Genomic DNA, 72089 nt, shown 5'->3' with positions numbered 1-72089 from the left:
CCGAAGATCCGCAACAAAACCGGTAAAGCACTATTAAGCATAAAACACGAAATTTCAATAAAATACTTTTTATCCTTAGGTATCTAAATGAAAGTCGTAGATATCATTAAACCGTAAACGTACATAAAAAGAATGTCGAAATTTGATTTCGTATGATGAAGTTATGATTTTTCTATATTTCGGATACAGTAGTAGATTGCTAAAAACTCGAAATAAAGATTGAGCGACTTTTAGCCGACACAACCTAAACGAGAATCGAAGATCTCGACAATAGTAATGTAATGGTAAAAAGACAGATAAAAACAGACGTCGGGTGAAGAAGTTATAGATTTTTAACGGACTTTCCAGTCCCAGCCTGTTAAAAATATAATATTCAAAATAAAGTGAAAATTAGCCGACGGAGTCTAAACGAAAGTTGTAGAGCATAATCTCACCTATGGGTGGATATAAAGAACGTCAAAATTGGAACTTGTATGCGAGACATATGAATTTCTGAAGTTCGGGACACGAGAGCGCACACTGTCAGAAAACTCACGACGTGAGCTAGTGACTGATGTGTGCCAGAGACAGGCTATCAAACGTTGAGTCCGCAGAAGGGATAATATCAGAACTCACGACGTGATCCACTCCATGCTCACGACGTGAAGTCCAAAAATCCACCCTATAAATAGAAATCGAAGGTCTCGGGTTTAGGCTACTCAATTCTACTCTCCTTTTCTACTTTTACTCTGTGTTAAGCATCCCAAGACTACCCCGACGCCCAGGTTACATGTCTAGGCCTTGACGGAAACTCGATGTCCCGAAGTTCCCGAGAAACTTGCTTCTTTCTAGTCGAAGTGCTGCCAAGTTAAACATCGTCTTCATCAAACCGTCACTCTTACCAATTGAGTTCATACCTCTATCACTACACTTTCAAATGCTTTTAAACACTTTTAAGGTAGGGAATACAAGTAAACAAATGGATAAATTCATGTGAAAACGTCAATCTTTTCCTATACTTTTCATACTCTTGTTATAACTATCATACGAAAATGTTGGCATGCAAAACATCTTACGATACTACTTTACCCTCTCGCGATGAAATATGTTTATAAATAATAACATGCCTTATTTATATGTTTGCATAACATATCATGACAAGGGTAACGATTTCAACTATAACATTACGTATAGATAAGAATACACATATCATTATTATGCCTTTATCAACACTGTAAAAAGGGTAATCGTCTCGGACATTAACATATACATTTCAAAAATACGTGACTTAATTTAGAATATCTGAGTCATTTGTCTTCATCGTACCTAGCAAGGTATACAAGAAAGCCCTATTTTATAACCAGAGTCTCCATTAGGAGAACGTGATAAGTATGTGTAGATCTATACGAGACTGATGATCCCGCACCCTGGCTGTTAGCTATAGCCAGACCGACAGGTTAAGGGTGACAAGTGTCATAACATTTCGACGCCGGAAGAACGTCGCTACAGGCAAATCTATCGTAGTACGGTTATGAAAAATCGCAGGATAAACAATTATTATGGTATTATGTTTTTACCGGAAAAGTAATATTACAGTTATTTTTACGTGAAAATACAAGCTTCCTATAGTTTTGTTCACTAATAAAACTATACATCATCATTCTAAGCATGACATATTTAATTACAAGTTACAGTCTTGGGCATTTAAGACGGCTTCTCACTGTTAGGAAAATATAGGATTTTCCTGGTTCAATACATTAATTTCATACAAACAACGATTCATAACTCATTTTATAAGAAAATATTCGATTTTTTGGAAAACAAACGTGAACTTTTGAATGGCGTACATTTACACAAATATCTACTTATGAACTCACCAACTTAGTTGTTGACACTTTTTCTTTGAAATAACTTTTATTCTCAGGGAATCGCTAAAACACCAGGTTAGCAACTACTTTTGGGGACTAATACTCTCGCGTTAGTAACATCTTTTGGACCATCATATTGTATTTGACTTTTGAAACATGTAATACAACAATCATGTAAACTTTTCAAATATATACTATGGTGGTGTGTACTTTCTTTACTACTCGATTGTTATGATACTGTACATGATGTTCTTCGCCCCCGAATGTTCTTGCCGTTCAGGTTTGGGGGTGTAGCATTTCATTTTGCATGTTTTGAATTCCATAATAATAAGATTATTCAAACTATCCACAATCGATCATTCTTTGGAAGTAGGTTATGAAGTATACTGTCATGAATGGGATTTTTGTAAGATTGTCTAAGGAGTTAGACATTGCAAAGGTTTTCTACAAACATTCATGAGTGCTCTTGAAATAAGATTTGAGTGTTGTACTAAACCCACACTTACATGAATTACTTCATGGAATTTATCACGAGTGATTGTGAGAGGATAATATCATATAGTCTTCAAACCAAGATATATGAGTTGTTGACTATAAGTTGGTTATGCATTGATAGTACGAGAACACATTAGTAACTTGATGTTATAAAACATAATGTTGTGTCTGATTTAACCAGTAGTTAGTACAAGCATATAAATCAAATTTTATATATTCCTTTTAATCCTTGGAGGATTGAAAGTGATATCTTGGGCCCCTCGATGATTTTGTTTTGACTTATGTGCCGAGCCCAGTTAGGACTCAATTGATGTGTTCAATTAAGTTCTATGTCAAACAAATCAGAAATCGCGAAACAAACTGTAGGACAATAAGTATGACTATGCTCCATGTATTTGTCCGCATGATATCTTAAAGAACAGAGGATTATATGATCCCTTATCTAATGGATCCATCAGAGTTCAACAGCGGCTTTTTGAGAGCTATGATTGCTAATCGGATTTTGAAGTTACATTGGCAGTTGTAGTTATGAGACTTATCAAAGTGGGAGACTGTTGGATTAGGTGTCTAAGCCAATAACTATAATTGCTATGTACTTGAACCGATAGTAGCATGGTCCATTTCGGGTTGCCTTCATTAGAACAAAATGATAGATGGATATTTGAGAAAGAGGTAATTTGTGATTTATTAATATATTATAACAATAATATATTAACTTGAGAAATCATATTATTTAATTAGTATTGATCAAGAATTAATTTGGAATTAATTTAGTAACCAAAAAAATACTAATGAAATTAATGGGGACTGATTATGTAAATCAGTGACACATATGGTTTGGGCTAATGATACATGATTGATTTGTGATGGGCTAAGCTTGTGAGTTAGTCCATGAAGTGTTAATCCAAATCAATTGTTGGATCATAAGCTTAAGTGTAAGAATTAGGGTTAAATATACGACTCTTGGAATTCTACACTATAAATGTATACCTAAGCCCTAAAAATCGGACACCATTGTATTCTTAGAAGGGCTACCCGATTTTAGAGTCTCATAAACCTCTTTCATATTCAACTAATTGTTTATTGGTGTTTGTGACTTGTTTGAGGCATCACACTTGAGGTGCTAAGCTCTTATAAGGCCAAGATTCTACAATCTACTACACAAGGTAATCTTCTAACTAGTTTTTAAGATTCAAATATCAACTTTGAATGCTAATTAGGATTCATGCTTTGGAAAATGAATATTGCTATAATTAGAAAAAACTTAGATCCAAATCATTAGGGTTGTATGTGCACCATAGCGATGTATATAAAACCCATCAGATGCACCATATAACTGATCAAAGAGGCCATCAATCCGCTGAAGGGGATAACGGTTCTTCATCGTCAACTTGTTTAACTCCTGGTAATCAATGTACATCGAGTGTGAACCCTCCTTCTACTTGATGAATAAAATCGGTGCTCCCCACAACGAACTGCTGCGTCTAATAAAATGCTTGCCCAACAGCTCCTAAAGCTGAGAGGACAACTCATGAATCTCAGGTGGTGCCAAATTGTATGACGCCTTAACAATCGGAGCCGCACCTGGAACCAAATCAATATTGAACTTAACATGCCTCTAGGGAGGCACGTCGGGTAACTCCTCTAAGAATACATTCGCAAACTCTCTAACAACAGGAAGATCTGAAACCGTAACTTGCTTCCTAGCTCAAGTATCAACCACATATGCAAGATAACCCATACAACCATGTTGAATATACTGTTGAGCTCTAGCAAGAGAACAAAAGGCTAAACAAATCCTACTACCCTCTCCAAAAATAACCAGTTCTCCCCCACTTGGGGTTCGAACTACCACACGCTGACCCTCGCAATCAATCATATCCCCAAACATGCTCAGCCAATCAATCCATACTAGCACACACGTCCCCCATGGAAATAGGAATCACATCAATAGGATAAGGCACCCCAAAAATCTCTAGAACACAACCCTAGTAAACGATTGATCCGTATATCCTGTGTTCGTTAGTGATTGAAACCCAAAATGAACACTCCAACTCTCGAAGAGTCATATCAAAACCCCTACTAAAAGATCGAGATACAAAGGACCAAATTGCACCCAAGCATGCAAGGAATTTACTAAGAAGGTACCTAGTAGAATCATAAACATAAGAATACCATAAAATAACTGACATGATAATAAATGGAAACATACCTGTAACAACGTTCGGCACCGCCCTGACCTCATTTACAGTAACCTAAAAAGCATGACCTCGAGCCCTCGGGGCACTGCCCTACCCTGGCTATCATCGGTGATCCTCATAGTAGCTGGTGCTAGAGCCTACACTGGTTTGGCAAAGAGCAACAGACAGTTAGCCTTCATATGACCAACCTAGTCACAGTGGTAACAAATCTTGGCGCTCGGTACTTGGTCCGGCTGGCAACAATCTCTCGCGAAGCAACCCTCCGTGACACATTTGTCACATCCAACACATGATCGACAAGTAACCTCATGAACCTTGCCACACTTGCCACAAATGTGGACCCTATGTCCCCCAGATCTCGAATCAGTGGGTTTGAACCGCTTTACTGTAGGTTGTGACTAAATAGGAGTCTACCTCAACTCCCTCATCTGAATTATCTTAATTTTACCTTTAATTATATAATTAAAATTTAATTAGATAATAAAATTTTACCTTTAATTTTACCTTGTAGTAAAATTTTACCTTTAATTATATAATTAAAATTTTATTATCTAATAAAATTTTAATTATATAATTAAAGGTATAATTTTACTACAAGTATAATTAGGAGTCTGCCTTAACTCCCTCGTATGAATTATCTTAATTATACCTATAATTATATAATTAAAATTTAGCAATTAAATAATTATCTTATTTGTACCTTTAATTATATAATTAAAATTTAATCCTAATCCTTCTAATTTTCAAAATTAGAGTTTTGGTCACAAAGTTCTAATTCTTCAAATTTTAAGGCATTTAAAATAACAAATAAGGAAACTAGAAACCCTAAGAAAACCTTATGGATTTTCGAAAATAGGGAAGGAGGCTAGGGTTTCAAGAAACCTTAGCATCTATCGAAATTTTCAAGAGACAAGGGTTTATTTTCCATAAACCCTAGCTTGGTCAATTCACGTCATGCACAATTAATTGTGTGACCAAGGCTTTGATACCACTGATGGGTCTTATATGTTATAAAATTATATTTGAATGAGGAAAAATCACTTGACACTTTAGGGCACATGAAACCTATAGAGATTTACATCTTCACAATTAATGGCAACATACTATGAATATCAAGAACCCTATAGAACCCTAATATAATAGAAAAAATCAAGAGTTAGGGTTTACATACCTTAGAAATGTTATAGCCAATAATTCTCTAGAATCCTTCTTCATCATGTGCCTCTAATGGCTCACAACAAAAAATAAAAACCCTAGAATGAAGATAAGAGAGGATAGTTGAGGGAATTTGTGCTTATACGTCTTTTACAAAGGTTGTGCATGAATTTTGGCTCTCAATGGGTCCTATTTATAGTTTAGGTAACTTGCAGGAAAAGCCATATTTGAATTGATTAAAAAACAGATTTATTCTCACTTTAAATCTTTTCCTTATATACAACTAGAAGGCTTCCAGAAACCATAGGAATCCCTCTAAAACTCTCCATACCATGGATGGTTCTAGAATTGCTTCTTTTGCTCAATTATTGAACAATTACAATTCACCCCTTAAACCTTTAATTATTTCCAATTAATTCCAGATTAATTCTGATTAATAATTAATTAATTCTTATTGATTTCACATTAAATTATTAATCATATAAATTAACAAATCAACTGTATAACTATTTATCTCATATTAATTTATAATTCACATAATAAATCAACAAATCAACAATCTACATCTAATTAATATATTAATCACACAATATATGAACAAATTACTTCCTTTCTCTCCTAATATCATTTCTAGTTATTTTTGCTTATGAGGGCAACTCGAAAAGGACTTAGATTTTAATTACAAGAATATACAAATTTACTTATGGTCTTAGACACTTTAATCCAGTAACTTGGACAATTATTTTTTCTTTATGTTTTAAGACAATATTTGGTCTATAATAGTTAAGCTAGGTTCTACGTATTTTGTAAAGACATGGTATATTCCCTTTGTATGATGATGGGTAGTTTAAAATAATTTCCTAGCAAAAATTTTCATATTCAAGATAATATTTAAAGGCATGTTTGAAAATACTTTCTTAGTGTTATAGCTCACAAAGCAAATTATATTTCAAAGAAAAATAATGAACCCAGATATATCGAAAATTGAATTCTTAGAGCCACCTTTGAAACACATGTTCTAAATAAAAATGTTTTTTGTAGAAAATATGAAATTATTTAGTCTTTGAATAAAAATGTTTAGTGAAAAGGCATTAGTGAGAGGAAAAATAAATTTTGAAGTGGGGATTTTGGGTTAAAAACATAATATACTTTCAAAGGGTAGTGACTCACGATTGTAAGTTTGTAATAGGTTTAAGAAAGCCAATAATAAATATAAACATGAATCCAAAGATATTTGAAGGATTATGTAGCTTATGTCCATGAAGACTAAGTTATCTTGTGCAATATCTTTGCCAAATACTATCTTGGAATGATATCTTGGGTTGGGGTAACTTCGTCTGATATCTAGAAATCACATTTTTGGTTGATATCTTGGGGTAACATCTTAGACAGAGGATACTTTGTTTGATATCTGAGGATTCCCCTATAGTTTTAAAGATTTTATTTATATCTTAGATACATATGCCTTTAGCTAAGTAAACACAATCATGTTAAAACCAATTGACAATATAGAACTATTGCATATCTTGAGATAACCTCTTCCTAGGATTGTTCTCTTTGGATTTTCCACGTCCTTGGTATGCTCCCTTGTGCTTAAATTTAACATGTCAATGTTAAATGTGCAGGTAGAAGTTCCTAATTGTATGGCATGCCTGTTTTATTACAATGAATTTTGATTAAGTTCTAACATATAAGTAGTAAGATGAATATTCTCTATTACTAAAATGTATGTCGATCCCCACATCCTTTGACTATGAATACTAATCATGTGTCCATGAGAGGTGTTTAAACATAATATCATAGAAAGACGTTAGTATTTAAACCTTAGAAGGTATCATGGATACCTTGGATCTTAGGAGGGGTGATCAATCCCTAGAATTTTGATCAAGATCTTTGGCATCTAAAAAACAAAGATCTTGGGTAAAAGGTGGGTGGTAGCTTACCTAACACCCATACGATGCTTAAGTTAGTATACATAACGAGAATATATAATAGATAACTAAATCAAAAAGGAAAACATTTATGCATATCTTGCACCAAAATTTTGCATTTAAGAAAAATAGGTCTTAAGATGTATAGCATTACCGGATCTTGGAAACTCTTGACTACTTATGCTATATAGCCAGTACGTCCCTTTTCTAGCTTCTAAATCTATAAGCTAAGGATTTCCCATTTTAGAGCGAGTATCCATAAATTAAGTTCAGCGGTATTTTGGAAAACATTTCTAAAGACAAGATCTCATACCTGGAATCTTCTTATACTAATATTGTTGTTGTTTAATTTTGCAACACGTTGCTTATATATAGCTATCCTTATGTTGGTAAGATCCTTGAGTTCATCCACTACGTCAAGAACTGATAGGAATCTAAAGATATTGGATTTATAAGTAGTAAATGTCAAGATTGATGATGAAGATCAAATATATTTTGATAAGCTAAATATCATAATATTATATTTACAAGGTGTGAATCACAAGATTGATGATGAAGATCAAACAATTTTCCTCTTATGTCTACCTACGAATGTTCATAGGAATTTCCTTGATACAATGTTATATTGTAAGACAACGATCAATGGGAATGATGTGCACAACGATCAATGTGAATGACATGGAAGATTACTTGACGTCGAAGGAACTGAAAATAAAAGTTTTAATCGGTGAAGAAGTTTTCAGTTTTGGTTTGTTCGTAGGCAGAAGAAGAACATTAGATAGAGGTGGATGTAACCGAGGGAAGAGAAGTGCCGAATCTAAAAGAAAATATAAATGTAATAACTGCATGGCTCTATTTCTATAACTTAATTATACCACCTGATTCAAGGTAATTTTCATTTTTAACCCTTTGTGTGTATATTATTTGTAGATTTGGTCCCAAGGGGGCATTCTTGCCAATTTCAGACAAGTAGGGGTACGTTGCGTGTACTCCTTATATGCTAGTTGTACACACCCATGGGACAAACCTTAGTTTTAGGGTTTGGACCCTATTTAAGCAACATTATGACCCATGGTCCCCTAATTTCTCATCCTCCATTACCCTTTGAGCCTCATTTAGAAGCCCTATACCCTCTAGAGAAGATTTGACCCTCTTTATGTGTGTGTTTTAGTGTGTGTTGGTGAGCTTTGAGGAATAAAAGCTCTCAAGAAGAATCTTTGATCAAGGAAGACCTTGTAGATCCAGATTCTACTGATCATTTCCAGCTTCATTGAGGTATAAAGCTTGGAACTTGCTAATTGTATACTTAAATCTAGTATTTATGGAGTTTTGGTCACTTTTGGTCCCATGAATGAGATCTAGTGGGAATTCCACTCCAAAAGTTGAGAGTTGCTTTTCTGGATGTTTCTGAGGTCCCTAGTCCATAAAGTTAGAATCTTGATGGTTGTCAATCAACCATAAATGTGTTTATGTCCATTTGGCGAAAGTAAAATGCTAAATATAGGGTTTAGTCCATTTGAGCTATGTAAAGGTTCCAAGTTAATGATTTTATGGATTAAGATGTTCCCCAAGGTTTGGATCTTAAGTTTGGATGTCTGGTTGTAAGCATTAAGTGCGTGAGGAGAAAGTGCTTAATGGGCGTGTATATTGGGTGTACGCAAACGTACACTGCACGTAGGCATTCGAGCCCCCGATCACGCACACAACCTAGTATGTCGGGCGTACGTCTAGTACGTGCTGCGTACCATGCCTGGTCTTGGGCTTTGTGGTTTGGGCCATATTTGGTCTATTAGGGTTTTTGGCTTTGTTGGGCAACTAACCTTTCTAACTTTAAGCCATTGATAGGCATTGGACCTTTTGGATTTGGGCCCATATTGGGCTTTGGGTAACCTTTAGGAAATTGGGCCACTATTGGGATTCTAGTTTGGGCCTCAGATTTTGGACCATGTTACAAAATGGTAAAATGGTCTTTTATCCTAGGTGCAGGACCAATGAACTACATTCCCAGTTATGGATAGTCACCTAATTACTAATTAGGATTTTATTTGGTTGGTTAGTGCGGGGAGTCTTCGGTTCAGCAGCCCGAGCATCTTTAGACTGGGAACAAACTGAGGTGAGGTTGTTTACTATACTATAGGACACTAGGATATGTTATGTGATTGTAGTGTTTGTGACTCTTGATGTATGTGATGTATTCCTGTGTGCCCGTTTGCTATATATATATATATATATATATATATATATATATATATATATATATATATATATATATATATATATATATATATATATATATATATATATATATATATATATATATATATATATGGGGTGAAATACACCCGACACAGCCATGAGCTGGCATATGAGTTCAAATAGACTATGCGGTGAAATAGACCCGACTCAGCCTTGATCTAGCATATGAGTTGAATTAGACTCATCGGTAAAATAGACCAGGCACAACCTTCAGATGGCATATATGTATGGTATGCGGTATTTTGGGGAACTCACGAAGCTTTATGCTTACGGTTTTCAGTTTATGTTTCAAGTACTTCTGGTTCGAAGGGGAAGAGCTTGGGATGACCACATCGCACACACCATGATTTTTCACTTATTTAACTATGATATATTTTGGTTGATTATGAATACATTATGATATCCCCTTTTGTTTTGATGAACACTTCTGGTTGATGTTTTAATTAATAAGAAGACAAAAATGTTTGGTTTTAAGTTTTGGAACATTACAAGTTGGTATCAAAGCCCTACTTTGAGTGTTAGGAAATGGTAAAAGATTCTTTACAAAAAGTAGTTTTTTAACAAAAGAAAGTGGTGTAGTGCATGCAATCGACCAAGATCAAGTAAGTTTCCCCAAAGTACCCATACATGTTTTGTTTTATGCTTTGAATTGAGAATTTATGAATCCCATGCGAAATTAGGGCTAAGGATCTGCATGATAAAATTCTAGGAGAAATGCCTTTATATGCCTACTATATGTGCTTGTAGACTTGCATGCTAGTACTGATCAGTTAGTGATAGGATGGCTTGTTTAGGTTACGCCTTGATTTTGTTTACTCGATGCTCGAATGTTGCTTGCTATGTGCTTTTAGGAGTTTCCTTTAACATCAGCTAACTAGTAAGCGAATATGCCAAATTACATATTACTGAGACTGTATAATTTTTGAAGGTTAGGCTTAACCCTATTGACTAGCTCTTGTTTGAGTCCAACCGTTGTATCGTGAGACCTTTAATTCAAATAATTATCTAGTGTCGATGGTATGTAATTTTATTCGTAAGCTAGTTAGAGGGTGTTAGGGGAGTTTCTTCCACAGCTGATGGCGGAGAGTGGTGTGGTGGTAGCCCTAGGAAAACCTAGGAGGTCATTCGATCTCGGGAGCCTTGCTTTGTTGAATGCTGTTGGGATTGATAGGGATGTAACTTGGAGGATTCAAGGTGATTCTTGAGGAATGGTACAAAGAGATGTGGAAGGTAATATGTGCTCGTACTACTGGAAGGATAGGATTTGTACTAGAGTCAAGGAGAGTCATGAAGATACCAGGAAGCTTGTAGACTATGGGATTCTTCGAGTATGTTCTGATGGATTATCTTCAGTATGATGGTCACTTGAGGAGGTTCTGGTAGTGGCTTTGGTTCCGGTGATGGTTTAGATTTGGCTCTGGAGTTGGGTATATGGATGATCAGATGGGGGACTTCATTTCAGCAAAGATTACTCATAGTATTCTTGAGTAGACTCCTGTGATCTTTGGCACGGTCAAGCAGAGGATCTTACATATTTTGTATGAGCACTTGGGCAATTTTCATTGTGAGATGGTGTTAATGATGGGATCTCGCACTTTGATTTTCCAAGAGTTTTGGGCATGCAGGGCTCTGGAGTTCTTCAGGGAGAAGGACATGATTGTGAGCAAGCATTGGTTAGAAGATGTTACGAATGCCTTCTAGAATAGTTTATTCCCCAAGACGGAAAACGTTAGAATTGCTTGATGTATTCTGAAAGACAGTGCTCGAGATTGGTAGGAGGAGTTTGGGCATGCCTTGTGAGGCGAGGCGGTTGAGTCAATGACCTGTGAGGATTTTGTGACGAGGTTTTGGGATGAGCTTGCATCGGTGAATGAGGGTCAACAATTGGAGAGGGAGTTTCAAGACCTTCGCCAAACTACGAAGATGGTGGCAAAGATCATCGATATGTTCTGTAAGAGGGCGCTGTTGGTTCTACAGTATGTGGCTGACGAGGAGATGAAGAAGGTTAGATATAACGATATGTTGAGGTGTGATATCAGGAAATTTGTGAGTATATCTAGTTACAATACACATTAGAGGATATGGTGGCAAGAGCCAAAGAGAGAGAGAGAGAGAGAGAGAGAGAGAGAGAGAGAGATTGTTTTAGAGATGGAGAAGAAGAGGAAACCAGATCAGGTTTAGGGTTCTAAGGGTTTGGGCAAGAGGCCCACAATGTTTGATTCGAGAATAAAGGGCCAGCAGGGTCGAGGCCGTTGTGGTAAGTGCGGCAAGTTGCATGACGGAGCTTGCAGTTGTGGTGGTTCAGGATGCTACAAATGCGGAAAGACTGTGCATTTTAGTCAAGACTGTACAGTCACCACCCATGGATCGGGTATAATTTGCTTCCATTGCAATCAGAGGGGTCATAAAAGGCCGATTTTCCGAGTTTAGCAACAGCAAGACCAATTGTAGCACCCGCTCCGACGACCTTGCGGATTACGGATGGTAGCCAGGGCGAAAAGGAGGCATATGTTGTGAGGAGTAGGGCATTTCAGCTAACAATCGTGGAGGCTCGTATAGCACCTGACATGGTGACAGGTTTGTATCTTCTCCTTATCACTTTATATATGTTGGAATTCCGTTTTATATCTGTGTGTTTTTATTTTAGGGTCATTCCTTGTGAACAGTACTCTGCTTTGGTATAGTTTCACTCGAGGCTACCCGATCCTTTGTATCTCTTGTGCTCATGAATAGATTTGCTGATGCTCCGGGGGAGCTGGATTGTCCATTACAGGCTGATATTGCTGATGATCGTCCTATGCGAGTATCGAGGGTTCATCGGGGCTATGTCTTGGATTTGTTTAGTGAGCAGTATCTAATTGATTTGGTTCCTATTCCCCTCTGTGAGAGAAAGGTTATTATGGGGATGGATTGGCTAAGCCCTAATGGGGCAATGATTGGTTGCGAACATCGGTTGGTGCATATTCGAACCCCAAGTGGGGGGAGTTGGTGATCGAAGGATAGGGGTTCAGCGTGGGCCAGTTCTATGTTCAGCAGCTAGGACCACACGTTATCTTTAGTAGGCTTGTTTTGGATTTGTTGCCTATGTGATGGATACCCAAGAGAAGGGTAAGGCAATGATGAACGATGTATCGACTGTTCAGGAGTACCTGAATGTATTCCCAGAGGATTTGCCTAGAGTGCCTCCAAAGAGGAAAGTGGAGTTCAAGATAGACTTGATTACTGGTGTTGCTCTAATAGCCAAGGCACTTGATCGATTTGCACCTCCAGCGATGTAGGAGTAATCTATCCAACCGCAGGAGTTATTAGACAAAGGATTTATCCGACCTAGTAGTTCACCATGGGAAGCGTCGATGTTGTTCTTGAGGAAGAAGGATAGGTCACATAGGATGTGTATTGACTACCGAGAGCTGAATATCTAATAATGAAGAATCTTTACCCACTCTTGAGGATTGACGATTTATTTGACCAGCTTCAGGGTGCATCTTGGTTTTCCAAGATTGATATTCAAGTTACATCATATGAGGGTGAGAGAGTAGGATACACAGAAGACGACCTTCCAAACTCATTTTCGTCATTACGAGTCTGTGGTGATGCCCTTCGGGCTCACCAATTCTCCAGTCGCATTCAAGGATCTCTTGAATCGCATGTGCAGGCTCATGTTGGATCGGTTTGTGGTTGTGTTTATTGATGACATCCTAGTCTATTCCAAGTCCGAGGAGGAACATGAGGAGAACTTGAAGGAGGTATTGGAGATACTAAGGAGGGAGAAATTGTATGCGAAGTTCTCCAAGTGTAAGTTCTGGTTGAGCGAGGTTCAGTTTTTGGGGCATCTAGTCAACCAGAACGGTATTCTAGTCAGTCCCCCCAGGGTAAAGCCAGTGATGGGGTGGGAAGTTCCGAGTTCTCCATATGAGATTCATATTTTCCTTGATTTTGCGGGTTAATATTGGAGTTTCATGCATGATTTATCCATGATAGCAGTTCCTTTAACTCGGTTGACGAAGAAGACCATCACGTTTTCGTTAGAGGGTTGAGCAACAGACAACTTTTGAGACCTTGAGATAGGATTGTTTGAGGCGCCGATTCTGACCCTGCCATAGAGTGTTGAGGATTTTGTGGTATATTTTGATGCATCTATAATAGGTTTGGGAGCAGTATTGATGCAGCGGGGTCATGTGATTGCTTACGCCTCGAGGCAGTTGAAGCCTCAAGAGGAGAATTACCCTACGTGTGATTTAGGGTTTGGGGTTGTGGTGTTTGCCCTCAATATTTGGCGACATTACCTATATGGGGTCCACTGTACTATCTACACGAATCACAAGAGCCTGAGGTATTTGATTGATCAGCCGAATCTGAATATGATGCGGCGTAATTGGTTGGATGTGGTGAAGGATTATGATTCTGAGATCCTTTATCACATTGGAAAGGCCAACATGGTGGCCAATGCTCTCATCTGCAAGGCGGTTTTGGTCCGATCTGGGATATGTGTTTGAGGATGACATTGATTACCCTACTTCTAGAGCAGATTCGAGAGGCTCAAGTTGAGGCTATAAAGGAAGAGCGCCGAAAGAGTGAGTGCATAGTGGGACATGTGGCTTCCTTCGATTATGATAGCTGGAGATTATTTACCCTTCTTCGGAGAGCGTGGGTTCCATATTGGGGTGGCGTGCGTCAAGTACTGATGGAGGAGACACACATGTCGAGATTCTCTATTCATCCCGGAGCGATAGATATGTATAGGGATCTCTGGCCAGACTATTGGTGGCCATGCATGAAGCGAGATGTGGCCTGGTATGTGGAGATGTGCTTGACTTACATGAAAGTGTAGGCCGAGCATCAGCGACCCCACGGAAAAATATAGATGTTGGAAGTTCCCATTTCAAAATGGGAAGAGATTACGATGGATTTTATCACAAAGTTGCCTCGGATGGCGCACGGGGTGGATTCGATATGGGTCATTGTCAATTGATTGACCAAGAGCATGCATTTCATTTTGATTCAGGAAATTATTTTGGCGGAGAAGCTGGTCGGAATTTACATTCGGGAGGTAGTAGCACGGCATGGAGTGCCGGTTTCGGTGGTCTCGGATTGAGATTTCGGTTTACTTCCAGGTTCTGGAAGAAATTCCACGAGGATTTGGGCACTCGCCTGCACTTCAGCACGACTTTCTACCCGCAGACTAATGGTTAGAGTGAGCAGACTATCCATACATTGGAGGACATGGGTGGAAATGCAGGATCCCGATATGCAAGGGTGAGGTCGATCAGGGAGCCATGGGGAGTACCGAAGTGGTACTCAAGACTATCAAGTTGATTCAGCAGGTTCAAAGTAGGCTTCAGACAACACAGAGTTGACGGAAGATCTATACCGACAAGCGCCAATTAGACCTAGAGTTCCAGGTTGGGGATATGGTTCTCCTGAAGGTGTCGCCTTGGAAAGGTGTCATCCGATTCAGGAAGAGGGGCACGTTGGGCGCTAGGTACATTGGTCCTTTTTGGGTTTTCGCCTAGGTGGGTCGGGTTGCTTATCTCTTAGATCTTGGAGCTTATTCAGACCCATTGCACGTCTCATGTCTCTCAACTATGGAAATGTTTGGTTTATGATTCTGTAGTGGTTCCAATAGAGGATATTTAGGTGGATGATCGCCTGAATTATATCGAGAGACTAGTGGCGATTCTTGATCAAAAGACGAAAACCTTGAGGAACAAGGTTGTTGAGTTGGTGAAAGTGCAGTGGTAACACAACAAGGGTTCATAATGGACATGGGAGCTGGAGGACGAGATGAGGGAGCACTACCCAGAGTTATTCATGACAGCATATTTTGAGGATGAACTCTAATTCAAGTGGTGGAGAATTATAACATTCTTGATTTAGGGGTATGTTCCTTTTACACCATATTTGTAAAATTCTTTTCATTTTGATCCGTAGCCTAGTACGCTAAGCATACTGGCTTGAAGGTTGGACATGGAGGCACCCACGTACACTTGGCATATGTGGGAGTACGCATGGCGTACGCTAAACAAGGGAAAACCCTAATTTTTATGGTTTATGCCTTATTTAAGCAATGTATGTTGCCTTGGGTGCATCATATGCTCAGCCTCCACTCCTCCAAACCCTAAGAACGGGATCCTAATTTCGATTTGTGAGATTTTAGCTTGGAAGTGAGTTTTGGTGGTGTTTTTGGTCATTTGAAGGAAGAAGAACACTAAGAGGTTGCTTTTTTGTGGGTTGAGCTTGTAGATCGAGAGTCATCATCATATTTACAAGCTATTTGAGGTATAAAGTTCTCAACTTAATGTTTCCTTATACTAGATTCAATTTAGATCTTTGTTTGTGTATTTTGGGTCCTTTAATCAATATTTGACAGTATGGTCTACTCCAGAAGCCATGGATGGTAGATCTTAGTACCTTTAAGGACCCTTGTTAATAAAAATGCAATCTTTATGACTTATATTGGTCTATGCATGTGCTAGGATCCTTATTACGGTTCTATTTGAGTTTTGGGTCCCATCAACTCATTCATGGGAGTAAAGCGGCCAACTTTACTGTTCAGACATCATTAGGGACCAGATCTGAGACTTGTACATAATGGCTTAATCGTTTAGGCATTTAGTGGTGAAGGTGGTCAAGTACGTAGTAGGTTGGGTGTACCCAGGTTGTACGACACTCGTAGTGGCCACCGAGGTAGAACGTTGGGCGTAAGCCTGAGTACGTCGGGCATACTCAGCAACCTTGACTTCAATTTACTTTCTCACTTTGGGCCACTTTTGGGTTAGAAGAGTTTTGGGCCCAATTGGTCCATTAGCCTTTTGATTTTTGGGCCATTGCTAGCCCTTGGGACTTCTTGGAATTAGGAGCATGATGGGTTTGAGGCCCAATTAGGAAGTTGGGCTATATTGGGCTTTTTGGTGCTATTAGATTGGGCCTCAGATTTTGAGACAAGTGAGGAAAGGGTAAAATGTACATTTACCTTGAGGGTTGGACAATCGGACTAGGATTCCAGTTATAGGATGTGGACTAATTATTAATTGGGTATTATTAGATGATGCTAGTGTATAGATTTTTCCGGATCGGCAATCCGAACTTTATTTGAGATATTTAGTAGCTTGAGGTAAGTTTCCTCACTGTGCTTTGCGGGTCGAAGGCACCAACGCTGGCCCATGGTTTATTATGATTAGGATGCGATTTATCTGCGTTACTCTTGCATGTATGATATTTTATATGTATACCGGGCGGGGCGTGATAAGTATATTGTATGTTATTTATCTTTGTGATTCTTGCATGTGTTTATGTGTTTATTTGTATATCGGGCGGAGCCCAATGCCAGGTAGGGCCTAATGAATGTGATGAGGCAGGGCCTATCTCATATTTTTGATAGATCTGTTCCAAGCGGGACTCGATGTTGGGATGGGCCCGATGTCGGGCAGGGCCCGTTATATGTTTGATATGGATGGTATGTGGTGTTTTGGGAAACTCACTGAAGGGTCTAATTAGTGGTTTTGTCTAGGCTTTCTATGTAATAGGTTCTTTTGAGTCAGTTTATAGCTTGTGGTAGATTGTGTGTAGTTTACGGCCCAACATGAGTTTACGGCCGTAAACCCAAGGCCGGCCCAGGTCCAGTATATATAGACGTGTGCTAGGTCTTTTGTCAGTTGTTGATGCCTCAGAGTTCACGGCTGTTGTAACCACAAGTTGCACCAAACATTATTCCTAATAGAAAAGTGTGTACAATCTTGTTCATTCTCAATTCTAGTTGTTCTTTATTGTTAACTATTTGTGTTTGCTATTTGATCACTGGTAAGATCCGTTTCAGGAACTTAAAATTGGTATCAGAGCTAAACCAGCGTCAAAAGCATTCTACAATCGATTTTTGATGGTGTTCTTATTTTTTTGCAACTGAAGTTGGTGTTTTTTGCGAAAGGGTTTCAGGCTTCATTCAAAACTACATTTTTCTCAAGTTTCTGGGAGATTACGGCCATAGCTTACGGCCATAAACTTAGATTACGACCGCAAACTCCAATCCGTTATTGAACCGTAAACTTGGTTCTTGGGTCGTGAATAAGGATTTTTCATCAACCGAAAACTTGGATTCTTGGACTGTGAACGTAGACCGGAAACACCTTATAACCGTAAACTCCAGACCGTGAACAGAGTTTACAGCCGTAAACTCCTCTCTGACCGTGAACATAGTTTACGGTCGCAAAACTAATTTGACTGTGAACTTGTGTTTGACCAGAAACTTAATTTATTCTTAAATAATTTAATTTCTATTTAATATTAATCTAATATTAATGGATTCTCGAAGTCAAACACACCACCACGAGTTGGATTTTGTAATGGGCACAACCACTCGAATTCCTAGACTGCTGTCCGCTGAAGGTTTCCCTGAATGGAAGTACAAGATTTAAAAGTACATCAAGATGAAGGACTTTAAAATCTGGAGAAGCATCATAAAAGATCTTGTCAGAATAACCACCACTATTGCAGGGCAAGTGGTTGACAAGAAGATTGAGAATTATAGAAATGAAGACTTCGAGAAGATTGAAGAGCAAGAAAGGGCTTTGGCCACTCTGACCATGGCTCTATCACTGGACATAGCTCAAGGTTTTAGGGAGTACACCTCTGCTAAGGCTTTGTGGGAAGCCCTAATCGAGGTTTATGAAGGGAATGAAGATATGAAGGAGAGTCGCCAAGATATGCTGCGACAACGGTTCAATATGTTCAACTACATTCCTGGAGAAACTCTTGAAGCACAGCTGTAGCGATTCACATGTCTTACCACTGAAATGACTGTAGTCGGGATCTTTTACACCAAGTCTGAGATAAACAAGAAGCTACTGAATGCTCTCCCAAAGTCTTGGGACATGAATGTAGCTGTTATAAAGAAGACTAAGGATCTTAGTCGGCTCTCTTTTGCTGAAGTGATGGCAGTCATCAAGGCCTGTGATATTGATGACAAGCAGCGGGAGATAAACCATGTGAATTCATACTTAGTTGCAAACCTTGGGATCTCTTCTAACAATGCTCTTTCATCTCTCACTTTTCCTTCTGCAGGTCAACCTTTTGCTGCTCAACAAGCTCAGGTTCAGTCTTGTTCCACTCCATCAACTTCTTCTCTTCCTGCTGCATCAGCCACGCCTCTCTCTTAGAACCAATCGTTCGTGGCTGCTCAAGCTGCTTCTTCCTCCAATGTGGCTTCCTCTTCAAAAGGAAAGGAGGGTGATGAAAATCTCGCTCTTGCTACAGGGCTTGTCAATTGCTACAATGCACTTGTAGCTGGAGATCTTCCGCCCCAATTGTCATTTGCTGATCTCGATCAGATTCACCCTGAAGATGTAGAAGAGATGGATATCACATGGAAAATTGCCATGGCAGTTTTCAGGGCGAAACAGTTTGCCAAGAAGACCGGAAAGAACAACTGGGGGATGAGTGCTGACAAGAAGGTTGGGTTCAGCAAGGAAAAGTTCTAGTGTTTCAACTGCCACGAGCTAGGGCATTTTGCTCGTGAGTGTCCACAGCCAGATAGAAGATTGAATAATGACTAGAAAATGGTTGTAGTTGGGAAAAATCGAAGCGGTGCTCAGGTCAACAGCGAGAAGGCCATGGTTGCGCAATCGTTTGACTGGGAGGATCAGATGCAGGCCCTGAACATATCTGGACCTGAAAATGCCCATTTGGCACAGGTTGGTGATGATGCTCCGGCAGAGATTGTTGCAGCTGAAGATCAAATGATGGAGTTGCAGTTTGCGTTGATGGTATCTTCTTCTCATAAACCAAATAAAAACGAGGTAAGTATGCGCTCATGTTCTCAATCTTGTATTGATTATGTTAAAATTCTTCGTGAGGAAATTGAGACACTAAGTAGAGAAGTAGAGAACCTTACAAGTCTTCGTGAACATCATGACTTACTCAAAAGGGATGTAGAGGATCTTAGGTATGAAGGTTACCAACTTAGAAAAGGATAAAAACCTCTTAAGGCCCAGTTAGAATCTAAAATAAAGGACTTTAGGAGACTTCAGGAAGATTATAGTAATAAATGCGAAAATTATGACAACATAAAGAAATTTAATGCTGAACTAGTGGCTGAAATTGACTCATTAAAGGGAAAATTTGAAACTGTTGATTTTGATTTTAGAAAATATGATGTATCGAGTGAGGTAGTTGCCAATATGATAGACCACTGCATGCAATTTAAGCGAAATCAGTCAAAGGGTCTAGGGTATAATCACGTGCCTCCTCCTTTGAATCATTCATATCAGTTTCAACCATTTTCCAAAGAAGAGATTGCCAATGAACCATTCATGGTTTATGGCAAGCCATCTAGGTTTGTTTTCGGAGGCTTTATTAATGTTGAAAGTACTAACATTTCTACTTCTCCTGCAGATCAATCCTTGAATCAGTCAAAGCACGAAGTTGAAGGATCTATTTCTGAAAATAAAACTGAGTCTGAACCTGAAGTTTTAGTTTTAAATAAAGACAATAATTTTTCTGATGTTGCAAGTGACAATGTTTTTTGTGATGTTTCTGCATCTTCTGATACTGTTTTGAATGGTTTTAAAGTGTCTGATACAGTTTGAATAATCTGGTTGGCAATTCTAATGTTTGTGATGATGATATTGAAAAACCACCAGTCTCACAAGCTTCTCCATCTAATGTACCCTCACTTGTCTCACAACCTAATTCCTGTTCTTGTTCATGTGAAAGAAGCAAGGGTGTTAGTATGGAAAACAAATCTGATCAATGTAGTACAAGTTATAACAATAACAAACATATTTGTTTCAATTTTCGTATTGGTGGTCATATAGCTAGAAATTGTCCAAATCGTATGTTTGTACATTTTGAGTCATCAAGAGGAGAAAACGAATTCATAGGAAGGTCTTTAACTAGAAAGTCCTCTAGAAATCGTTCTCAGAATGATGATTGGAAGGATGATCGGAGTAGAAAATGGGTTGTTATTCAAAATCATAAAAAGGTCTTTCATAACAAAGTCCCAAGCAATTTGCCAAAACTGAGCATGGCCAAGCCAACGTCAGTTTCGTCAAGAAGCAAATAAGGGTCTTCAACCAATTCTGGTGGAAAACCCAAGTACTTCAAGCAAGCTAACAAAAATCCAATTTCAAAACCACCCAGGACTGTAAGAAAACCTAATTATCAATGGTTGCCCAAATTAGCCTCCAATCCATAATTGATGTCCTCTGAAAAGCCATTAAATAATAATAAATATGAAAAGGCATCGGGACAACCTAGGAAAATAATGACATGGGTTCCCAAATCTAAATAAACGTGCACATTTTGCAAGGACAGTTGCGGGGGAATGTCGTCAGGCCTTGGTTCGTCGACAGCGGCGCTCCCGGCATATGACAGGAGATATCGCCCAGCTGCATAACATTCAATCTTTTAATGGGGGATATATCTCTTTTGCAAGTGGAGAAGGTGGCAAAATCACTAAAAAAAGGAACCGTCACAAATGGGGTGTTAAGCTTCGAGAATTTCAACTATGCTCCCGAATTGAAGCATAGTTTGTTGAGTGTGTCTCAGATATGTGACAAAGGCTATTCTACACATTTCACCGAAAAGGAATGTATGATTCTAAAGCCAGGCTTTGTCATCCCAGAAGAGTGGATTCTTGTGAAATCTAAAAGGTATGGGAATGCTTACATCAAGGATATGAATAGCAATCTTCCAGAACAAGTTACATGCCTCTTTTCAAAGATCTACGAACAAAATGCAATGTTATGGCACCGAAGACTCGGTCATGCTAACGACAAGAACTTGAATCGTCTTGCAAAGAATGAGATGGTCCATGGTTTGCCTTTCAAGGACTCTATCACGTTTGAGAAGTGTGTGTCATGTGCCCAAGGTAAGCATCATAGAAAACCACACCTGCAAAAACAGGTCAACTCAATTAGTCAGGTGCTTCAATTGCTACATATGGATCTGTTTGGACCGGTAAACGTTCTCAGCATTAACAGAAATTCCTATTGTCTGGTTGTGATTTATGATTTCTCTCATTTTACGTGGGTTTTCTTTCTATACAACAAAGGTGGAGTTGCTGATCTAATTAAGAAATTCATTGTGTTGATTGAGAACCAAACTAACAACCTATGAAGGTGATTCGTACCGACAACGGAAAAAAGTTCAAGAATTTTGTACTCGATCATTTTTGCGCAGAAAAGGGTATGATGTGTCAATACAGCTCCGCTCACACACCCCAACAAAATGGTGTTGCTGAGAGGAGAAACAGAACTTTAAAAGACGCTGCAAGGACGATGTTGTGTGACTCCAAACTACCAGTTTTCTTTTGAGCCGAGGCGATAAACACTGCTTGCTACGTTCAGAATCGCGTGTTGATCAAAAAAGCTCAAATGAAGACCCCGTACAAGATTCTATATGGTTACAAGCCTTCAGTCAGTCATTTCCATGTATTTGGCTGTCCTTGCACCCTTCTTCACTTAGAGATCAACCTGAAGTTTAATGCCAAAGCCGATGATTGTTACTTCATAGGGTATGTTGCTCGCACCGCTTATAGGGTCTATAATAAGAAGACAAAGCAACTTGTAGAATCTTATGACTTGCGCTTTTTGGAAGAAAATGAGACGGATGCTTGAGTAGGTCCAGATTAGCTGTTTGATTACACATCTCTGTTCAAATCCATAAATGTGTCTTCAGGTAACTCATCTAGATCTGTCTCTGGTTCGAAAAATGTTTCTGAAGACGAAGACGAAGAAGTTGTCTACAAACCTCCTACGGTATCCTCCTCACAACCTGAGGGGGAGACTCCTGCTTCGCTTGAGGGGGAGTCCTTCGCTTCACCTGAGGGGGAGTCATCTGTACACCCTGATAGTCCAAAATCTCCAGTTCAGAATGATACTCCTGATGCTGAAACAACACCACTCACTCCTATAGAAAGAGAGTTCATGTCCAAAGATACTTCCGCTATTACTTCAATTTTTATGGAGCCAGTGTTCTAAAAGGTGCGCCATGGCGTGAGGCATGGCTCCACCATTATGAAACGTCTCATAACATTGCTATTAGGCGTGGCGCGTGGCAAGGCGTGATATGGCGCGCCATGGCTTGTTATGGCGTGTTGTGGTGCATGTTTTTTCGTTTGAGACAAGGTTTTTTGCTCTTTTTTATGTCTTTTCTAATCGGAGATACAAATATTGTGGTTTTTGTTAAATTTTTGTTACTAGTTATTGATCTAAAAAGTAGTTATATTTAATATAAAGTTATATTTATGTGCTAATATAATTTTAAATTAATGCAAAATCGCCTCCTTACATCACGCCTTGAAAAACGCCATGGCTCGTTAAGCTTGAGGCTTGACCTTGCCGCCACGCCACGCCTCACGCCATTTAGAACCTTGTATGAAGCTACTCTTTCCTGAAGACTTTTCAAATGAGTTTGTGGCAGAGTCATCTGGTGCGGCTCAATCAGCAAATGAGGGAGGTGTCAATATTCACAATCTTCCTGTCTCGCTTAATGATATCAACCAGGAAATACCCTCAAGGATTCAACGTGATCATCCGATCGACAACATCATTGGTCAGCTGGGCGACGACGTTAAAACCAAAAGTCAGAGTGGCGATGTCAATACATGTCTTTACTCTTGCTTCATATCTCAAATAGAGCCCAAGAATGTCGAAATGGTTTTGAATGAGCCCAGCTGGGTAGATGCAATGCGTGAAGAATTACATCAATTTGAGAAACTCGGGGTTTGGAAGTTGGTTGAGTTGCCAAAGGGAAAAAAGTCTCTTGATACACGATGGGTCTATCGAAACGAGCAGGATGATTCAGGGGTCATAGTGCAAAATAAAGCTAGATTGATGGTTCGTGGGTTTCGACAAGTAGAGGGTCTTGATTACACTGAAGAGTTACAATGCGTGAAGAATTACACTGACGTTTATGCTCTAGTGGCTCGCTTGGAGGCTATTCCCATCTTCCTTGCATATGCCTCTTAAATGAACTTCACCGTTTACGAAATGGACGTCAAGACAGCCTTCTTGTATGGCAAGGTGAAGGAAGAAATCTACGTTGATCAACCCCCTGGGTTCGTTGACTCAGAGTTTCCTAATCATGTCTACAAGTTGGATAAGGCATTGTATGGGTTACATCAAGCTCCCCGAGCGTGGTATACGACTCTAACAAGGCATTTTCTCGAGCATGGATACTCTCATGGCACTATCGATCAAACTTCGTTCATCAAGCATGTCGGTAGTGATCAGATTCTAGTTCATATATATGTTGACGACATTATCTTTGGGTCGACCAGTCCGCAACTTTGCAAGGAATTCGAAGGTGTTATGAAAAAGAGGTTCGAAATGAGTTTGTTGGGGGAAATGACCATGTTTTTGGGGCTTCAGGTCAAACAAAATTCAACCGGAATCCTGCTACATCAAGCCAAGTATGTGGAAGATATTCTTGAGAAGTTTGGGTTTCACGACGCCAAATCGGCATCAACGGCAATGGCTGAAAGACCTCTTCTGACTCCAGATCCTGATGGTGAATCCATAGATCAGACACACTACAGATCGATGATCGAATCGTTGATGTATCTTACTGCAAGCCGACCTGACATCATGTTTGCAGTTTGTCAATGCGCACGTTATCAGGATAATCCTAAACTTTCACATCTTATTGCTGTCAAAAGAATTTTTCGGTATATCAAAGGTAGCCCAAAATTGGGTCTTTGGTATCCGAAGAATTCTGAATTTGATTTATATGCTTTTGCTGACATTAATTAAGGAGGCTATGAGCTTGACAGGAAATCTACTTCAGGAGGGTGTCAATATCTTGGTGACAGACTAGTGTCGTGGCAGTGCAAGAAGCAACACACCGTCTCAACCTCAACAGCGGAGGCGGAATACGTTGTTGCATCTGCCTGTTGTTCTCAAGTTATCTGGATCCAACATCAACTGTTGGACTACGGTTTTAATTACTTAGAAACCCCATTTACTGTGATAATGAGGCTCCAATTCAAATTGCCAAAAACCCAGTCCAACATTCTAAAACCAAGCACATCAATATTAAAATTCATTTCATCAGAGACAGTTATGAACGTTCACTAATTCGGCTGGACAGGTTCCCACTGCTAATAATGTGGCGGATTTGTTCACTAAGCCTTTTAACAAATCTCATTTTGATGTGCTTGTGGGATTTCAGAAAATGATTCGTTTTGAGGATTAAGTTTTTCTGTATTATTTTTATCTTAATTCTTCTTAATTTTTAAATTTGTTTTTGTTTTTGTAGGTAGGTGAATTTAAATTTGCGCATTTTATTATCTTTTACTTTTATTCTCACCCATGCACAAATTTAGGGGAGAAATAATCAAGAAAATCCAAAAACAATAAAAATTTCAAAAATCCAAAAAGCATAAAAAATTTAGAAAATAAAAAATATTGCCGATCGTCTTGTTTGCAGGTGTTGTGACGGGAAATGAAATTAGCAAGTGATAATGGGCAATCTAAATCTGCGTAATGTACCTAAGTTGAATTGTCTACGCTCTCTATTCGATACGCTGGTAGGCACGAAAGATTTTAATTGGACTTGACTAAGAGGAGTTAAAACTTAAGTAATTAAGGGACTTGGCAAACATTGACCTAGTTAGATCCGTTTAGCCTGACAATACGACGCTCAGATAGGTTGAGCAGGGAGATATACACGGGAATCTACTGGTCACACTAAAGAACCCATATCTAGAAATGTGGATTCACTTTTCCTCGATGTGCAGATTCTATCCTTAATTTTGGTTTTGATGCGGTGACTGGGGAATTTCGATAAACTAGGTCTGTAGAAGGTTATTTTCTTTCTTTCTGTTTGTTAGTCATATGTTGCCTCCTCTACGTGATCGAGAGATCTGACATGTACTGTAACATATGCAACTCTATCTCTCTGCATCTTCTCTCTAAGCAATTATTTCTATCTGTTAGCCATATACTGTCTCCTTTGCGTGACTCAAAATTCGACCTGATACACAGTATATGCACCATTCTCTTCTCAATCCCTCTAAAAACTTCAGTTAGTCATATGTCTCATCGTTTGCGTGATTGGAAGTGATCCGACCTAGGTGTACATCATATGCATTCTAAATCTATCTTCTCTCTTAATAATTTTTCTGCTCACCCGGTGTAAGGAGTATTCTGGAAGTCCTTGATGGCTAGAGCATATCAGGAAGCAGGAAACACGTTCTAGTGCAATTAAAAATTGAACACATACAGATTGTCTGTAGATCTCGCTGCTCAATTTAGGTGGACAACAATATCCCTGGTTGTCGTCAGCTAAATGGTCCCTAAGAAATTTACTTAAGAATAAGGGCTAAAAATGTCATGTTATTGGTAAATTGTCCAAAATTATGTCACAAATGTTTTGTGTTTAAGTGGACTACAATATTGACGATCGATCAGACGAAGACGTGAAAATAAGGGTACCAACAAGTGGAATAGGGTTGTCCAACAACTTTGATCCCAACATCACAAATTTATTCTCAGTAATTAAATTTTTTGAGTTGTATATTTTATTTGGTGTTATTTCTATTTCTATTTCTATTTATTTTATTTTTATTTTTATTTTTATTAACTGTTAAAATCTAATAATTATTTTTAATTTTAAATTTTGCAAATTAATTTTATTTTATTCTATTTTATTTTTAATTTTAGTTTTAATTTCAATCCTCAAAAGATTTGTGTTTAAAATTTTTGAAAAATATTGGACTGTGCCTTACACTGTGTGGACATTAGGTAAAGGGAGTCAAGGTATAAAAGGTGTTAACAGCCGGAATCCTTCTCACTTCTCTGATTCCGGCCGCAAACCCTCCCACCCTCTCTCTCTCCTCAAAAAAAAATTTCCCGACTTTTGCGAAATTACTCTGATAGCTTTGAAGGTATCATGTTTTCGACCAGGAATATGCATTTCTTACAATAATTAACTGTTTTTTTAGCCTAAAATCGACGAAAAACGATGTGTCGGAGTTTACGACCGTAAACTCAGTTTGTGGCCACAAAGTTTGCGGTCACGAGTTTACGGTCGTAAACTCCCGTTGACCATAAACTAGTCGTTGACCGTAAACACCCCAATAATCATGTCATTTAATTTTAAAATTAATAATTCATTTTTGGCTCAAAATTAAATTATTTAAAACATTATTTGATTACGTTCCTCTCTTGTTTTACTTGGTATGTTTTAGTGTAGTTAAAATGGCAGCTTTAATATTTCCAGATATGCACAACCTGGGTATGGTTCTTGCTGATCCGCCGTTGGCCCATGGGGACTTCAAGTCGATGATTCATGGATTAGTAGAATGCCATCTGGCCTATGCCATCACTATGGACATGGTTGTCTACCAAAAAACCATTCGGGAATTTTGGCAGACTGCCAAAATGACAAGGGACGATAATGGAGCTGTCACTATGGATGCGATCGTTCAGGGATGCAAGATTGTTATCGATGAGACATTTGTGAGAGAGACTCTTCTGATCAATGACCTTCCGACCTTTCCCACGGAGATTGGTATTGGTGATGCTCAAAGAATATTAAGGAAGATGGGGTACGAGGGTGATTCTCCACCAACAATGAAGAAACTTCTGCCGCCCTAGTGGAGATTTCTAGCCCACGTGTTCGTGAGCTGCATCTCTGACAGAAGGTCCGATGCTAATGAGATATCCCTGAGAAACACTGGCTCTATTGTTTCTCTCGATGCGGGGATCGTGTAACTCTCACAGATCCGGGCTAGTCAATTTAGAGATAATAGGGGTTGAAAATGATTTTCGGCAAAAGATTATTTAGAATAGATAATGTTAACCAAGTTGTAGTATATGTTACAACGTTTCCGTACATATAAAGAGCGCCGAAATCCGTGTTATAACGAATAAGTTATGACCCGGCGAAGTTTCGCGACGGAACCGGCACGGCATCGGGAAGTGTAAATAGTGAATTTACGATAGAGCGACTTTTAGCCTTAATGATCCAAACAAAAGTCATAGAAAATGTTAAACCGAGAGTGTCCATAAAAGGAACACCCAAATCTGACTTCGTATGAGGAAGTTATGATTTTTCTAAGATTTAGCATAGCAGCGCACAGCCCAAAAATTCGAATTTTAGATCGGTCGATTTTCAGCCAAAATAATCTAAACGAGAAATGAAGATGTCTTAATAGGAGTTAAACAATAAAAAGAAAGTAAAAAACGGAGCTCGTATGCAAAAGTTATGGACGAAGCTTAGTCGCTACTCTTCGAGCGCGATAAATTCGATAGAGTTTTATAAATCCGAGATAGAATGAGAATTAGCCAACGGGGTCTAAATGACAGTTGTGGTACTCGTAAATACCAACGCATGGATATAAATAAAGTCAGAAACGGAGCTCGTATGCGAAAGATATGGACGAAGCTTAGTCGCTACTCTTCGAGCGCGATAAATACGATACAGTTTTTGTAAATCTGAGATAGAAGGAGAATTAGCCGACGAGGTCTAAATGAAAGTTGTAGTCCTCGTAAATACCAACGTGTGGATATAAAGAACGTAGAAAACGGAACTCGTACGCGGAAGATACGGACAAAACATAGCGGCTACTTTACTATAAAATCCCTATAAATAAAGGGTGAACCCTTTATTATTTCTTCACACCACAAGCATTTCTTTCTCTCTCTCTAACTTCTCTCTAACCTCCCTAAACCCCTCCCAAGTCTAGGGAACCTCCCTAGCACGAGACGAAAGCCCCGGAGCGCCCGACGGCTCCGAGAAGAAAAGCTTTCGGCTCGGAAACGCTGCTCCAACGAAGCCCGTTTTTTAATAAAAACCCGTTGTAAGTGAGCTACGCCTATACTATATTTAATATAGATTTTATTTGATTATAGTAACATTATTAGGACCTTCAAATAATTATTTTTACTATTATTATAAGTTATATTGAGTGTGATTTAATGCTTATATAATAGTAATAATAGCTAGATTATTAATTAGTCTCGGCGAATAATAGACTAAATTCTACTGGTAATAATACTAGGTTTCGTCGTAGGAAATTATTTTTTTTAAGAAGCGAAGTGTTGTCTGAGTTCGAAATCACCACCTTTTCAAGTGAGTTCATAGTTACTTTCATCTTACACAGAGATATGAAGTATTTTTTATAAATTACGTGTTATGTGTGCATATTATCTGAGTACTTGCTGTCTATGCTAAATGAACGATTGTATACATGTTTTAAAGGATTGAAACTGTATATGTATTTTATATCTACAATAATATTGGGGTAAAACATGGGTAGATGTAATAGATGGAATATGAGTTGGATGATGAGTTGAGAGGTGTTATAGACCACGAGGTGAGGGTGAGAGGTGGACGATGTGAGAAGCCTTTTCCCAAACGATGGCCCCGTCATTCAGCAGAGTATGGATGACAACCACAGACTATTCTAGACAGTCCAGTGGAGCACTAGCAGGCTCGCAACCTGTAGGTGTTGTGAACGATGTGTTCACCCGGTGTACTCTAAACCTAGGTGATCATGCAGACTTGATGCCTAAACCCTGGTGATCAGGCAGACTTGATGCCTAGACCTTGGTGATCATGCAGACTTGATACCAAAACATTGGTGATCATGCAGACTTGATGCCTAAACCCTGGCGACTATGTACAATTAGTACCCGTTGTGTAAACCGTGGCAACGATGGACTTCGTGTCGATTCCTTAGAAATAAATGAACGTGGAATAGTTGCTTCTTAGGGTAGATCCTTAAGAATAAAGAAGATAATGGGGATGGGTAATTGGGTTGATTTTTTAATTGTTTGATGGTTAAACATAATAATTATATTATTGTGGGTTGAAATCCTTATGTACTCACCATGTTTCCCAACCTGACCCACTCAGTTTATTTATATCACAGGTGTTGATATGAAGTCATATTACACTGAGAGATTAAAGAGATGTAGATCACTAGGGTAAATGAATGTAAGATCTGTTTATGCTTATGTTTCTGTATTGACGATGACATCCCAAACATTTTAAAATGAATAAAATACGTTTCTTCGAAAATGTTTTAATAACGTTTTTATCGTGTTTTTCTGGGAACAAATTCCGCAACGTTTTTATTAAAAGAGGTACTCTGATTTTTATAAAGCATAAACAAAATCGGACTTTTCTGGCCATGAAAAATGGGGATGTCACAGTTGGTATCAGAGCATTAGTTTAAGCGAACTAGGAATTTGTAGGAAATTTCTAGACTTAAACTTAGAATGCTAAGCAATGATTGTGAGGAGTGTGTCTAATAGATTTAGTTAATACACCTGAATAGACACAAGCACTAGCTTATTTTAGGAATGATACCTAAATTTCTTTTATGTGCTAAATGATTTGTTATGCTTTATGCTATCGTTTGATCGGATCTATGGTATGTTGTCGACCGGATCAGGAAACCTTATGTGTTTAGGATTCTAAGCATATGATTAAAATATTAGAACTAGCATGTAACGTTTCGGAGTAATAAGGAGATTTATACGTCCATCATAAATAAGATCTTTCCTATCTTAAATTCTCGTCTCAGTAAACCGAACGTCTGCTTGGGTGTACAAAATAAGAGGAAGATGATAACCTGAGCCTAAGAATGTAATGGGTCATCAATCGGTCGTTGTGCCTGCACCCGAACCTATCATAATGGAAGAAGATCAGGAAGTGATACGAACCATGGTAGACTGAGAAAATAGAGGAAAAGAGATGGCTTATGATAGTGAATGATACCTATCGGAAGATATCATAAGAGAGGTATCTTGCCTTTAGAATACGTCTGATAAAATAGCAGTATGTCTATAGAAGTAGGGTATATCTGAATATACACATTTGATTGGCAGGATGATTTAACGATTGGTGTAATTCCTAAATTTTTCCTATCATCTGGAATTTCCATCACCAACCGAGGTGAAGCAGAATTGATGATTGAAGATATGCATGGAAGAAGTCCTATAGAGTCTAGGAAAATTTTTATGATTATTTGGACACACTCGTATGTGTTAAATTGTTTTGTGATTTTAGGACTTGGGGACTGCGAGACAATACTTGGGACGAGTATGAGTAGGTGTGAAAGGTAGTAGATGCATATACTACCAAAAGCACAAGACTCACACTTGGATCAGGGAAAGTCACAAGGTTACCAAGAAGCTAGTAATTGATACCGTTTTATTCAAATATGTCGTTACCATTGTTTCGGTAAAGACTAAGAAGATGATTGTTATTCCGACCCTAGTGGTAATATTGAATTGAGTCCGACTACAATAAGTATGTTACGTGGTTCAGAGAACCAAGTTCGATGTAACATCTGACTTAAGCCATAGGATAGAAGTAAAAGATAATCGAAGTGATCGGTAGAGGTATCGCGATGGTTTCTTGTAGCTAGAAATGCTTCCTTTTAAAATGTGATCATCTCACATTAGAACATGAAGGGAGGTATAGTCTGTTCTAGAAATTTGACTCTAAAAGACCTGAGTCTAAGCGGTGCAACACATGATGTTAGGTCATTACAATATGACACATCGGTCCATGGTAGTAATCTTACGATTGTTAAGAGGAAGAAGCAGTCTCCAGTAAAGAACGAGATTGTAACTTGAAGGTCATAATTGGGAGTCCAGCGTGAGATAGGGAGCGGGTCCAAGATCAGGAACCGCCTGTAGTCAGGAAATCTTAGAGTTAGATACTCGTTTGAAGAAACATCAAATTTACGGTTATTACTTAGGATGAAGAGATAACGTATAGAGTCATCATGTGAGCCCGGTTTCTTTGATGATTATGGGACGTAATCATCCTAATGGGAGATAATTGTAACGCCTGTAGATCCAGGCTAGTCAATTTAGAGATAATAGCGGTCAAAAACGACTTTTCGGCAAAAGATTATTTAGAATAAATAATCTTAACCAAGTTGTAGTATATGTTACAAAGTTTCCGTACATATAAAGAGTGCCAAAATCTGAGTTATAACGAAGAAATTATGACCCGTCGAAGTTTTGTGACGGACCCGGCACGGCACCGGGAAGTGTAAATAGTGAATTTACGATAGATCAACCTTTAGCCATAACAATCTAAACAAAAATCATTGAAAATGTTAAACCGAGAGTGTCCATAAAAAGAACGCCCAAATCTGACTTCGTACGAGGAGGTTATGATTTTTCTAAGATTTAGCATAGTAGTACACAGCCCGAAAATTCGAATTTTAGATCGATCGATTTTTAGCCAAAATCATCTAAACGAGAAATGAAGATATTGCTAATAGGAGTTAAAAGATAAAAAGAAAGTAAAAAACGGAGCTCGTATGCGAAAGTTATGGACGAAGCTTTGTCGCTACTCTTCGAGCGCGATAAATTCGATACATTTTATAAATCCGAGATAGAATGAGAATTAGCCAACGGGGTTTAAATGAAAGTTGTAGTACTCATAAATACCAATGCGTGGATATAAATAAAGTCGGAAACGGAGCTCGTTTGCAAAAGATATGGACGAAGCTAAGTCGCTACTCTTCGAGCGCGATAAATACGATACAGTTTTTGTAAATATGAGATAGAAGGAGAATTAGACGACGAGGTCTAAATGAAAGGTTTAGTCCTCATAAATACCAACGCGTGGATATAAAGAACGTAGAAAATGGAGCTCGTACGTGGAAGATACGGATGAAACTTAGCAGCTACTTTACTATAAAATTTTTATAAATAAAGGGTGAACCCTTCATTATTTCTTCACACCATAAGCATTTCTTTCTCTCTCTCTCTCTCTAACTTCTCTCCAACCTCCCTAAACCCTTCCCAAGTCTAGGTAACCTCCCTAGCACGAGAAGAAATCCCCGGAGCGCCCCCGAGAAGAAAATGTTTCAGCTCGGAAACGCTGCTCCAGCGAAGCCCGGTTTTTAATAAAAACCCGTTGTAAGTGAGCTACGCCTATAGTATATTTAATATAGCTTTTATTTAATTATAGTAACATTATTAGGACCTTAAAATAATTATTTTGACTATAATTATGAGTTATATTGAGTGTTATTTAACGCTTATATAATAGTAATAATAGCTAGACTATTAATTAGTCTTGACGAATAATTGACTAAACTCTTCTGGTAATAATACTAGGTTTCGTCGAAGGAAATTATTTTTTTAAGAAGCGAAGCGCTGTCTGAGTTTGGAATCACCACCTTTTCAAGTGAGTGCATATTTACTTTCATCTTACACATAGATATGAACTATTTTATATAAATTACGTGCTATGTGTGCATATTATCTGAGTACTTGCTGTCTATGCTAAATGAACGATTATATACATGTTTTAAATGATTTAAACTGTATATGTATTTTATATCTACAATAATGTTGGGGTAAAACATGGGTACATGTAATAGATGGAATATGAGTTGGATGATGAGTTGAGAGGTGTTATAGACCACGAGGTGAGGGTGAGAGGTGGACGATGTGAAAAGCCTTTTCCCAAATGATGGCCCCGTCATTCAGCAGAGTATGAATGACAACCACAGACTATTCTAGACAGTCCAGTGGACCACTAGCAGGCTCGCAACCTGTAGGTGTTGTGAACGATGTGTTCACCCGGTGTACTCTAAACCTAGGTGATCATGCAGACTTGATGCCTAAACCCTGGTGATCAGGCAGACTTGATGCCTAGACCTTGGTGATCATGCAGACTTGATACCTAACCCTTGGTGATCATGAAAACTTGATGCCTAAACCCTGGCGACTGTGTAGACTTAGTGCCTAAACCCTAGCGACTATGTACAATTAGTACCCGTTGTGTAAACTGTGGCAACGATGGACTTCATGACAATTCCTTTGGATGATCCTTAGGAATAAATGAACGAGGAATAGCTGCTTCTTAGGGTAGATCCTTAAGAATAAAGAAGATAATGGGGATGGGTAATTGGGTTGATTGTTTAATTGTTTGATGATTAAACATAATAATAATATTATTGTGGGTTGAAAACCCTATGTACTCACCAGGTTTCCCAACCTGACTCACTCCGTTTATTTATATCACAGTTGTTGATATGAAGTCATATTACACTGAGAGATTAAGGAGATGTTGATCACTAGTGTAAATGAATGTAAGTTCTGTTTATGCTTATGTTTCTGTATTGACGATGACATTCCAAACGTTTTAAAATGAATAAAATGCGTTTCTTCGAAAATGTTTTAATAACGTATTTATCGTGTTTTTCTGGGAACAAATTCCGCAACGTTTTTATTAAAAGAGGTACTCTGATTTTTATAAAACATAAACAAAATCGGTCTTTTCTGGCCATGAAAAATGGGGATGTCACAGATCGACTTCAACTTTTCTAGGTTTATCCTGGATGAGTTTGTGGTCAACATTAATGCCACTACTCGGGATACTTTCCTAATGTACCCTCGTTTCGTTCAACTCTTAATCAATAAGCAATTTCCCAATTTGGTAAAGGATGGAGAAACACTCGATATGAAGTCTTTGGGCCCCCACACCATTGGGCTCATTAAACAAAACCACAAGGGGAAGGTGGTCTTTCAGGGGTTGTATCCATTGGTCAAGTTCGGACGATTTGCTGAAGCGAACAAAGCCACTGAGTCACATGGATCTTCGGAAAAGATTTCATTGGAGCATACTTCATCGGAAAAGGTGATCTCAGAAGGAGATGTGATCATTGTGTCGGATCAAGAAGGAGAAGAGACTACTGCTCCTACTGTGTCAGTGGCAGAGAAGCATGACCTACAAAATGTCCAAGTTGAAGGAGATTATAATGAAGGGTCTTCTAAGAACACTGTTGAGCCTAATCAATTTGAAGTCCTCGATCTCACAGGTTTCGACAGAGATGAGATTCCTACTAATTTTGGAACTAATGATGATATCAAATGTCAACCTCAACTCGCTGCCAGATCATTTCAGTGATGTTGCTCACACGGCAACGGAGACTAGGGATTCGGAAGACGCTCTCGAATCAACCCCCATTACTACAGAACAAGTGGCTGTCTCTTCAATTCTAATGGTGACAGTTTCAAGGATTCCTCCCATTGACATTGCTTCACCTACATCCGAGCCACCTCAGGGTGATTTCTCAACAGACCAGACATTGCTGCCTCCGTCCAAAAGAAGACGACGAGATCCTAGGTTCGGGCATCTGGATTCTAGTTTGTCTCAGGGTTTGCCGTTCACTCCAACTACCACTCCAGCTATTGTATCTACAAAACCTTTTCATGAAGGCCTCAGCACATTCTTTGAGACTAGTGGTTCCTCTATTCCATCAGGATTCTCTCCTCCAAGAACTGATCTTGATGCAGCCTATGTGCGTTTGGCCCAACATCTTGCTTAAGAACAAGTTGCTGCACCTTCTTCTAAGGGCAAAAGAATTGCTTTTAGTGAAGGTCATCCTAGAGAAGATGACTTTGTGATCGATGAACTCCAGAAAAGAGTGAGTGTGCTGGATTAGAAAAACATTGAGCTAAGCATTCGTGTTGAAGATCTCTTGAGTGAGAATATGAATTTCAAGATTCAAGTTTCTGATCTCCAAGAAGATAAAGCAATGAAGTCCAAGCAAATCTCTGAGCTCCAAGATCATTTCAATCTTCTGACCTTCAGCTACTTTAATCTCAAGAAGAAGATTGAAGACGATTTTGGTGATAAGTATAAGACATACACAAATGAGCATAGAATTGATCTTCACTCTCAAGCTCATCCTGTTGCCGTGCCAAATGCTCAGACTTCTCGAGTGGTAAATTGTTTTGAAGAAGAACCTGCTCATGCTCCACATATTTCAGAGATCATTCGAGTTAAACAAGAGAAAGCTGCCAACAAGGGACAAATCTTGTTCAAGAGGAGTTCCGACAAGAATGCACCAGGAAATCAATCCATAATCACTGTTACGGATCTTGAAGCCGTAAGGCTTAGAGACACGTATGGTGATCAGTCAGGAATCATATCTTGGGGTTTTCATGATCCCCTGAAAATGTGGATTGTTCGCAGAAAGAGCGGCAATACGAAGCTCTACAAGGATTGTCAAGATTTTAACTCTTGGACCAGGGTGGATCTTTCAAAGCTATCTCAATCTCCATTCTCAAACCCGACGGATAATCAGCAAGCAACAAACTTCAAGCACTTTCTGGAAGATCAAGTAAAGAAGGGTTTTCCGGCTATGAAGACTGTTGAATCTGTGATAATGGATCATCCTGACGTCATTGATCCCAAAACTGGTAATCCACTCCATGTGGTAATGTGGCCTGCTACAAATCAGGTCAAACAAATTCATGTGCTTCAAGATTACCCGGATAGATCTCTAAGCTCTATGATTTACTGGGCGTTTGATGAAACCACAGCATCTGCAGTCATCAAACTAAAGGAGGGGTGCTTTCGTTTGTATGACAGAAGGGATTTGTTCCAGTTTAGAAAATGGGACATTCATCATTTGAGCCATTTTCAGATTCAGGTTGCTGAGGAGATATTTGAGTCTGCCGCGAAAGAATACACCACTATGGTTGCTGAGATTATAAACAAGCGGATGTGGAATTGAGTTATGGGGCTGGATGATGTGATGATCGTGGACAAAGATTGACTTCAAGCTAGCACCAAACCAAGGGGGAGATTTAAGGGTATAATTAGTGGTTTGGTCTAGGCTTTCTATGTAATAGGTTCTTTTGAGTCAATTTATAGCTTGTGGTAGATTGTGTGTAGTTTACGGCCCAACATGAGTTTACGGCTATAAACCCAAGGCTGGCCCAGGTCCAGTATATATAGAGGTGTGCTAGGTCTTTTGTCAGTTGTTGATGCCTCAGAGTTCAAGGATGCTATAACCACAAGTTGTACCAGACGTTATTCCTAATAGAAAAGCATGTGCAAGCTTGTTCATTCTCAATTCTACTTGTTCTTTATTGTTAACTGATTGTGTTTGCTATTTGATCACTTGTAAGATCCGTTTTAGGACCTTACACTCACTAAGCTTCGTGCTTACAGTTTTCAATTTATGTTTCAGGTACTTTCGGATCCAAGGGGAAGAGCTCGGGTTCATCGCATCGCACACACCACATTGTTCTGCATTGTATTTGACTTTGATGTATTTGGATGTTTAGGTTATACTATGATTCTATTATGGTTTTATGAATACATTTTGAAAGATGGTTTTATTATTCTAAAAATTGAAAATTTTGGTCTTAATTTTTGGGACGTTACACATGCACGCTGGACGAATGATACATATTCACATATCGATCTAGCATAAAGCTGGCAACATTGGAAGAAATTTATGACATTAGAAAATCCATGGCAGAAAAGGACGTGGTTGAGCCATAAAGTAAAAAAAAAATGGAAGATTTTATAGAAGCATTATACATTGTATGAATATAAAGACTTGTTAAGAATTAATTAGACAATCTAATCAACCAAATCGATGTAACTAACTGGCAGCGGGACACATTTAATAAAGCATGCACCCAAGACATGTGTGTTGTTTCATTTACCAAGAAGGATCATAAGTCTAAATGTCAAAAATTTGGCGCCATTTTCTCCATTCAGACCGGGGGACTTAATGGTGTATTTGGGCCGACACATTAAGCAATTATCGACCCGGGTCCAACAAGAAACCATCAACCCGGGGTTTGCCGAACTTAATGGAAAGAATCACACGGAGTGATGCAACGGTGACCTAAATGATTAGCAATACAAGATGAGTAATGACCTCTAAGAGAATATATCCCGAAGAAAGTGTAAGTGTACAGATCTCCATAAATAAACAAATAAGGTGGTAAAAACCAAATACTTGTCTTTATCCATATCATGCAACCGACAAGTTAACACGTTAAACCGATGCACTTTCAAATGCCTACAACAGCCGAGCATCGCCAAAGGAAAGGGGTAAGATATTCGAACTAAGAGCAATTTTACTCCAACGCCTAATCGACATCTAATTTCTGGTAACGGGTCATTTTCGGATTTTTTATTGGGTTCGGGGGCAAGGAGTGGGTTATCTCTTCACGCCCCGCCCCGCCCCGATTATATATATATATATATATATATATATATATATATATATATATATATATATATATATATATATATATATATATATATATATATATATATATATTGTTCGAATCCTTTTGATGTTAATTGCATACATTTGAAGATATAATACTTACTGTGGACAATCTTGTTAGTTATTAACAATCTATTGTGAATCATCAGTTTTTAAATTTTGACGGATTACACTAAACTTAAATCAAATCATTTTTAATATAACGTCCAATTTATTTTATTAAAGTGATGCATGATATTTTCAATTTAAAAGAGAGGCTAGAATATGCATTTTTTATAAGACATCGATGTACCCTAAAACGGAATAAAAATTTCGTTATGAATTGTTGTAAACCCGATAAGATACCTGAAAGCCGATGGGAAAACCCGAGACCCAACGGGGCGCCCCGATATGATATCCGAAAGATATCGGGTCGAGTTTGGAAAACCATGCTCCACCCCGAACCTGTCCCGTTGCCATTACTAGTCGGTGGTTTATACTATTGTTAAAATTTGTATCATAATGGATAAATTTTAGATTTATCTTTATTGTCCATTTACAAGAACATCAAAAGGAATTTGGTTATCTAGAAAATGTAGAACTTTTTATGTTTTTATTATTATTAAAGCTATACATAATAGTGTATTTTTTTTAATAGGAACAATCCCTCAACAAAAGTGTCTCGAAAAAGTCTAAAAAAATGATCATGTTAGAAATTTCCTTCAAAAATATTTTCTAGGGATGTCGTCGCAAATATTATCCCTCGAAAAATCCAATAAAATCGGTGTGGGAAAAGTGTCAAAACATCCAAGAAAAGAAAGCTTCTCAAAAACATTACGGAAGATTTTTCGGAAATATTTCGAAACAATTTCCTAAGAGGTATTTTTCTACGAATTTTTTTTCCTCGAAAACAGCTCTTTTGTAGTCATTTCGGACAAATTTGGCCCTATAGCACTCCCTTTAAAACATTATGCTTATCCGTAAAATTGTTTGAACGCTTTGTTTACATATTAAAATTGTTTATTTACCAAAGGGCTTGTATCCTATTGGTATGCAATGTTGCTTTTCCTCTTTTGAAAGTTAAAGTCACACACCTATCTGCACCTAATAATTTATATTTAGTTTAATATATTTTCTGTTTAAAAAAAATAATAAAATATTTCAATACCCACACGGTGTAATTAAAGTTTTTTAATGGCACCTCCATCTACCGCTAAAGTTACTGTTGAACACTTATATATACATTCCACAAAAAGGAAAACACTAACCACGTACTTCAGCTACACATAAAGGCACCATTGAATTATGCTAAATATAGGGGTTACGAATCATGTGATAAGAAAAATAGATGCAACCACCAGCCTAATCAACCTCAGCCTCAAGCCCTCATTAACTATGTTCCACAACATGTTAATTAAAATCTATTAAAACTAATAACATGATCCTTGTACGCAAAACAAACAATTTTGCTGGGGTTTGATGATTCTATATAAGAGATCGACACAACTTACAAATATCATAAGCATTCTAACGCATATATATATATATATATATATATATATATATATATATATATATATATATATATATATATATATATATATATATATATATATATATATTCTTTTCCACTAGCGCAAAATAAAAATGTGGGAGAATATTTGAGAAGTTTTGTTCCTATGATTAATATAGTCTATAAACTCTTAGTGATTAAGGTTTAGGCATAAACCCTTTAGGATTTAGATTTGCTCTCTTTTGTATCCCTATTTAAATGAGGTTTAACCTCATTATTTATCAATGAAGCATTATATTATATAACTTAAACGTGGTTCTAATTACTAACTATAGAGTAAATTGTTGGCGAATTGTCAGAGTCTAATATGACAAGTTATGCATGTTTGGTCCAAAAGTCGATATCTTGGAATGATGTCCAAATAACTTCTAGTGTTGTCCATGTTATTGTAGAAGCCTTATAAGGAAAGTCTAGATGTTTAGGAATCCTAATTATATACTGAATTTTTTTTTAGTATATATACATGTCAGGTTTTTGTAAATGCAATTACGAGAAATTAAAGTTTTGAGTAGTTTTCTTCAATAAAAGTTTCATGCGAGTTATGCATTCCAATTTTTGTCTTTCTATTTAGCTTTGAATTGGTATCAGAGCTTCAAACCAAAGCCTTGTGACAGAAAGCGAACTTCCAACAGACAAGAACGAGTTCTCGTGTTCGAATCAGAGAGAGAGAGAGAGAGAGAGTTTGTGTGGATAACCCGAGTAGAAAACCAAATCGACACATTTAAACATTAGTTTTCCTATTCGTGTGGTGGGTTTCGTCGGCTTCGATCGATCAGAAGCAATATGATCATACACCATGAACGAAGTTAAGGCTATGGGAATTCTCGATCAACATCTTGAAGAGCTCAGCAAAATCAACAGCATGAGAGCTTAGGTAGGAACAGTACTTGATCGATAATGTTGGGAAGAGAAGCTTCGCAACCACCGGTGAAGGAATCGACTTCACTAGCGTTTCAATGCCTATCCATTATGAATACAAGTTACAACATCAAGAGGATGTGCATGGAGGTGCGACTTGGAATTCATGGCGTCTAGGATATGGTCGACCCTACACTAGATGACGCCAAGAAGAACAACATCGTGAAAGGTTGTTGTTTCAATCTGTGACAACTAGAAAATTTTCAGTCAAACCAAGTTTAAGGGGTCATGTGTATAAGTGTATCCACAATGTATACCTACATGACTTTGATACAATAACAATCATTGGAAAACCAAGAAGGCTTCATGATATGATTTAATATATATATATATATATATATATATATATATATATATATATATATAAGTGTTATGCATGCTTTAAAAACCAATGTTGGTAGTAAACACATAAGAGTTTAGCATGTAAACTAACTGGAACATAAAATCATGGAACTAAAACATTGTTTTATAACTTTTGGCCTAAATACCCCACCTTGAGATTTTAGCTTGCTTCGGACCACACAAGGCCGAAATTTCCTACCTAGAATACCTTAGGCCGAAAACATCACCCTAGAACCCCACTAAGGCTGAAAACACCATGTGTGAGGGGGCTAGTGTCACACCCCGAAACCGAGACGGCGGAAACATTCAGGGGTGGAGGACGTCATTTACAGTATCATAACAATTGCATAATAGTAAAACAAGCAACAACATCCATTGTATTGAAAATATAATTAATACATTTGTGTTCTTAGTATTGGTTTCATGACACCAAAATATATAGCAAAATAAAAGACGAATCTTGAATATGCTTCGTCTTCACGAAAACCTGAGTGAGTGTACCTATCTACTGGTTCCCTAAGAATACAAGTTATTTTGAAAAGAGGTTATCAACATTTAAGTTGGTGAGTTCATAAGCATTTAGTATTAGAAATCTGACTCTGTTTCATGAAAATGTTAGTGTGTTGCTCCAAAAAATCCAATATTTTCTATAATAAATGAAGTGTAGTCTTAAGCCTTAAGACCAAAATGTTTGTATGTTATTGTACTTTGAACTAGTATAAGTGTATGTTTTCCATAAATGTATGCTTTCTTTGCTAGAAAATAGTGTATTGTACTTGTATACACTCTGTTGTGTACAAGTACTGGAAAATAATGATATGTAGTCGTATTACTTAAAATAATACTCCTGAAGAGATGTTTGTTTAGTAAACCCAAAATGTTTAGTTAATATTTAATGTGAGTAAGATTATAACCATACTAAAATGACTAGTGGCCTGCACGACGTTCTTTAGGTGAATGAATTTTATGACATTTGTCACCCAAGACCTGCCGGTCTAACTGTAGCTAATAGTCAGGGCGCGAGATTTTCAGTCCCGTATAGATTTATACACAAATTACCGCTCTCCCTCCAGAAGACTCTGGTTATAATTTAGGACGTTTAGCATGTACACGAGTAGGTACCATCAAGTAGTGGCTCACATTTTAGTATTAACTAGTTTTCTTGTTCTTGTAAATGAATAATGTACTCGTAGTGAAAAGTAGTTATACTTATGTAATTATTCATGTGATGTACCCTTGAACTAGAAAATAGTGTGAATTTATCCCTAAACTATACCTATAATAGTTTATAAGTCGTTATGTCTGTACTGAAAATGATTAAGGAAATACCCCTTTGCTTGACATGTTAAAAAAGGTATAGAAATTTTATTGAAATAAGTTTTATACATAAAATCACATATATATATATATATATATATATATATATATATATATATATATATATATGTTGCATGTATAATTAAAGTATAAAAGACAGTCGGACAAATAATCCTATCCTAAGCCCAAAACCAAAGAAGGAACATGAGTTAAGGCAGAAACACTGGTCCTAAGCTTGTTAAATCTTAATTATATATATATATATATATATATATATATATATATATATATATATATATATATATATATATATATATATATATATAAATGTAGCTTTGATAAACGCAATAATTTAAATATTTGAAAACAGTTTAGAATAGTTTGACATAGTTTGTAAAGGTATTAAATAACTTGAAATAATTTATAATCGTTTTTAACTGTTAACACAAAATATTTTGTGTTTTACTTGTATTCTCCCCCTAAAAACATTAAAAAATAGTAAAACGCAAGGGTATGAACTCACCTTAAGTGAGTGATCGAGAAGGGATACGGTGTAGAAGTGATAATTCCACATGTTAGTACCCGTAAAAATATCTGTATCCTATTAGTATTTCACGCATAATATATGTATAATTAGTGGAAATAGTAGTAAACATGTTATGTAATAGCGTATTATATAAGAATCACTTACAAAAAAAGAAGTCTTGGAACTAATTCGTAGGTGTGATACGTGTTTTCGGTTGCTTGAAGATACAAAAGTGTTCTTGGTGTTCTTGGTGGAAATAAGGAGACTGGGGTGTTTTTGGTTGGCAATATGAAGATTGGCTGGTGATTTCGGTCAGATCTTATGAAGATCAAAGAGTTTTCGGATGATACTTGAGAGAAAAGGTGATGATTTCGGTCTAATGTTTGAGAGAAAAAGGGAGGTTTTCGGTTAGAAGGTGTGTGAATGAGGAAGAGTTTTCGGTTTGGCTTATATATTGGATTAATAGTTAAGGTGATATATGCATTGGAATGTACAATATTAAGTGTGCCAAAGGATAGAATTTAAGAGATTTCGATATCGAACTCTACTCGAGAAAAGGAGATTTGGGCCGAGAAAGGGTTTGCGGTCCGAAGTGTTTTTGGTCAGAGGGGGTTTTCTGTTCTAATTGCGGTCTGTTGTTTGCGGTACGAAGAAAGTGAGGCCAATCACGTTTACGGTCTTAACCACAAACATGATTTCGGTCCGAGGGAAGGGCATCATGCGATGGTTTTCGGTGGGGATTTCGTTCCTCGCATTTGGTTCATAATTTTGCAACATTTATCCAATACAAGGTTTATATATATATATATATATATATATATATATATATATATATATATATATATATATATATATATATATATATATTAGCCTTAATAAATTAATAAATCAACAAATTTGACTTTATTTAGCAAGTTTGACTTTTGTTGACCTTGGTTTACTTTTGTTGACTTATACTAGTTTAAAAATAATGGGTTGTCACAACTAGAAGCGAAATCAACCCCTTACTGGATGAAACTCAAACCGAAAACATCTCAAATGAAGATTTTGGACCGAAATCACTAAAGAACTAAGTGATTTCGGTCATACATGGCCAAAAACATTTCCTTTGACTCCTTCCTATAGAAATTTCGGTTAAGGTGTGACAACCCGAAATTTATTCTATCATTTTTAACCCCTCTTTCCGTTAATAAGCCTCGCTTTATTAAACTATCCGTTAACCTTTTGGGCTGGTTAATTAATTTGGGACTTTTATAATGACTTGGTAAGGGTTGAAACAAATTAGAAACACCCTCATTAATCCCTTGAAAAGTTTTAGTTTCAACCAAGTCAAAATACGACCATTTAATCGGGTGCGACCAAAATCCCCGTTTATCGTCAGTATCGGGTAGATTTCCACTAAGCCACAAGCTGAACCCCTGTAAAAGGGGGAGTGGACTCCATTCACACTCTTTCCACCTTCTCTCTACACTCTCTCTCTACAACTTGTTTTCGAGCCAAAAACGCCCGTTTCGAGCCCCAAACTAGTAAGTAATCTATCCTAACTTGTTGTATAGATTAGTTAACATGCAAATTCGTGTTTAAGACATCAAATAGGGGCAAGATTATGTGTTTACGGCCCAAGAACTCTCTTGGACTGTGAACACCCTTAAGTGGGGTTTTTAAGCCCCGAAACCCCTCTAAACTACCCCTAGGGCTTAGATATGACATGTGGACTTACACCTTCGAGCTTAGAACACTAAAACCTTGCATTTTGGTGAGTAAACATGAGTTTACAGCCCAAGAACACTCTTGGACCGTAAACCCCTCTTCATAGGCCGTGAACACCCTTTTAGGTGTTAGAAATGCCCTCAAACACCTCCTATGGCCTTGGAAAATGTCTAGAAGCAACCACCATTGAAGTAAAAGCTTTAAACTTCAATTTAATCATGTACTTAGGAGTTTACGGCCGTAAACCCCCATAGGATTGGTCCATGGGCCATAAACTCCCAAAAAGTGCCCAAATGGTGCCCTAACTTCTTCATTTGACTTGGAAAATTGAATAGAACTTTATTCTCTACCATTTAAGACCTTAATACACCGAAGGAATGTGCATATAGGAGCTCACGGCCGTAAAATCCTTGTTTAGGGCCGTAAACTCCTCAAATGGTCCATTTATTTAGAGCCTTAAACCCCCTTCAGATGCCTTATATTTGGACCTAGCCTAATTCTATGAGAGATATAAGACCATTTAGCATCCTAGAACACCCCCACCATGAGTTTACGACCGTAAACTCATTGATAGTTGGTCTTAGGGCCGTGAACTCTATAAAGAGTTTACTCTTGAAGAGTAAACACCCTATCTAGGCCATACACACCCTTAGATGTTACCCGGGACACTCCTAGCACTTGACCAAAGTGTTTTCCGCATTTTAGGATACGTATACGTGTTTAATTAGTATTATATTTACTAATTGTATGTAAACATATGTCATCATATGTTAATAGGTCACTAAGTGTGCTCAAGTCTTTATTTGACACCGAGCACCCAACCGGCACCTTCACCCGATCCACTTACAGCAGGTGAGTTCATACCCCAGAATTAACCTTTTAAATGTTTTTCATGCTTTTATGAGGGGGGGAATACAACTTAAAACATGCCATTTATCATATCAATCACATGTGACTGATAACCCGCATGCACAAGGATTTATTACACTGTTATCTGTTTTACCAAGTATGATACTGTAAATGGTTTTCTAAAACGTCTTTACTTGTTCAAAGCTTTTCTCATGGACTCTCGCGCTGTATGTTTTATTTCAGATTTAGTTACAGCAGTATTTTAAACAAAGGATTTCTTTACCTATAATGTATTATCAAAGTTTCATTTAAAACTTGTTTATGAAAGGTTTTCAAAGGATTTCTAAAGGTTTTCAAACTTATTTTACAAAAGAATACCAAATCGTGATTTTCTTAAGTATAAAGGTTTTCCAAAGTTTTCATCAAAATTTTCTTCCATGTTTTTATACTCCTACTTTGTTAGATACTACTGCTTCGTTATACTTCTACTTAGTTAATGCTCCCACTTAGTTAAATGCTACTACTTTGTTAACGCTTCTACTTAGTGATACGTTCCTACTTGTTAACGCTTTTACTTCGTGATACGCTTCTACTTATTAATGCTTCTACTTTGTGATACGCTCCTACTAGTTAACGCTTTTACTTCGTGATACACTTCTACTTATTAACGCTTCTACTTTGTGATACGTTCCTACTTTGTGATACGCTCCTACTTGTTCTCTAGTGTCTATCAGTATGTCACATTCTTTCCGACGCTTGCAGGGCGTCAAGTTCTCTAGTGTCTATCAGTATGGTTACGAGTATCTCGGGGTTACCTTATAATTCATGGCCTTAAGGTAACGGGAATTAACACTGTATTTCTGAAACAACACTCTTAAGATCACTCTTTGTTTTTAGACCTTGCTAGATGTATCATTCATTTGATACTGTCTAGGGTCTGTGCTCACTGTTTTAGACCTTGCTAGACGTATCATTCATTTAATACTGTCTGGGGTCTGTATTCACTGTTTTTCGACCTTGCTAGACGTATCATTCATTTGATACTGTCTGGGGTCTGTGCTCATTGTTTTAGACCTTGCTAACTGTATCTTTCATTTGATACCGTCTGGGGTCTGTGTCTCCTTTTGTTGGACTGAGCCAGGCGTGTCGTTCACTCGATACTCTCCTGGAGTCTATGATTTCTTTTGCCTTAGTTAGCAGTATTTTCCTGCTGAGGCATATGTTATTTTCCCTAATGTTTTTACTTGTGATATCCTTCTACTTCCTTTAAAATCAAATACTGTATTTTGGTAATGATAGTATTTCAGGGAAAATTCTCTTTAAAACATAACACTGTCGGGTCTTGGTAGAAGACTGCTTTTATTTAGAAAATATAGGATTTTCTGGAAAGGTCTCTAATACACCGTTGATTCTAAACTACTACTTTTTATAAAAGTTATTTGAATAAAATGACACTAAATACTTATGAACTCACCAGCATTCATAAAAATGCTGATACTCGCTTTCAAATAACTTTTATTCTCAGGTCAGCAATAGACAGGTACATCCCAGGAGCTTTTGGTGAAGACAGTTTAGTACCAAACTGCACCTATATTATTACTTGTATTACTTTGATGTTTTTATGTAATGTAAACTATGTAAAACTATTACTATTAATGCAATGGTTGTTGTACTTTGATTACTATACTGCATATGTTGTGATACTTGGCATGACATCATTTACCCTAAAACGTTTCCGCCGTTCCGGTTTTGGGGTGTGACATAACGGAATGAGAAGATAAGGTTTGACTTAAGGATTTCATAGTTCAATCTTTTCCAAGACAAGTTTATACCCAACAGTACTCCAAGCAAATAAACCAACAATTATCAACGTAAATATCCCAACAATCTTTTCCACACTCTATTAGAACCAAAATCATCATTTAGGAATTCTCCCATTTTCATTTTATCACACCCCCAAACCAAGGATGGCGGAAACGTCCGGGGGTGGTAGATTTCATGTATAGTATCATAACATCGATTATAAAAGTGATCAAAGTAAATACAACCATCATAAATATAATTGAGAAAGTTACATGGTTTCATGAGTTACATGTTTCAAAATCGATTACAATATAATGATATGACATTTCTTTAAAAAATGCTTTTACTAAATCTTATTTTATCATATTTCATTTTGGGAAAAAATTCTGCAACTCTTTTAATCAAAGGATTACATTGAAATTAGTTTAAAAGCATAAATTAAACTGGTCTTTTCTGGCCGTGAATTTTGGGGATGTCACAGTTGGTATCAAAGCATTAATTTAAGCGAACTAGGAATTTGTAGGATTTCTAGACTTAAACTTAGAATGTTAAGTGAAGATTGTGAGATGAGTGTCTGTCATATTTTAGAATTGAGCACTAGTTTATTTTAGGAAAGATGCCTCAAATGCTTTTATGTGCTAAACGTTATATGTTTTCCATATATGATATTATTTGTTCAGATCTACGGTTTGTTGCCAACCGAATCTGGAGACCTTATGTGTTTAGGATTCTAAGCGTATGATTACGGTATTAGAACTAGCATGTGAACATTTCAAAGTGATAAGGATGATTTAATTATCTATCGTGATAGAGGATCTGAATTCACCTTATTCGGTGTGTAGATCAAAAATGGTAGGAACCAAAAGTGGAGTTGGAAACGTGAACGAAAACAGGAATCAACCGCCTGTGATCGAACAATTAGCTGTTGCAGTAGCAACACCTGAGCCTTTGACAATGGCTGGTGTACAATTGATGATTCAAACTTTGTTGGACCGTCAGATGGAAGAAACGATATGTCTGCTTCAGAATAATCGTGAAGAACTTTCAATGCCGATTGAACAACCCGAGTTGAATGAAGGGCAGTCGGAAGGAGGTAACTTCAGTGGCATTGTTGGTCAAGCCAACCCACCATTAGTTAGACGAAACAACCAAGATGGAGGAAATGATGGACTTGGATGCAAGTACAAGGACTTTTTGACTTTCAAACCATCGACCTTCACTGGAAAGGAGGATCCCATCGGAGTCATGGATTGGATCTCGGAGATGGAGTTAGCCTTCATGACATGTGGATGCAGAGGCAAGTTGCAGACCACGTTTGCCATACGTCAGTTCAGAGGTGGAGCTGTTCATTGGTGGAACACTCTGGGGAAGACCCTAAGCCCTCATGAGCCACTACAACTGACTTGGGCAGGGTTCTTGGTGCAATTCAAGCGCAAGTTCTGCTCGGCCCAAAATCGGCTAGAGTTGGAGAACAAGTTTCTGACGTTGAAAAGAGGCAGCATGTTAGTCGATGATTAGACCAATGCCTTTACTGATAAAATGGATTTTCCCTTGCGCATCGTCCCAGAAAAGCTGACAAAGGTTGACCGGTACGCAAAAGGACTCCCGTGGGAGTATGCAATGCTAGTATGTCAGGCACCTACAATGGAGGCAGCTATTTGGGCTGCCAAGTCTGTGAGGATATGATCAAGTGGAGAACTGCCAACAAGGTTTAAGTGGGCGAAAAGAGAAAGTTTGAAGGAACTTCAGGTTTCAACAAGAAAAGCAAATTTTCGAAGTCTAATTCGAAGAAGTTTGGAGGCAAAGGGAAATGGTGTGAAAAGTGCAAGAAAAAGCACTTTAGGAAGTGTAGTGAGGAGGTGACCTGCTACAAATGTGGAAAAACTGGGCATTATGCCAATAAGTTTCCATCCAACAAGAGGATGTGCTTCGGATATAACGAAGAAGGGCACATTTTGAAACAATGTCTTAAAAATAAGGAGGCAACAAAACCCAATATTCCACCAAAGCCGAAGGCGAGAGCCTTTCAGATGACCCTTGAAGTTGTGAAAGATGAAGCTTATGTCGCTTCAGGTATCTTTCTCATAAACAAATTGCCTGACCAAATTTTATTTGATTCCGGTGCCAACTACTCCTTTATTTCGCATGAATTTGGTAGAAAACTAGCTTGGCCTGTTGATTGACTAGATAATGCTTTAGTAATCGAGGTTGCTAGTGGAAAGTTTATACCTGTTAGCCATCTTATGAAAAACATATGCATCGACTTAAATGGGAATAAGTTCCATGAGAAATTATTGCCTATCGAGCTAAACGGTTTCGACATCGTGCTGGGAATGGATTGGCTTAGCGCCAATGATGCCAGGATATTATGCAAGAAGAAGATAGTAAAAGTAAACCCGCCAGGGGAAGAGTCATTTATGGTGTATGGCAAAAACGAAGGGTAAATTTTGGTATCATTTCTTTAATGAAATCCAGAAAGTGTTTGGTCAAAGGATGTACATCATATTTGGTATTCATAATTGATGCAAAGAAGGAGAAAAAAGAGATGCAGAGGATTCTTGTGGTGTGTGATTATCCGAAATTATTTCTTGAAGATCTTCCTGGATTACCACCTGATAGCCAAGTGGAGTTCAGAATAGACTTGTTACCAGGAGGCATGCCAATAGCAAAAGCACCGTATCGACTAGCACCAACGGAGATGAAGGAGCTGATGATGCAACTTCAGAAGTTATTGGACAAAGGTTTCATTAGACCTAGTTCATCACCTTGGGGAGCTCCAGTGTTATTCGTAAAGAAAAAGGATGAGAGTATGAGGATGTGCATTGATTACAGAGAGTTGAATAAGGCAACGATAAAGAATAGATATCTTTTTCCAAGGATTGATACCTGTTCAATCAACTACAAGGTTCAAGTTATTTCTCAAAGATCGACCTAAGGTCAGGATATCATCAGCTGAAGGTGAGAAAGAAGAATATCGAACAGGCTGCATTCAGAACACGATATGGACACTACAAGTTTTTGGTTATGTCGTTTTGGACTAACCAATGCTCCAGCAGCATTCATGGATTTAATGAACAGGGTTTGTAAACCGTTCCTTGATAAATTTGTGATAGTGTTCATAGATGATATTCTGATTTACTCGAAAAGCCAAGAGGAGCATGGTAGACACTTGCGAGAAGTATTGGAAGTCTTGAGAAAGGAGAAACTATATGCCAAGTTCTCCAAATGTGATTTTTGGATTCCAGAAGTCCAATTCTTGGATCACATGGTCAACCAAGAAGGGATAATGGTTGATCCGATGAAGATTGAAGCTGTGATGAAGTGAGAACAACTGGAAAGTCCCACGGAGGTCCGAAGCTTTATGGGATTAGCCGAATATTACCGAAGGTTTATCCAAGGCTTTTCTTCGATCGCTACTCCATTGACAGCTTTGACTCACAAAGGAGCTACTTATGCTTGGAGTGATAAGCACATAGAAGCATTTGAGAAGCTAAAGAAGAAGATATGCGAGGCACCGATTCTTTCTTTACCCGATGGAGTTGAAGACTTCGTTGTCTATAACGATGCATCTGGGGTTGGGTTGGGTTTTGTTTTGACCCAAAGGGGAAACATGATAGCATATGCGTCGCGACAGCTGAAGGAGCATGAAAAGAACTACCCTCTCACGATTTGGAGTTGGAAGCGATAGTTTTCGCTCTAAAGATATGGAGACATTACCTCTATTGCACAAAGTGAAAACTTTTCACTGATCATAAGAGTCTTCAATATCTCTTTAATCAGAAAGAATTGGATATGAGACAACGATGCTGGCTAGATTTACTTAAGGACTACGACTGTGAAATACTTTACCACCCTGGTAAAGCAAATGTTGTCGCTGATGCTCTCAGTCAGAAAGTAAATCTTGAAAGAAAAAGGCCAAGAGCGTTGTGAATAGAAGTTGTCTCTACAATTGTGGAGAGTATAATGAAAGCTCAAGAAGAAGCTTTTGAGAAGACTGACCGAAAGGAGGAACGTTTGGGTAAAACGTTAGTGTTCTGTATAAACAATCATAGACTGAATGTGTTCTAAGATCGGATTTGGGTACCTAAGTCAGGAGGAATAAGAGATCATATGATAGAAGAAGCTCACAAAACTATGTACTCCATTCATCCTAGCAACACTAAATATGTATAGGGACATAAAACCCTATTACTGGTGGCCGACGATGAAGCTTGATATTGCGATGTACGTGGCCGAGTGTGTGACATGTGCAAGAATTAAGGCACAACATCAGAAACCATACGGGAGTTTACAACCTTTAACTGTGCCTATGGGTAAGTGGGAAGACATTGCTATGGATTTTGTCACTAAACTGCCCAGAACAAAGAATGGTCACGATGTGATTTGAGTGGTTGTTGATCGCTTCACTAAGAGTACGCATTTCATAGCAGCCAATGAGAAATGGTCTATGGATAAGGTTGCGAATTCTTACGTGATGGAAATTGTGAGGCTTCATGGTATTCTGTTAACTATTATATCAGATCGTGATAGCCATTTCACCTCAAGGTTTTGGAAAATGGATTTTGAGTTGTGTTTGAGTACATCTTACCATCCATAGACTGATGGTCAGAGCGAGAGGACGATACAAACGCTTGAAGATGTGATGAGAGCATGTACCCTAGAATTCCAAGGTAACTTGGATGAACATTTACCTTTGGTAGAATTTTCCTACAATAACAGTTTCCACTCGTGCATTAAGATGGCACCTTATCAAGCTTTGTACACACAGAAGTGTCATACGTGTTGGCTTGAGGCTGGGCATAAAGCTGTTTATGGGACCCGAGATAGTCCATCAAACTGCTAAAAAGTTGAAAATGATTAGGGATAGATTGTTAGCAGCATAGGATCGTCAAAAGAGCTATGTTGACAACTAGCGAAGACCGATGACTTTTGCAGTTGGAGATTCGGTTTTGCTTAAAGTCTCACCGTGGAAGGGACTTATAAGATTTGGTAACAGGGGTAAGTTAAGTCCATGGTTTACTGGACCGTTTAAAGTTCTTCAAAGGATAGGGAACCAAGCGTACAAGCTAGAACTACCCGAAGAACTGAATGGAATTCATAACACTTTTCATCTGTGTTATTTGAGGAAGTTCACGACAGAAGTTCCTGACATGATTCCACTTTTGTAATTAAGAATTGATGAAAATAAGAGGTTAATTGAAGAACCAGAGGCAATCATTGACCGTAAGACTAAGAAGTTGCGATGCAAGATGGTCGAATTAGTGCTTGTCCGTTGGAAACATTCGAATGGGCCAAATATCACCTGGGAAATGGAGAGTCACATTATGAGTCGCTATCCGCATTTGTTTGTTGACGTGTGATTCTGGAGATGGAATCGTCCTAAGGGGGAGAGAATTGTAATGCCCATGTTTCTAGGCTAGGCATTAATATTGATGTAATAGTCTAGGTTAACCTTTGTAACTCATTTTGAAATTATAGAAATGTATTATCTGAGTATTATGTGTTTTATGATTAATTGTGTGGCTTAAATGAATTAATAATAAAAATAAGTGTAATAATAAAATATTATATAAGTCTAATATCTATGAAGGAAGTTGTAGTGATCGTGACGAGGGTTCCGTATATATAAAGAATTCCAAAATCTGAGTTATAACGAAGGAATTATGAGTTGTCGAAGTTTCGCGACAGAACCAGTACGATACTGCATGACGTAAATAGTGAGTTTACGATAGAACGATATTTAGCCTTAGTGATCTAAACGAAGGTCTTAGAGTTTGTTAAACCGAGAGCGTGCATGAAAAGAACATCTAAATCTGACTTTGTATGAGGAAGTTATGAGTTTTCAGAGTTTCGACTTAGCAGTATGCAGCCCAAAGTTCGAATATGAGATCGAGTAATTTCTAGCCGAGACAATCTAAACGAGAATCGATGATCTCGTCGATATTAGTGCAACAGTAAAAAGACAAACGAAAATGGACGTCCGATGAAAAAGTTATGAATTTCTAACGGAGATAACATGTCTTGGCGAACTAAAAATATAATAATAAAAATAAAGTCAAAATTAGCCGACGAAGTCTAAATAAAAGTTGTAGAGCATAGTCTCACCTATGCGTGAATATAAAGAATGTCAAAAATGGAGCTCGTACGTGAAAGATATGAATTTCAAAAGTTTCGAAATGCGGAGTACGCCCAGCATGCTCATGGTTCATGGTCTGTGTTAGGCCACGTCGCCCTAATCCACCACTCAAGTGTCTATTATGTAGCCTGATGTTTGAGGCATGTAATATGGTTAACAAGAAAATACTATTGTAATCATCATTAGACATAATAATATACCTATTTAGATACTATTCAATGTATGTTCAATGTCCATGAATCACTAAAAACATTGTACAGCCTGACGTTTCTACCGTTAGCCATGGGTGTGACAAACATTTATTAAAGCCATCGGCTATAGCAAACTAGTACTTTCTTAAGAAATTACGGCTATAGCTTTAGGCTCACTACTTTGATTACGATTACCCATTAAACCGACTAGATAAAAAGTATTATTAACAATTACACTACTAATAGACTACTTACGAAAAAAGTGGCTAGAAGGGATTATTAGCCTTCGATTGCTGGATTTCTGAACTACTATATGCTAGAATGGTCCTACTCTCTAACTTTTCTTACCTGGTCAATCATTGCTTGTTAGTATTGAATTATAGAACGAGAAGTTAAAACACATAAGAAAACATAAAATATAAACTTAGAACATTTACACAACCCAAAAATACATAATCGAAAACAAGGTTTTAGGTCAAATACTATTGCGATATTTTTTGTTCTGTCAATTGTAATGTATGCTAGATTAGTCCATTCCGTATTGGGTTTGGCCTATCCACTTGGATTTTAATGATACTAGGGTTACACTATTTAAAGAGCATGCATACACCTTATTAGGGGATTAATTGTATTTTGGCCCTACCATGCCTGTACAATGAAGTTCTTTATCGAGCTCTTCTAAGGCAATGATTTTAATCATCCAACATATCTTTGATCATTAATTTTATTGTTTGATTGACATTACTATTAAGAATCTATCGATCTATTCTTATTTGTTTCAACAATTGGTATTAGAGGAAGAGATTGTGTAAATCATATGCAACACTCTTCTGTCGAAGTGTTATTAGGCTTTTTCCGCTTGAAGTGTTATTAGGCTTTTTCCGCTTTTATTGGATCTATTCTTGCCATCTTCACCACTTTCATCGATTGTTGACGTTGGATCATGATCCTTATTACGCCCTAAACTCGATTTCAGTTTTACACATCTGATTCTTAATAGGTTTTAGTGAATCTACAACATGCACCATGAAGATCTACACACTCTATCTTTCAATCTTTCTTGAACCATCGGATCTACAACCAAAATCCCTATCCTCTTCCCACAAGACTATGAAGTATGGGATTTACATTTCGAAGACTATGTTTTGGGTATTGAAGACCATGGAACTACAATATGGCAAGCCATGACAAAGGGAACCTTCATCAAAACTCAAGCAGAATATAATGCTCTTCTTATTGACGTTAAAGACATCCCTCAGGATGAAAAGGATAAACTGCTAAGCAACATCAAAGCAATGAGGATAATCAGGTTTGCTCTACCTACAGACACATTTCTTCTGGTGAGCTCTCATGAAATAGCGAAGGAGATTTGGGATGGGCTGAAAGAACTCTATTCAAATGATGCAGATCTTAAGCATTCTGTTCAGACACAACTTCTTTCGGAGTTTGTTGCCTTCATTCAAAAGCCATATGAGAAACTTGAACAAATGTTTAATAGTTTTAATCATCTTCTAAGCAGGATGTTAAAACACAAGATCATACATGAGAAGACTGAACAAAAGGCGACGTTCATGAATAGTTTGAGATCGGAATGGAAAGCTGTAATATCAACTGTTAAAGCACATGAATAGTTTAAGAATTACACTCTAGCATAGGTCGGGGTTATTTTGAGATCCTACGAAGATGAGGTGATGAAAGATGACAAGTTTGTTTCTAGTATGGGTTCGTTGGCCTTGATCACAAAGGGCAAAAAGGCAACAAAAGGAGATTTGGAGTTTGACCTCTCAAATTGCGAACTTTAAAAAGAGAATATTCTCTAATAGTTTCAAACCCCAAAAAGATTACGAAAAAGAACTTTGGACGCCTCAAAAACAGGAACAGACAAGGAAACTACAGTTTAGAAAAGGCTAATGACGAAAGCGTTAAGAACTCTCAGATGGACGAAGTGAAGAAAGAGAAAAAGGTATTGGGAGACTCCGGAAATGACTACATCTATTGTCATGGGAAGAATCACTTGGCCAAGGAGTGCATGCTAAGAAAAATGAGTGAGGAAAAAGAAAAAGAAGATGATGAAGCTTACAATCTCAAAAAGATAGAGGAGATTAAAAAAAGAATGTTGATATTGCTAAGCCTGCATTGATTTTGCAAGAAGATCATGACAAGTTTGGAAGAGTCGAAGTTTGGTCGACTGATTTAAAGGATGAAGAAGTTTGCAAGCCTACACATGGAGAGTGTTTCGTAGCAAAGTCTGAACTCCCTGAGTACGAGGGAAAATGTTTGATGGTTCGTAATGATGCATCGGAGAAAAGAGGATACACAATCAAAAGCGGTAAGGCTTCTAACAACTATTTTGATGCGAGTCCTATCTCTGAGTAGATCTGTGAGTGCAACAAAGTGATGAACAAGTTACACTCTATCCTTGAGTCTCTTAATATTCATGTCTGTCGGTACGAAACTGGATTAGATGATTTGAAATTTATTGTTTCTAACTTAACTAATCAAATCACCAGTGTAACAAACAAGAGTGAAGAGAGACAAATATGGATTGAGAAGTTGGAGTTAGAGTTGTGTAGGTCTAAGGATAATCTCACTTATTTGCAACGAGACAATTTACGGCTTTTGAATCAACGAAATATTTTATGTTTGATTGCTAAACGTCTTTATTTTAATATGACTTAGGTGCATCTTGATTGTGAAATAGGAAAGAATATACACAAAATGATTTTTCCTTTTCTCGAACTGAAAGAGGACGAAATTGATGAAGACTGCTACAAATGCGAATCCCTCGTGTTCCTCTGATGATGTCTCTAATTCTTACAAAAGTGGACAAGACAAAATTGAAGTTTACATCCAGTCCAAAGAACAGAAGGCCATGCTAAAACAAATTTGATTGAAAAAGATAAAGAGAAAATTAAATTTGATACTATACAGAAATTTGACTCATTGTGCACTAAATTAAGTTCGGAAAACACCCTTCATGTTGAAAATGTATCTAAATTTAATGATGAAAGTGACATGAGTAAAATTTCTATGGAGTATGATATTGATTGCTGTGAACTTTTACAAAGTGAACCTGAACCAAAGAAAAATCTGATTTTTGAAAATTCAGTTGAGTATTTTCGTATTTCTGAAAATAAACGTTCAACGGTTTTAAAAGAAAACGCAACAATTTTTCCAAAAGTTCAAACTATTCCGAATGAGGTTTTCGCAACTTCTGGACTGAAAAAAAATCATACAGCAGAATTATTGTCCCTTGTAGAAGAAGATAATGTAGATGGGTGTGACGAATTCCTTTGTTCTGCTCCCATTGATAATGCTGGTGAAACGAAAGGATTTCTGAGATGACCTCTTGGAAGACAAAATGGAGATATGTTGTTGAACCACTAAACAAAGTTAACTCCAGTTACGAGAAAGGCATTCCGAGTGGTACTAAAAATATTCCAAATGATATGCCATTCGAATAGATTGACACTCCTGTTAGAAAAGTGAAATCTAGGGCTATTATTCATAAGTCAACAGGTGAATTTGTTACTAAGAAATGTCAATGAAATTCTAGATATAAAAAAACCTAAAGGAAAGAAAGCATTTTTGGAACTCTAAAAGTTTCAGTTCTGTTAATCAAGAAAGATCTATAAATCCAAATGTGAAAGTCTTCAAATCCGAATCATAAAAGGATATCAAAACCACAGTCTTCTCCACTGGATTCAAAACCAAAAGTTTTTCAAAAACCATCATTTAAAAAAAACGAAACCTTTGGACAAGGCAAAGCCTAGTTTTTCTCCAAAAACAAATGTTTCAAAATCTGATAGCACATCGAAAGATGTTAAGGGCAAGGAAAAGGTTGTTTCGGAATTTAAAACTCCCTTCCAGAAGTCCGAAATACACTTGAAAAGGGAGGAAAAGAAGTTTGAGAAAAAGGTTGTCAGGCAACAAATTGTAGCTAAACAAAGAAAATTTTATTTAAAAGAAAAGAATCCTAAAGATAATAGGATTGTTGTTTTCAAAAATATGAAAGAAGATAATTCAACTTTGGTAAAACGATCTTACTTGGTTGATGAAGCTATAACTTTTTGTGTTTATAAGAAAGCCTCACATGGACCCAAACACCTTTGGGTTTCTAAATCTCTCTGATTTTTGCAAGTAATTTGTGATGAACGGTTTGAATCTAAATGGTATATTGATAGTGGTTGTTCGCATCACATGATAGGAAGGAGAGAAGAATTAAGGGAATTCAAATCGTTGAAGGATGGAGGACGAGTCAAGTATGGAAATAATTCACTCAGGAAATCAAAGGATACAACATGATTATGAATGGGGAATTCTCTATTCGGAAGGTTGCCTATGTGGAAGTCCTGCAACAAAACCTCATAAGTGTATCTCAACTGGTTATGGGTACTGGTTTGAAAGTATCATTCGATGTTGATGGATCTTATATTATCGAAAAGAATTCCAATAAAGTGCTTTTGAAGTTCAAGAGGAAAGGAAAAATGTATCTGTTGAATCTGAATCCTATCACAGGAAAGCTTGCCATATGCCTTCTTATGAAAGCATCTTCGTATGACCGTTGGTTATGGCATCGAAGGCTTTCGCATCTCAACTTCAAGGACCTCAACAAACTCGTACTTGTCGATCATGTGTGAGGACTTCCACTTCTGAAGTTTGAGAAGGAACATCTCTGTGTTTCTTGCGAATTGGAAAAGCAGAGCAGTAAGATTCATTCAACAATCACTAACACTAGAGTGATTGAGCCACTTGATTTATTCTATATAGATCTATGTGGTACTTCAGCCGTCGAGAGTATTCGTGGTAACAAGTACATTCTAGTTATTGTTGATGATTTTTCCGAATTCACCTAGGTTTATTTTCTTAAACAGAAATCAGAAGCCACATCTAAGCTTAAGGACTTTATCAAGCATATCGACTTGCAACTATGAAAGCTAGTGTGAAATATTCGTAGTGGTAATGGTTCGGAGTTCAAAAACCAAGTGTTTGAAGAATTCCTGACTGAAAAGGGAGTTGCTGATAACTTCTCAGCTCCTTACACTCCTCAGCAGAACGGGGTCGTTGGAATACGAAACCAGTCTCTATATGAAGTTGCGAGGACGATGTTATCCTTTGCGAATTTGCCACTATACTTCTGGAGTAAGGCGATCGGAATAACATGTTTCACTTAGAATCGATCACTACTCAATAAACGATTTTCCAACACTCTCTATGAGATATTGAATAAACGAAAACCTAATGTCAAGTTCTTTCATGTATTTGGTTCCATGTGTTTTATCTTCAATTCCAAGGAGCAACGGACCAAATTCGTTCTGAAGGATGACGAAGGAATTTTTCTCGGCTATTCTTTGACTTCTAAGGCATACCGGGTTCTCAACAAGAAATCCTAACAGATTGAAAAAACCTACTATGTCACGTTTGACGATAACTATTTAAAGAGGTATCAAACATCCAAACGTCAATCTGAGGAGATCTTTCCCATGACAAATTCAATGACGATTCCTCTATCAAACCTCTATGAAGAAATCAAAAAGTTGTTTGACGAGCCAGAAAAGGCGATCTCTTCATAATAAAAAGTAACAGATAACAAGGACGATGAACTCAAAAATAATATTGATGATGTTGTGAAGGATTTTGAAAACAAACCACAAGCTACAAGTGCTCCTGTTCAGGGGGAGACTGTAGATCCCGAAGTTAGCTTAGAACTGCCATTCCAGGGGGGATTTAACTCCTGCAGTTCACCATGAAAGTCCAATCCAGGGGGGGCATCATATTCCGAATGATGAGCAACATACATCATTCGAGAGGGAGAATGTGAGCAACAACAATGATTCAAATGCTCAGTCATAATTTGAGGACTTGAGTGCCTAATTGGATCCATCCTATTATCCAAACTATCATCCTCTATCCAAATGGGCCAAGGATCATCCTAAGACAAATGTAATTTGAGAAGCATCTTTAGGAGTTCTTACGAGAGCACAACAAAAGGTTAAGCAGACTGTATTATTTTCTAAGATTTAATTTTGCATGTTTAATTCGTTTATCTCCAAGATTGAGCCCAAAAATGTTAAGATTGCTGTTGATCATTCTGATTGGGTGGAAGCAATCCAGGAGGAGCTCAATTAGTTTGAGCGTAACAAGGTTTGGAGACTAATTCCAACTTCGAAGGATGTATCAGTTGTAGGACTGAAATGGGTGTTTCGAAATAACCTTGACAAAGAAGGTAACGTAATAATAAACAAAGCTCGATTGGTCATAAAAGGTTATTTTCAAGAGGAAGGAATAGACTATGAAGAAACTTTCTAATTAATAGTAACGCTGGAGTCGGTTCCAATCTTTCTGGCGTATGCAGCTCATAAGAACTTTAAAGTCTATCAAATGGATTTCAAGTGTGCTTTTCTGAACATGGAACTTGAAGAAACAATTTATGTGGAATAGCCACCTAGGTTCGTAAACGAGAAATATCCAAACCACTGCTATCAAACAACTATTATGAGAAATAGAAAGAACAGCCACCTAGGTGAGTTCATACCCCTTAATCTATCTTTTAAATGATTTTAAATGTTTTTATGGGGGGAATACAAGTTGATAACATAATAGTTTTTATGTCAATCGCATGTGATTAATAACTATCAAACAACTGTATTTTCTTATACTTCAAACTGTTTTATCAAACCAACTCTTCAAAACATTTTATAAACAGACATCAAGTCATCTATTACCATTAAAATGGTTAACACTCTTTTATATATTAAACCCTTTATTAAACTCTTTTAAACTTATATATATATATATATATATATATATATATATATATTGTCAAAATCGTGTCCATATAGATATAGTTATATAAGTGAGGTTGAAAGGACTTAGGAGTGATAACTCACTTTATTTCTTGTTCCTTGTTTGGTTGTGGACTTAGGGTATCCGGTTATTTGTCCGAGTGTCGTTTGAATCTTAGTTATATATTATGTAGATATGTATAGATATAAAAGTTCTTACATCAGTTCAGTACCCATGGGTAGGAAAGGTGTACAAACATAATCATTCATTCAAACAACATTATTAGTAAACTATAATAGGTATAGTTTAGAGGTTCATTATTCACTATTTCTAGTACAATGAAACATACAAGAGTCAACTCATTCATGAGTCAATACAAACTTACTATTATGAGAAATAGAAAGAACATACTATGATGAGAAAGTAAGAGAGCATACACTACACTATACAAGAAAACATACTATACACTAGAACAGAGAGAACATACAATACACTAGAGCATTCTATACAAACACAAGAATACTATAACATTAATGTGAGACACTACTTCATGGCATGGCAATCTACTGATGTGCCACGTTTTGTAACAAGAGTCTCCTGGAGCGAGAGCATGAATTTGTGTATAGATCTATATGGGACTGACCGTCCTACACCTTGCTGCTAGCTAGAGTGGGACATGCAGGTCTACGGGTGACGAATGTCATACCAATTCGATGTCTTTGATCGTCGTGTTTTACTAGTCAATTAAGTATGGTTACAAACTCATCACTTTTTACCTTAATTAACAAACTAGTTTAAGGTAGTTAGTACATTGGTAATTACTTATATACAATACTGCAGTACATCATTATTTTCCCATTGCATTCACATTGCGATCTTCTCACATAAACAATAATGTAAACTATATTTTGGTAATGATAGTCACACTTGGGAAAATTACACAATTTTACAAACAAACAATATACAGAACATTCGGGCCTTGGTAAAAGGCTACTTTTTAGCAGAAAATATAGGATTTTCTAGGAGATATAAACATTTACTACAAGCTCTTACAAACATTTACATCAAACATTTACAAACACTTTCATACAAACAATGACACTAAAATACTTATGAACTCACCAGCTTTCATGCTGATCTACTCCTTTAAAATAAGTTGTATTCTAAAGTCACCAGTCGACAGGTACTGATGACCAGGTTTTGAGAAGACGGAGCTTTCAAGACTCGTCTTTATTTTGATTATTGATTTTTTGGTGTCTTATAAACTATACACATAACACACAAGTATTAAATTATATTATTAATGCAATGGATGATGTTGTTGCTTGTTTACTATTATGCATTGTTGAGATACTGTACATGACGTCCTTCGCCCCAGAACGTTTCCGCCATTCCGGTTTTGGGGTGTGACATAAACATATTGCACTGAAGTATCATTTTATAAAGGATCATGTGGAGGATGGCAATGTTGAAATTCACTTTGTAAGTTCTCCTGATCAACTGGCTGATATCTTTACGAAAGCCTTATCTAAACAAACTTTCAATTGAATTCTTCAAGGCTTAGGTATGATTGAAGCACACTTTGTTTCGAAACCAGCTTCGTATTCGAAATGCATTAGTTAAACTACGAATAGGTCCGAACTCTCAAAGTCACGCGGAGTCTACTGTTCACACTGTGAATGGGTCCGAGCCCTCGGAGCGCCTCGGATTTCACTATTCATTCGATGATTCGGAACATCATGTATCCTTTGTATATTATGTATTTTCGATATTTTATTTACTATTTTTATTTCTTTTTCAGAAAAATTTCATAAACTCCAAATTTTTTTCGTTGTGTGTGTCATTTTTTAAATTCATTTTATTTTAGGTACAATTTGGTTATCTCAATTTGGAGTGATGAGGCAGTTATATTACTCTGATTCTATGTACTAGCTAAGTGTCCCTAGAAGCATGCTGTTTCATGTTGACCAAATCCTCTAAGACTCTATGATGAATCCTTAATGAAGCATTCACTCCGAATGTTTCTTCCCAATTAGGCTAAATACTCACGTAAGTCGTTGAGCTACCTTACTTTTCTCATATTGAGTTAAGAGTTGACTGCTTAGTCATTTGCAATACAGCAAAGGTAGATTCTCTCTTTGGAACCATCTTATATACTCTCCATTACCTTCACTTTCACATTTGTATCCCTTGAGACTCTTATCAATTACCACTGAGGTTTATGGTCACACAACTTCTATGTTTATGATTTTAAATTCGTTGTCACCACGAATTGAGTGAAACCCAAAATACGAAACCAGTTTCTGAATTGACGGTGAACAATTACTATGTTCTATGTTAACCATGGAATTGAAAGTTTTTAACCCTTGTGATTCGTACCATAAAATATCTTTTTCTGTGAGATCTTAATTGAATGTTCTTGAACTAAGACATTTCTTCCCAATAGATCTAGTTTTTATTTTTCTTGAGATTTCGATTTTGTCTAGCCATTTAAATATATCCCTAGCATACTTGTTATTATGACTACACTAGTCAGACAAATACTTCTTTCAAATGTTCAGACTTATGTTGAGTTTTGGAGTTTGGTTGAAGATGAAGCAACCCTGCAAGCCTAATGAAAAGAAGCCTTTAACTACTTCTCAACAAACGAATGATCGTAATTCAATAGGATAGCACACAAACAATTCTAAGTCTCTCTTGACTCTGAAGGAAGATATCATTGTCCGGGATCCAACTGTTTCATGTTAATTTATAATTGACATCACTAGAATCCCATATATTTTGGTTTTATTTCTTTATCTTTGGCACACTCTTGCACGAAAATCCTTATGATTTTCCAAAGTCTGGCTCGTAACTCCGAATGATAACTTTCACGTCCTAGAACATGTTATGGTGATTGATGCTAAATTCCGAATATCTCTGTACTCCAAACGTACAAAAATGAAACATCGACATCTAAGGGATAAGATTTCGAATATTGGGCGCATGGTTTTCAAATTTTCATGACATCATGCTTTGTCAGTTATGCCGCCTGACATTATGCCTGTCACTCACGCTTTTTCAGGCACCTTTTCAGGGAATTGAATGGTATTATAGGTGGCTTTCTCTTACCAACCATACTGTATATAGAGAAAAAAATGACGATTTCTTTCTCTCATCACTCTCAAAATCTCTAAAGCAATATTCTGCACTGTTCACCTTCTTCTCAACCGCATCCATGGATGCTTCTTTAGACACTCCATTTGCTGCTGATCAAACCGCCTCATCAGCGCTGCTAAGCATTAAGCGTAATCAAAACCTTGTTCTTGACCTCAATTCATCTAAGTATGATGCAACTATCCAACCTATGATCGAGTGTCTTCATCATTCTCCGGTGGATCTTGCGCTGACAATGTCAGAGCATGTTCCCTTGGTTCTTCTGTTTGAGGCATTTTCATTTGCACGGTATCAACAAAGTGAAGCTCTGATTTCCTTCGAGTTCGGTTCCATCAAAATCACAATTTCCAAAGCCCGATTTAGCCGCCTGCTAGGGTTTTCTCAATAAAGGGATTTTTTGATCTAGAGTCAATCTCTTCTTTTGCACTTCTAGAGATGTTCTTCCAGATGGGATATCTAGACAACCTAACCATTCTTTCCAAGTTCAAGAAGCCCAACGTTCCTCCGATGTGGAATTATCTGTTTACTCTTCTCTTTAAAAGCTTCTCAGAGCGAGTTACCATATCCGACAGTGCAAGTAAGATTTTCTACACTATTCTCTATGGGCTATACTCTTGAATTAACTTAGATTATAGGTCCAACCTCTAGGCTTAACTAGATCAAAGTACCTTATCAACCACCAAGCACTCGGAGATTTCATGTGCCAGATTTTGGTCCATTGTTGTTCAAAGGGCTATCACTCGCCATAACATTCAAGTGGTTGAAGGTTCGGTTCTTGCTGCTATTCCTATCTTCCATACCTAAAACTTCATCGTATCTGATCGCTCCAAGTTCACATTCATTTGATCAATTCCAGAATCTATGCTAAACTATGTTCCAATAGCAAACGAGCTCATAAACGAGGATCACAAGCAGCCTGTTTCAGGTCCTCACCATTTAACTGACGAGATGTGCAAGGCAATGGAGGACGCCTCCAAACCCAAAAAGGGAGGTAAAAGAAAACCAAAGGTTGGACCTTATGAACTGACTCAAACTCCGAAGAAGAAAGTCAAAAGAGACGCTTGTATGCCGAGGTCTCCTTCTCCTGATGTCGACGAGGATTCGGAGTCTCATACCATATTTGATGTTCGTAGAACAGAGCCAGTCAAGTACAAACTAATGACACTACTGTGACCTCGCATCTGGTGGTCTCGGATCATCTGCTACTCAGACAAATCCAAAGGTAACTTTTTCAATACCCACCTCTTTTCATTTAAATGAATATTTCTTTAAGGACTTTACTCCTCCATCTTCTCCAAATCATACCTCCACTGAAACAACTCCAATTTCAAATGCTCCATGTTCGAATGTTTCTGTTGGAGTTTCGCAACCTCAAGTCTCGATTCCTATATCTACTCCCTTATACACCGAATTAACCACAATAGCTACCATTACGACCAGTTCACCTCTAATGACTGTCAACGTATCTGATACCGGGGCATGAGCTTTTGGTGTTACTCTTGGTTTTGGTTCTTTTACTATTTCGCCTATAATGCAAGATGATCCAGATACAGTTTTTGGTGAGGATAGGGATTATTTCCAAGATTTTACCATTAGTCCTTTCAATGTTCAAGAAGAAAGTGATGATGATGATGCCCCGATTATGAAAGGGCAATTCAAGGCTCTTAATGAGAAGTTGGATACTCTCCTTAAGTCTTCCTAACCTGATGCACTCAGTTTCTTTGTATCATAGATAATGGTTTCAAGGTACATTATGATGAGAGATTCAAGGAGTTTTAGGCCATTAGTATAAGTTAATGTAAGGCATGTTTTGTATCAATTATGATATCCCAAGTTTTAATAATGATGAGATATTCAAGGAGTTTTAGAACAATTCCACATTTTTAAAGATCCCTCTGATTTAAAATAAGCAAAAATAAATAAAATGGTCTTTTCAAGCCGTGAAAATTGGGGATCTAATAGTTGGTATCAGATCATTAGTTTACGCGAACTAGGAATTTTAGGGAATTTCTAGACTAAAACATACAATGCTAAGCAATGTTTCTAAGCTAAGTGTCTATTTTATCTTAGTTAGTATACCTAAATTGACACAAGAACTAGAATATGTTAGGGAATGTACCTTAATTTGTATTGTGTGCTAAATGATTTATATTCTAGCAATGAATTAGGTTGCCAAATTGCTAGTACTTAACTAAATGAAAGGGCTATGGCCGATAATAACTTGGATAAAGAAATTTTATGTGTTCAGGCCTCTAAATGCTTAATTACAATATCAGAATTGGCATATAACTTTTCAGAATAATAATAAGGATTATGCGTCTAATCTTAACTAAAATTTTATGTGTCATAATATACTCACAATTTAAGTAATCTGAGAAATTTTTCTGGAGAAACAAAATGTCATGATAAACGGATTGTAGCGAACTGAGGAAATTAAAAAAAAAATAAGGTGGATTATGATAGTGAATGATACATTTCGAAAGATATCATAAATAATACTTATAGAGTGGTATCATACCTTTAGAATGCATCTGATAAATAATACGTTTGGCACATCAGAAGTACTCTTTCAATTGATAGGAAGATACAACTTTTGCTGTAATCCCTGAGGTCATCCCATCATCTGGCGTATCCACCGTCAACCAAGTTGAAGCAAAATTGCTATTAAAGATATGCATGAAAGAAATCCTATTGAAGTCTATGGAATTTCGTTATATATCTTGTTTCTACACATCCATATGTGTTAAGATGTTTTTAGGAGTAATGACTTGAGGACTATGAGAGATTCCTAGGATAAATATGAATAGTTGTGGAAGGTAGTATGGTCCCGTACTACTAGAAACATAGGATTCGTACTTGAACCATGATGAGTCACAAGGTTACTAAGGAATTAGTAATTTAATTTTCTTTTTTTATATCCATCGTCACCATCGTTTTGGTAATGGCTAAGAAGAAGAATCTTATTCCAACCCTAGTAGTCAGTGCAAATCGAGTCTGTCACAACTAGGAAATTTGAAGCCTTGTAACAACAATGACAACAAATGTGAACCAAAATGTGAAAGAATGTCTGATGCTTATTCAATAACAACAAAACTTCCATCAAACACTTTATACAAGCACTGCAAATAATCATCAAAGAATTGGAAACCATAGAAATCCCAGTTTCAGTTGATTTTGGACTACGACTTCCTTATTGGGCCTAATGGGCCAATAAGCTTCCAATTTGACTATCTTGGGCTTAGAACTCTTAAATGGGCTCTAATTGGACCCACTTCCATTAATTTTAATATTTTGGACCATATTGGGCCTAGAATGAAATAAAATACCTTAATAGACCCTATTGGGCCATAACTAACCTAATTAGCCCTAATGGGCCATAAAAACTTATACTTGATTTATTTTGGGCAGTGAACCCTCTCCAAAGACAAATTGGGCCAAAAAATTCATCTAAGTGGTTCATAATATGGGCTTAAGCATTCAAGGCCCAAATCTTTTTCTCTCTTATCCCTTTCTCGGCCTAAGAAGAAGAAAACAAAAAAAATGGGAATTGATGAAATAAGAAGGGTTAGCCACCTCCTTATTATATTTTTGTTTTCCACGCACCATCACATACTTCCATGCACACCATGACTTCACTTATCTCTCTTTCTCCCTCTCCTTTCTATCCTCGGCCGAAGACGCACACCCACACACACATTACATCCAACTTTTAAAAGAAACTCTCTCAAGAATACCTTCACTTCTCCTCATCATATTTTAGAGATTTAGAGCTTTTCAAGGAGTTTCTTCCACAAAAATCATCATTCGAGGTAAGTTGGTGCTTAAATCCATGATCTAACTACTTCATTTCATCCAAAATCTCATCCTAATCTATTCAAACTCGGGATCTTGCATCTTAGAACATATCTAAGCCAAAGATCCTCCAAGAAGCTTGCTAGGCTGGGCGTAGCATCAAACTTCTTCCATTCTTCTTCAAAACCAAACCCACAAACTCAAGGTGAGTTCATACCCCTGTTTTTTTTGGTTTTTACAAGTTTTATGGGGGAGAATACAAGTAAAATGTGTAGATCTATGTGTATGTGTGTGCTATGTATGATTTTATGCATGTATGTGTGATTGTAAGTGTTTATGTGGTAAATATGCAACAAAAAGAGAAGAAATCTCCAAATCTATGACATAAGAAGGAAAAAAACATGATCTAAGGTATACCACACTAAACAAGTCAAGAAAAATATCCTCTAAGATTTAAAATAGACATATTGTAACATAAAACAAATTTTGGGGCTTAAATTGTCAAATAAACAAAAGTTGGGTGAAAATTTGCCATTCATGGTTTACTTGCAGGTCAAAATAGTCAAAACAGTTAAAATAAATGTTTTTCTGAAAATTATGCTCTTCAAAGGACTTGAAATGTAAATAATAGCTCAATGGTTCAATTTCTGGGCTTTTTGGCCCATTAAGCCCAAAGTTGCGAAAAATCTGATTTTCAAAGGGCTAAAATGAAAAACTCCTCAAAACAGGGGATAAAAAGGTAAACAAAATTATTTCAAGGGTTAAAATGTGTTTCTTTACTAAAAAGGATAAAAAAAATGTAAAGTTTTTGGATTTTGGACCAAAATTGTGAAAGTTGCAAAAGTTTGGGCTTTAACCGAAAAACACTTTTCTGGAAGGGCTGAAACTATTAAAGAATAAATTTTGGGCTAAAAATATCAATTGAGTAAGTCTATAGGTTAAAGGTGTCAAGAAAATGATTTAATGACTTAAAATGTCTTTTTATTTTATATAAAAAGGACTAAAATTGTCATCTTTATTAAAGAAGGGCTGAAATGGGTCAAACCAACCTTTGAATCAATTCTTTTACTATCAAGATATTTGAGTAAAAAAATACAAAACTACAACTCTTGAAGATGAATATATGTATAATTCCAAGAATCGTTAACAACAACCGAGCGGCCTCGTGCCAATCCAAAATAACAATCGTCCAAATCAAACCTTCCAACAATTATACAATTCCTAAAAACAAGTAAACAATCCAAACCTTGAGCTTCAAAGTCCAATCATGCTTGTTGGGCCTTTGTTACCTATTAACATGATTTTGGGCCCAAGGAATAGTAATAAATGTTATTGGGCCTCCTACGACACAATTTCATATTTAAGGGACCCTCAATGGCTTTTAAGTGCTATTGGGCCTTAGTGGCCCATTAGTACTGCTAGTAAGGTCCAAGTAAACAAATACAGGTCGATAATCAATAGTAATCAAGTCAATTGGGATTTAGTGAGTAATAATGGGTGACACCAACGTGTGTCGGTCGTAGTCTGTAGTTATAATAAAAGTCTCATGGAGGGAGAGTGTGAGTTTGTGCATAGATCTATACGGAGGTGACTCACCCACACCTCAGTTGTTCGCTATAGTTAGACTCGACCAGTCTAGGGTGACAAAATAAGATCAATTCCGGCGTTCACCAGAGTGCCAAGACAGACGAACTAGTTATTATCGTGCATGGTTATAACGACTCACATAAATAAATCCAATATAAATCAATTAATCAAGGTAGTTCAAAATCATTCTTGTGATGGATAACCATTCTGTCGCACCCCAAAACCACGAACGTCGGAAACGTTCAGGGGTGGAGGACGTCATGTACAGTATCACCACAGTGCAATATAATAAACAAGCAACAACATCATCCATTGCATTATCAGTAGAGTTTTAATACATGTGTGTTATTTCATAATGTACAACAATAATATGAATAATCAAAATAAGGCGAGTCTTGTCTGTTCTCCATCTTCTCAAAAACCTGACCACCGCACCTGTCTAACTGATGACCTGAGAATACAAGTTATTTTGAAAGCGAGTATCAGCTTTAAAGCTGGTGAATTCATAAGTATTTATGTGATATTGTCCTGTTTTGGAATTTTGTCAAGAATGTCGTATAAATCCTCAAATAGAACAGTTGATATAAGTATGAAATGCGATCTTCTACCAAGACCCTAATGTTTCTATAAGCAAAATGATAGTTTTCCTTTCTATCGACTAGTACTAAGAATACTTAGTCTAACTCATCGTTTATGTGAATGTATCACAAAATAAAGTAAAATGGGAAGATGATATGATAGCCTTCTGCCAATACCCGAATATTCTATTATGGCTAAGTAGTCTTCTACCAAGACTCGTATGTTCTGTTATGGCCTAGTAGTCTTCTACCAAGACTCGTATGTTCTGATATGGCTAAGTAGTCTTCTACCAAGACTCGTATGTTCTGTTATGGCTAAGTAGTCTTCTACCAAGACTCGTATGTTCTGTTATGGCTAAGTAGTCTTCTACCAAGACTCGTATGTTCTGTAAGTAATATGATAACTTTTCCTTTCTATTGACTAGTACTAGAGTACTTAGTCTAACTCATCGTTTATGTGGAAGTATCACAACATAAAGTAAATCAGAAAATATAATCATGTAAGTGTTAGCCGGAGGTACTGGTGCTAACATAATACATTTAACCTGATGAACATCCGAAGATTGTCCACTCATCCTCTGTAGCGGCAGCAGGATGGAGGGAGGGTTAGTCCTTGCATCGATCTCTTAATACAGATCGTCAACCTAATGATCCTCCGAAGATTCACATCTCATCCACTGTTGCAACAGTGGACAGAGGGATGGTTTGTCCCGTCACTGACTACTAAGTAAGTGACAACCTTAAACATCCGTAGATATTCATCGACCACTGGTGCTAATCAGTGGGATTCGGAATGGTCAGTCCCGTACGTATATCCCGAGGTACTGTGGGATAGAGGCCCATCTAGGTATCCCGAGGTACTACGGGATAGGGTCCTGTCTTAGATATCCCGAGGTACTGTGGGATAGGCAGGAAGATTTACACAGAAGGTCCTAATAAATCATCCTCGTAGTTCTAGGTACAAGTATCCAGGTAAGTAAATACAGGATAATGGACCTAACTAACAGTCTTCTTGTATGGTATTCATGTAAGTGTGATCATGCATCATGTAAGTATATATATAAACATATTCATGTATCATGTAATCTTAAGTACGTGTACTCATGTATCATGTAAGGTATTAGTATAGACTCATGAATGAACTGACTCTCGTGTGATTCCTTGTAGTAGTAATAATGTTTGATATCTTCTAACTATCCCTATGATAATTAACTGGAAAGTAAGTGGTTGTTCACGTAGATTTATACACTCTCGATACACCAGGGTGTGGGCAAATGAACGAAGGATGAAAACTATAATCTCTTAACATAACTATAAACATATACAAATAAGTATAGTTTGATTCAAGAAGGTAAAATAATGGTTTTGCAAGATATCTAGGAGTTTTGAACAATAATTAAGAGTGACTTGATGTCATTAAACATTTCAAAACGAATACTTTTGTTATCAAAGTATTTTAAGATAGAAAACCATTTCATGTGACACCTTTTGGAATATGTGAAATCTACCGAGTGAAAACACAGTTATAAAATACATAAGATTGATTTAATAACATACTGTTTTCTACTTGTATCCCCCCCCGCCCCATTTAAAACATTTAAAATCATTTAAAACATTGATTAAGGGGTATGAACTCACCTGTAGTTGGTGATTGGGATGAACGGAGCGGTATCGGATGGCTAGGTGTCAAGCGAGGACTTGTACACACACTATGATCCTAATGAACGTATAATCACACATATATGCACTCAATTAGACTCAAATGACTAATTGATAATGTTTAAGACATCCTAGACATAGTTAACACTTTATATAAGTGTTTTAAGTCGTAAGGATTTCATCTAAGCTATTGTGGGACAGGGTATTTGTGTTTAAGGTTTCCAAAGGACCCTATATGAGAGTTTACTCTCCATAAACTATCACACATGGACTTTACGGTTGTAAAGTCTTGAGTTTACGGCCGTAAACTCCCAAACATGTGTGTTTGGTGTGTTTTGAAGTCCCAAATGCTTCCTGGAATTATTCTAACTTAGTGGCTAAGTCCATGGAAGGGTTTAAGGTCTAGAAGTACTCCAAATAGGAGTTTACGGCCTCAAGGCCATTTCCCCTTGGAGTTTACGGCCGTAAACTCCCTTGGGGTGTTGCTTTTGTTGCTTTCAAGCCTCTTGCACTTGTGGGATATGTTCTACACTTTTATTCCTAGCATATGAAGGCATTAGGCACACCTTAGTGCCCTTTTTAGGAGTTTACGGCCCAAGAACCATGTCTTGGCCGTAAACTCACTTGGTTAAGTGATTTTGGTGTTGTTTGGTCCTTCCATTAAGTGGGTACAATTTCTTGTAAAGGTCTAGGGCTTTAGGTGTCATGAAAACACCCTTTATGTCCATTTATATGGAGTTTACGGCCTATGAGAGTTCTGGTCTGTAAACACCCTTTTGTTTGTGTCTTTTGATGTGTTTAAGACCTTATACCACTTAGGAAAATATCCTAGATACAAGCCTTAAAGTCCTAGAGTCCTCAAATCACCATTTGGTGTTTGGAAATGGAGTTTACGGCCTAAGAGAGTTCTGGGCCATAAACTCCCAATCTTGGGTGGATTTGTGTATGTTTTCTTGTCCCTAACATGCATACATAAGAGTCTTAGGCCTTAATATAACACAAGTTTCAGTTTTGGCTTCGTTTCGGGAGTTTACCGCCCAAGAACACCTTGGGGAGTAAACTCCTAGATCTAATGATTTAGCCATCTAAATCATGTTATAAGCATCTAATAAGCATTCTAATACTACTAGAATAGGGTACTCACAATCTGGGATAAAAACCCGAAGATCTGTCAGAGAGAAAAAGGCTTTTCTCTAGTTGGAATTGTGAATAATGAATTAATTTAATTCAGAAAACTATTTATAGTCCTGAAATATTTTGACAGAAAATATTTCTATTCTC

This window comes from Lactuca sativa, chromosome 7, assembly GCF_002870075.4.
Source record: "Lactuca sativa cultivar Salinas chromosome 7, Lsat_Salinas_v11, whole genome shotgun sequence".
Classification (NCBI taxonomy): Eukaryota; Viridiplantae; Streptophyta; class Magnoliopsida; order Asterales; family Asteraceae; genus Lactuca; species Lactuca sativa.
This window is presented reverse-complemented; position numbering follows the sequence as displayed.